General features: G+C 38.7%; 2 protein-coding genes and 3 long non-coding RNA genes across 5 annotated transcripts; all 5 read right to left on the bottom strand.

The window, feature by feature from the left end:
- Positions 1–5,703: 5,703 nt before the first annotated feature.
- LOC146558883 (G2/M phase-specific E3 ubiquitin-protein ligase-like) lies at positions 5,704–9,993 on the bottom strand. Its single transcript, XM_085246666.1, has 10 exons — positions 9,740–9,993; positions 9,423–9,502; positions 9,210–9,265; positions 9,071–9,098; positions 8,964–8,983; positions 8,527–8,616; positions 8,120–8,430; positions 7,788–7,975; positions 7,278–7,450; positions 5,704–6,339 (listed from the first exon to the last, which is right to left on the bottom strand). Exons 1-10 carry the CDS (start codon positions 9,903–9,905, stop codon positions 6,075–6,077), a joined length of 1,377 nt encoding a protein of 458 aa, XP_085102792.1. The 5' UTR covers positions 9,906–9,993; the 3' UTR covers positions 5,704–6,074.
- Positions 9,994–10,003: 10 nt separating this feature from the next.
- Positions 10,004–10,988, bottom strand: LOC146558882 (uncharacterized). The gene is made up of 3 exons (XR_014888712.1): positions 10,795–10,988; positions 10,602–10,714; positions 10,004–10,049 (listed from the first exon to the last, which is right to left on the bottom strand). It is a non-coding gene; the product is annotated as an uncharacterized LOC146558882 (long non-coding RNA).
- A 20,754-nt stretch (positions 10,989–31,742) lies between these two features.
- LOC146558881 (uncharacterized) lies at positions 31,743–35,488 on the bottom strand. The gene is made up of 2 exons (XR_014888763.1): positions 35,004–35,488; positions 31,743–34,874 (listed from the first exon to the last, which is right to left on the bottom strand). It is a non-coding gene; the product is annotated as an uncharacterized LOC146558881 (long non-coding RNA).
- Positions 35,489–42,793: 7,305 nt separating this feature from the next.
- Positions 42,794–44,527, bottom strand: LOC146558880 (uncharacterized). The gene is made up of 5 exons (XR_014888553.1): positions 44,490–44,527; positions 44,316–44,396; positions 43,175–44,232; positions 43,006–43,062; positions 42,794–42,903 (listed from the first exon to the last, which is right to left on the bottom strand). It is a non-coding gene; the product is annotated as an uncharacterized LOC146558880 (long non-coding RNA).
- Positions 44,528–44,533: 6 nt separating this feature from the next.
- On the bottom strand, positions 44,534–46,204 carry LOC146558879 (uncharacterized). The gene is made up of 3 exons (XM_085246777.1): positions 46,034–46,204; positions 44,662–45,313; positions 44,534–44,550 (listed from the first exon to the last, which is right to left on the bottom strand). Exons 1-2 carry the CDS (start codon positions 46,107–46,109, stop codon positions 44,706–44,708), a joined length of 684 nt encoding a protein of 227 aa, XP_085102903.1. The 5' UTR covers positions 46,110–46,204; the 3' UTR covers positions 44,534–44,550; positions 44,662–44,705.
- Between the last annotated feature and the right edge of the window lie 10,088 nt (positions 46,205–56,292).

Here is a 56,292-nt window from a genome sequence, read left to right as displayed (position 1 = left end):
TGGGATTCCCATGCTGGTCCATCTTGGAGTCATCATACCCCCGTATGTTAACAGTTTTTACTTCACTAAGCTTTCCATAGTCCTCCCCTTCACTTCACCACTGCAAACTTCCTCTCCTCGTGTTCTGTAGTAAATGAAGGGGGGAGGAAAAAAAGAATTGCTATTTCCTAGCTAGAATGCTACGGGCTATATACTAATAAAGGCTTTTTCTTATCAAAAAATATTCTATTTGACATGGTTTCTATAGGCATACTTTTACCGTTTGAACCATTTTAATGCCACCAAGTGCTATGTCGCATGCATAATTCTCTGAAGAGAGCATTTCCACGTTGGTCACTTGTTTCTATGTGACCCGTAAAACATCAAACCACTTTTAGCAAGCTATTAGCTTAAGCTAAGTCATTCAAATTCGAAAACATTTAGGCGACTTACCTCTGATATTAGTTTTATTCGTCTCCGTAGTCTCCATCTTTGCAAGACACACTTTATTAGACCGATTTCCCGCTTGTTGTTAAATTACGTAAGGAAGCCGTTACCTGATGAGGACCGTGTGAGGTCTCGCGGTGAAAGCTGGCCACCTCTACGCTGCAGCATGGCCCGCCCTACTTTGCCTTTGATTGGTGTATCCTCATATTTGACCGTACACTTAACCAATCATGGCACTCACAGCTGAAAACAAATTTTTGAGTTCATGCTCTACGTCAGTATTTTCTCTATTTGGCGGTAGAATATGTTTTTCACAGATTATAGACTTACTGACCTCTGTCATCATTTTAGGTGGGGGAACTTGCACAATCGGTGGCTGACTAAATACTTTTTTGCCCCACTGTATATTCAATACTTGGGTTGTATTCCTCACAGGAAAGTGAAGATGCTGCCCAAAGAGATGAGCAGATACCAGAACCACAAACGGTTTCACTGGTAAGAAACAAATGCAAGATGTGCTCCACTTCCAGTGACAGACTCACTACTTGTTTTGGAATATATCATTCGGATATTTAATTCATATATATATATATTCAATACTTGGGTTGTATTCCTCACAGGAAAGTGAAGATGCTGCCCAAAGAGATGAGCAGATGCCAGAACCACAAATGGTGTCACTGGTAAGAAACAAATGCAAGATGTGTTCCCTTTCTATCTCTCTTTTCTTTAAAGAGTACGGTGGCCCCTAGAGACAAAGCACGTACAAAATACAAAACACATGCAAAATACAAAGCACATGCAAAATACAAAACACATGCAAAATACAAAACACTTACAAAATACAAAACACATACAAAATACAAAACACATGCAAAATACAAAACACTTACAAAATCCAAAACACATGCAAAATACAAAACACATGCAAAAGACAAAACACATACAAAATACAAAACACATGCAAAATACAAAACACATACAAAATCCAAAGCACATGCAAAATACAAAACACTTACAACATACAAAACACATGCAAAAGACAAAAAACATGCAAAATACAAAACACATACAAAATACAAAACACTTACAAAATACAAAACACATGCAAAATACAAAACACATGCAAAAGACAAAACACATGCAAAATACAAAACACATGCAAAAGACAAAACACATACAAAATCCAAAGCACATGCAAAATACAAAACACATGCAAAAGACAAAACACATGCAAAATACAAAACACATACAAAATCCAAAGCACATGCAAAAGACAAAACACATGCAAAAGACAAAACACATGCAAAAGACAAAACACATGCAAAATACAAAGCACAACGGAAGTGCTCCAGGACGCTAGGGGCAGTGTTGAGTTTTTGTTACCTAGTGGCTACATAAGCCATGAAGTTTCTAATGACCGGATTTGGTGTGTGGCAGTAAAAGGTAAATGAACCTTTTTTTTAAAATTATTTGAATATATATTAGTGTTTGTGTATAAATCAACAACTAATACACATATGCTCTCAATTGTGTAATTTAAGTTATCTAGGTAGTTGTGTTTTGGAAGTTCAGTTTTACGCTAGCAACGTAGCTGTTGTGTTGGAAATGCGTCTGTGTATATACACTTTAGCTTAGGTCTGCCCTTTTCCGTTTTAATACTCCATTTTAAAAGAAAAATGCTGTTTGTTTCAGGGTAAGAATGTTTTGTCCATATTGTGGCCATAACGTGAGAGAAGTTGTCAAGTTCTGCGGTTCATGTGGCAAACATATTGAGTTTTTGGCGTTTGTCAACAACAGTAAGTATTTCACAAATAACATATATAAAAAAGGTTGTCTGAACCAGTTCACAAAGCTGCCATTTGGCTGTTTACAGTTTATTTACATTTGAATGCAGTCCTTATTTACTATATTATTTTTATGTTATATAAATTGCATACACATTATTTTGCAATCATTTAAACCAGTAAGGTATATATCTGTGAAGATTCTTAGTCGTCCAGGTTAGGGTTATAGTTGTAGACTTTATTTGTCTTGAATTTACTGAGGCCCAAAGAAGCAACATATTAATTTCGTTTAATAATGAGACAATACATTGGTTTTTAAATGTCATTGTTATTTAAAACTGCACATTTCTTGTCTGATGATCTATTTTACCATTTCCCATCTTATTTTTTTTCTGTTTATAAGGATCAATTCAAGAAAACATTTCCATTGAAGACCTCATTCAGAAATATTTCAGAGACGGTTACTCCTATAATGAAACATTGGACATTTTGGCCTCAAAACATAAACAGAAGATCAGTCTGACCACACTTAAAAGTAGATTAAGAAGTTTATCACTGTCCCGCAAAAAACATTACTCAACTCAGGCCTTGATTCGTGCTGCAATAATAGAAGAGCTGAAGGGACCTGGTCAACATTATGGATACCGTTCAATGTGGCAGACACTGCGTCAGAAACACCATCTTTCTGTGAAAAGGCATGATGTAATGGTGATGATGGCAGAGCTCGACCCATCTGGAGTCCAAAAGCGCTCAAAGAAAAAGTTTTTACGAAGAGTTTACGATTCACCTGGACCAAACCACACTTGGCATGTTGATGGATATGACAAATTAAAGCCATATGGTTTGACTATCAGTGGTTGTATTGATGGCTATTCGCGGAAGATATTATGGTTGGTTTGCGGAGCAACTAACAGCAACCCAGAAGTCATAGCTCAACACTACGTTCAGTGTGCTTCAGAGTTTGGAGTCATACCAGTGCGACTTCGCACAGACTGCGGCACTGAAAATGGGACGATGGCAGCAATGCATTGTGCCTTACGGTCATCTCATCAGGATTTTTTTGCAGGAGCTGCCAGTCATATGTATGGATCTTCAATAACAAATCAAAGAATTGAAAGCTGGTGGTCGTACTTCAGAAAACAGCGGTAGGTTTTAAAATTTTTCAAGAAACAACTATATTAAGCAAATAAAAGTGTGGCTGTAATATATAGTCTGTGATGCAGAAGCCTTGATGTGTATTACACCACCTTTCCTTTATAGCTTCAATGTGTAGCCAAGTATAAGATAGAAAATTTAAACTGTCAATAAAGAAAGTGAGATGAATAGAAATCCAAAATGCACGCACTTTACATCAACTCAAGAAACAGTTTCATAAACGTAAGAAATAGTGAGGCTTTGAAGGATAGTGATTTTGAACTGATGGTATGTTTTTGTCTCTTCTAGAACACAGTTCTGGATGGACCTTTTGAGTGACATGAAGGAAATGCACCTCTTTAATGGTAGTCATGAACACATGTGCTTGGTGCGCTTCATTTTCATGGCTGTGCTTCAGAGGGATCTGGATGAATGCAAAAGAAAGTGGAACACACACCTGATCCGTCCAGTTAGCCAGTCACGCTGTCCATCTGGTAAACCGGATGTGATGTATTACCTGCCTCATAGGTTTGTATCACTCTTGTCAATTTAAAATGTGAAAAATCAAAAGTCTGTAATTTAAGTAGAAATCACAAGAATGACATTTTTTTTTAGCATCTTTTAATCTCTAAATGGTAAATGTCCTGTATTTGTATAGCGCTTTACTAGTCCCTAAGGACCCCAAAGCGCTTTACACAAACAGTCATCCACCCATTCACACACACATTCACACACTGGTGATGGCAAGCTACATTGTAGCCACAGTCACCCTGGGGCGCACTGATCTATGCACTTGATCATATAGTCTTCTTTTACTGTATGGTCATAAAAAACAGACACCACAGTGTTTGTACCACCCAAAATTTGGACTAAATAGGTCTACTTTTTTCACATGTTGATTCCAGTGCTAAAATTTATGAAAAGCCGTTTTATATTATCTCCTTAAATACATGACAAAAATCTGCCAATGTTTTCAGCAAGTCAATTGTTCAAGACAGGTAGTTACAGGAACTCTGACCACCTTCTAGTCTATTCAATGCCATAATACAGCCAGTGGTCTTAAGTAAAAGCATATGTTCACTTTAAGCATAATTCCCCCCCCCCCCCCCCCCCTACAGAGACAAGGATATTGTAGCGTTTTCTTAGTATTTTAATAGTAAAAATTTTCCTTGTACAAACTTTTAGGTTTGGTGGACGCGACTGTGGCCTTGCAGTTGGACATCAAGAGCTGAGCCAGTTCAGGATGAGTTCAACTCCCGATTTCTGTGGAGACCCTCACCTACAGGAATATTTTGAAGGACTAAACAGTGGCTTCAGTTCATCACAGACATTGGAATCTTGTGTGGAGAACTACATCAGACTAAAAGGACTTGCTGGGTTGTAATGCCAAGGTTCCCACACATCCCAGAACTGTGGATTCCACTTTGTGGTTATAATAATGCACCACCTGCACTTTTGTTAAGGCAAAAAAAAAATGTTTTTTGCTTCAAGTAGATCACAATTATAGTTCATCAGTTTATAGTCACTTAAAAAAATAGCCTTTGTGTTTTTCCAAATAAGAATATCAGTTGTGACGATGAGATCAAATAAATTATTTATCCTAACAGATGATATTGTGAAGACTCTCTTAACCTCCACCTTAAATGCAAGACACGTGTTGGTATTATTAGCTTTATTAATACAGGTTGATATAAAATAAAGGAGTAAAAACACTCTAATTTAAGTAATAAGATTTATTGTTAACGTTAACAAGGCAAATTACACTTTGCACTGAAATACAAATTGGGTAAAATGTACAATATCTATGAATATATCTATTCTAAATGCTGGATAGTAGTAAAGGGAATTCTAAAGCTAAGGGTAATAAAAAGTAATCCTTTCAAATCACAGACATTTACTTTAGCATTGTAACTAAAACAAAGGCCTTGGCCCAACAGATATCTAGCCAATTTCTTTAAACAAACCTTTTTGTATAAGAACAAAAACACAGTTGAAATGAGGACTATATTACAGTGTGAGGATCAAACTGTAAGTCGATCAATACAGACCAAAACCAGGAGAGTTTAATATTCCAAAGTCCATATCATCCTGGAACTGCTTATATGACTGAGCCATTGGTATCACAATGGTGTTTGCACATGTTTTCCCAATTGGGAAACGTGATGCATCACCAAACAGCAATCTTGGTCTTGGTTCCATTCCAGCTGGTGGAATGCTGTTTAGGCCTGTGGCAAACATCAGGATGTCTTGTAGGGAGACTGCTGTTTTGGTATCTATAATTAAATAGAATGTAGCTAAAGATAATTCTTTATTTTATAATAATTCCAAATACAAAGCAGAATATCTGAAACTTGGATCCTCAAATGTTCCAAAGTGTTATGTTTTTACTGTTTTTCCAAGATTAATAGCACAAACACCCATACCAGTTCAATATAAAAAAATATATAAAACAGCAGCTCTGTGGTGACTTACTATTGCGGTACAATTTTTCCATTTTAAACAGAAACTGTAAAGGTGATAATTTGACTCTGTTATTATTGTTTTGTTCATGCTAGGTAGCTCCCCAATAGCCACTGCTGGCAGCACATTCATCCCCCAAGGGATGAGATTCAACTGCTAAAAGACAAAAAAAGTGCTTCTGTTCTATAGCAGAAATATCACCTGACAGTTTAAACTTAAAAAATATATATCATAAAAGTAATATTCATGAAAGAGCTGCTTTATTGGTTTTCACTGATCGTAGAAATTTGTTTGCAGTACAAGTTTTGTATTAAACAAACCTTCAGCGTCTATCAGATAGTCTTGCCAGAATCCAAGCACCCTGGTTTCTTCCTGCCGTCTTGAACTGCCAGGTTCGCTCAGGACCACAGCAAACATGTCCTCTAAAAAATCAGATGTCAGCGGCTCTGGTCTTGAGCACATGAAGGGTTGGAACAACAAAGGATGCTGCTGCAGGGCATGGATTACACCAAGTGTTGCGAGGCCATCCTTAAATCTATAAGGGGAAAATTGTCATCAGCACTACAATAAAAAAATGAAAAACACTTTTTGAATGTTTTATTTTAATTATTCCGAAAGCACAATGAATTTTACAGACTTTATTGATCCTAGGGGGAAATTAGATCTCAGCATTTAACCCATCACCCTTGGGGTGAGCAGTGAGTTAGTGCTGGCGGTCTTACTCAAGGACACACCTGGTGTGTGGGCTCTCATCGAACGTGCTACCTTCTGAATCCCAGTCTGATGTTTTATCCATTGCTCCACCATGCCACCTTCCGAATTTATATTTTACCATCTGCATTTCTATTCATCAGCAAGTGAATGTTGGAAACTGGAGCTTAAGTTACTTCAGCCACAATGTTGCAAATGCATTTTCAGTCAGTACAGTACGGTTTATTCTCAATAAAATCAATAATGTAAAAGATCAAACCACCTGCAAAAATCAAATTTGCACTGCATTTTTTTAAAGTACCTGCCTAAACATGGTCACTGGCTGAACTTGTGTTTGCAGCTTTATCCAGTTTTATGCGGGGACTGATAAGTAACAAGAATTCTAATAGAATAAGTGTTTAAAAGTTTGAAATTTGATCTCTGTCCTCGCAGCTTCACATGATTTTTTCCATACTGAGTAAAGCACATGCATGATAACTCAAAAACTTTTTGCAAACATTAGGCTCAAAGTATAATTAACCATGGAAACGATAAGTAAAAAGGGAAGATGCAAAACTGTAAAATTAAGCAGAAACATACATATTATTCGAAAAAAAATTTGGTCAAAAGAATAGGCGGCTTCTGTAGCTGTGGTCTGTTATCAATTCATTATAGTGTTGCTTATGGTTTAAAAAACAATTTTGTTAAAAAACTATTATTAAAATACTGTAGCTACATTGCCCCATTATTTAGTATCAGTCCAAATACTTACAAATATGTTACCTTTGGATTGAGAAGTGGTTGCGGTATATGATGTACCACTTAAGGTAGTCCTTAATGATGTTGCCTTTACCATCTAAAGAGTCCGGAAATACATAGCAGCCAGCTGTCTGCAATAAGCTGCAATGCATTTCAATGCACCCATGGAGTTCCTTCAGCGTTGCAGCATTGGATATCTAGTGTTTACATAATAAAAAAAAGAAAATTGCAGTATCACAAGGTTGTTGTCCATGACGTTCACATCAAAATCATTTTAAATATAATTACTAGTGCACTTCAATGTTTGGTCTATATTTTAAAGCATGTTATTCTGGTATTGTTTTCTACTCCTCTACTTAAAGTCAAACATTTATCTTTGTTCATAATTAACAAACATTGGTACACTTAGCATGTTGATTAAAATTACAACTACTATGGAGCACAGCGTTACAGTCCAATGTGCAATTAACACATCAAGCTTTGTGATAACAAAGGAAATTGTAGTTTTACAATCGAATATTTAAATCAACATACTTCCAACAGAAAAGCTTTTGTAGCTTCATCAGTTACATCTTCAATCGTGACCTCCACCACATCAGACTTTGTTGTCCCAATCAGATGCTGGTAGAGTGTCTTGGAGAGGAAGGCAGGCCCTGGACCACCATGTACCAATGATGTGGCAATCATTCTGCCAGTAAGGAAATATTCATCCTCTCTTGCAGCTGGTAATGGATTTATTTAGTTAGTTATGCTAAAATAATGCTTTAAATTATATGCCTTTTTATTTTAATAAAAAATTAATCATCCAAGCTTAACTTCAGAATGTATTAATTTAATTTTATAGTCAGATGGTATAAATTTCTCACCAGCGCTGTCAAATGTAAGAAATTTGCTGTCCTCAGGTCCATCAAAGATTCGTCGCGATCTAAGGCATTTCATTAATAATGTCAAAAATTCACGTTTAGGACCACCATTAACCATTCCATCTTCACGCTGTCCTGCATCATCGCTGAACTTCACAAGTATATCATCAGTTGGGTTGTAAGACACACGTCTAAAGCCCCGAGCTGCTCCATCCCAAACATTTGCCCTGTTTATATTAAATCTGCTGACAGATGTTTTTATTGTCTTAGACGCCAGCTCTTCGAGTACTTCTGCAGCAGACAGGCCATTTGTACTAGAACATAAAAAAATTATTAAATATCACATAAAATGAGGATGTTATTACTCACTTTTATCATATTTACATTCTCACATTTAAATGTATACTTACCTTTGTGTTTCACTCTCATCCTTTTCGATGAGAACTTCTTTGTCTGAGTCACTATCAATTACAATCGGTGCATAAACACTTGTGTATGTGCTGCAATGAAAAACATTTAGTGGGCAAAGTAGAACATTTCTTAAAATCTAAAGTTAACTAATATTTTATTGGTCTAGTGCAGTGGTTCTTAACCTGGGTTCGATCGAACCCTAGGGGTTCGGTGAGTCGGTCTCAGGGGTTCGGCAGAGCCTCCACCATGACATGCACGGCTCATTTTGTGCACCAATAAAAACATATCTATGTCTTGAATTTGAATTTATTTTTTTTTCACTAAAGAGGGGTTCAGTGAATGCGCATATGAAACTGGTGGGGTTCGGTACCTCCAACAAGGTTAAGAACCACTGGTCTAGTGTGTCAATACACAAATTTCTGTGTCCAAAACATACCTGTAGCAGGGACCTTGAGTCTAAATATCAAAAATATATGAACAGTTAATATAATTTATGTTTGTAGCCTGTATGATAATTATTAATGACATTTTTCAGAGTCTTACTTCAGAAGAAGTTTGCAAGTTTGACCCCCTGTAAAGAATTTAAATAATTTCAGAATTTACAATATAATACACAAGAATGTATTTTGGCTCCACCCTATTCACAGTCGCCGCACTGTATTCTCCACAATACAAAACTTACCTATTTCTTGAAGGTGCTCTTTCCGGCGTGCTGTGATTATCTGGAAAATCCCATACCTGATAAGTAGTAAAATAAGATTAACAGCACTTTTTAAAACTTTTCTTGATTATATTGGTGTATACAAACACACACACACACACACCCACCCACCCACCCACACACACACACACACACACACACACAAAACACCGTTAAAAAAAAAAAAAGACTAACCACAGTGTCCGACAGTGGGCTTTCTACTACTTTTACTTGAACTTCATTGTCCTCTTCAGATTCACACTCTGTGTTGCAATCTGCAAATATTCAATGATTCAAAAAATACAGTCTAATTTAAATATATGTATGTATTGAAAGGTATATCTAACAATTAGCAAACATATACAACACTTTGGCTATGCAGCACAAATTAAATATATTTAAAATCTGTGGCAAAATCATGTCACTCTCTGATTAACATTTTTTGGAAAAATCTTGAATTATTTTTAATATCTAAACTTTATGATTGTCACTGCTTTATCAAAATCACTTACCAGTATTAAAGAAGTCATCATGGTTACAAATGTAGAGAGTTACTCTTTGATAGGCCTTCCCTATGGCATCCTTGTATTTTTGGATGGTGAAAGGGGTGTTGGTTCCAGGAATTGTGCTAACTTCCCTTGCATCAGGGTATAGCAGTACATAGGGTCCATCGGCCATGGCCTGGTTAAAGTCCTTATGTTTTTTCACGCTGGCAGACAAGATTTGCTCAGTTGACCAGTGAGAATGAACATCAACCGGAAGTGACTTTCCTCGAACAGGTGTTATACCATCACTGGTCCTTCTCATGATGCCAATCTGTATCTAGAAATGAGATTAACAATAACATGTTTTTACATCTTTGTTCCTACATGGTCTTCCATTTTATTTCTGATCTGTAGTTGTGCTCCAGCTGTGCTATGACTCAAAAGACAACATTAGCGACTAAATATAGTTTTAACAGGGGGCATATATTATTGAAGGACTGTTGACCAAAGGCTGACAATTAAGAAATTCAGATCAGGTTAAAAATTGTAAGCCCTGTATCAGTGGTGAACTACAACCCCCAAGAGCGGCAACTAGATCGTTTCTAGTTTCTTCGACGTTCCCCGAGCAACACTAATGTCCAAGGTTGTGATTAGCTGAACACACCATATACAGGCAATGAACAGCAATCAGCCTGAAAGTAAATTAAACAGAGATAGTACGGGGGGGTCCATAGCTGTAGAGGACATAGTTAGCCACCCTTGCAATATATACAGTTCCTTTCATATGCATATGGAAGTTTACAGTGATGCCTTGGCAGTGCTAAAGGTAATTTGGATTTTGTATTAGCAACAAAAGTGGTCAACTTCCACGTTCAAGTTTATGACATACCTTCACTGGTTTCTGTTCCTTCTGTTCCTGGTGTTTCTTTGAAAAAAATGCCTTTCTTTCCCTTTCTTTCACATCCCGAAATTTTATGAATGACTCCACTAATGATTTCCCAGCTATAAACAGAAAAAAAAAAATTATCATTTTAGGGAAGGGACAGTTAACAAGATTTATTTAATACAAATATGTTTTTTACCCTGTGTAGACTGTATAGTTGTGCCAGTCAGGATGCTGGAACTGGTAGATGGAAGAGCTGCTGCCTCTTCACTAAGGGCAGGATTTCTCGACACAGTGCTGGTGATGTCCTTTAAAAACTTGATGTTTTTACCACATAGACTACAAAAGGCAGGACTGTCTGCCAAGAGGTGTCCACAGAAGGGACAGTACATCTGTAAAAATGACCCCATCAAATGTTTTACAAAATTAAGATTCACTACAACCCACAGAAAATACAAGTATTTCACATCTTACATTAAGACTCCTGAATGCACAGGAGATTACATATTTTATCTTAACTTTCATTATATATGTATATAAAGTGCACAGCATGCTACTTTGGATGTTTAGCAAAGGACAGAAATCGCTAAAACATTACGTTTTCATACTTTCATCCATTTTTTAAAACCAGTTGTCTATGAGCAAAGCATAAACCAAGCGTTCATATTAATAAAAACAAACAATCAAACTAACAACAGTTTGCACATTACCTTTATTATGAGGCGTGGTGACTATCCTTGATGGTGTTTTCCGCTGGTATCCATCTCCGTGTGTTTTCAACAAAATTGCCGTTTATTTTGCAAATCTAGCTCAACACTGCCCCTAGCGTCCTGGAGCACTTCCGTTGTGCTTTGGATTTTGCATGTGTTTTGTCTTTTGCATGTGTTTTGTATTTTGCATGTGTTTTGTATTTTGTAAGTGTTTTGTATTTTGCAAGTGTTTTGTATTTTGCATGTGTTTTGTATTTTGCATGTGTTTTGTATTTTGTAAGTGTTTTGTATTTTGCATGTGCTTTGTATTTTGCATGTGTTTTGTCTTTTGTAAGTGTTTTGTATTTTGCATGTGCTTTGGATTTTGTAAGTGTTTTGTATTTTGCATGTGTTTTGTATTTTGCATGTGTTTTGTATTTTGTACGTTCTTTGTCTCTAGGGGCCACCGTAGGTTTTGCAAAAAAAAAGACAAGGCTACATATGAAAACAAGTGAAACCTGCTCAAATATAACACAATTCTTTTTCAACCATTCAGGAGAACGCCCCTGAAGCAGGAGTTGATGTGAACTGCTCCAGTGGACTAACAGAAAATCAAAGCATCATGTCAATCCTCTCCTTTGCTTTGAGACACAACACTACAGGTGTATTAATGGAGGACTTGCTGAAACTGCTCAAGTTACATTCTGCTGGGACTACTGTAGTTCCATCAAGCAGGTATTTTCTGGAGAAACCCTTCGCTGATATTACAAACCAGTTTAAACGACATCATTACTGTAGAGTTTGTACTAAGTACATTGGGTCTTCACAATGTTTGGAGGAAACACTTAATTGTGTGTCATGCTCTTCATTCACAACAGTGAAAGCCAGTTTAGAGGAAGGTAACTTTTTTATTAGTATACCATTAAAAGATCAGCTAAAAGACATTCTTGAGAACCACAATGTGCATGATCTATGTTTCAGAGGTGATCCCAGTGGTAGCCGTGTAATAAAGGACATATCTGATGGCAGCTTGTATCAGACCTTAAAGTCTACCAGTAAAGATGATTTTCTGTCCCTCACTTTTAATTGTGATGGTGTACCAGTTTTTCAGTCTTCCAAATTTAGTATTTGGCCAATATTGTGTTGCATTAATGAGATACCACCGGAGAGTAGAGACAAACATGTACTTCTATGTGCTTTATGGTTTGGATCCAAAAAGCCAGACATGTCCTGCTTCTTTAAACCATTTGTCGAGGAGTGTGCAAATCTTTCTCAAGTTGGTTTTGAGTGGCAAGATCCTAACAATCAGGCACGGAGACACATGAAAGTACACACATTGTGCTGTGTGTGTGATGCAGTAGCAAGACCATTGTTACAGAATTTCAAGCAATTTAATGGTGAATATGGCTGTGGAGTTTGCCTTCATCCTGGGATGCAAACAAGGAAAGGGAATGGAAAAACAAGGGTTTACGCATGTCCTGATGAAAAGCCAAGTGACAGAAATCATAAAACCACAGTAGAAATAGGACAAATAGCTGAAAGACAAGGGAAGACTATTTTGGGGATAAAGGGCTCATCTCCTCTTGCAGATTTGCCATTGTTTGATCTTATCAATGGAATGGTCCCTGGCTACATGCACTGTGTACTGCTTGGTGTGTGCAGATACATGGCATCTTTATGGATGGATTCTAAAAACACTTCTGAGCCATGGTACATTGGTGTACAAACAGCAAGCATAGACAAACACCTCTTGTCTATTAAACCTCCAGGTATCGTCGCTCGAGTTCCAAGATCTTTAATTGAACGCAAATTCTGGAAAGCTCATGAGTGGCAGCATTGGCTTTTGTACTATAGCTTGCCAGTTCTGAAAGGCATACTTCCACAGAAGTATCACTGTCATTGGGCATTACTGGTAGAAGGGATAAGCATTCTCTTGGGGTCCGAATTAAATACTGAACTGATAAGACACGCACACGACGCATTAGTGTACTTTGTTGGAGGTGTACAATCTCTGTATGGAAAACAGCACATGACATTCAATGCTCATTCATTGTTGCATTTGAGTAAAAGTGTTGTGCAATGGGGTCCTTTAGGGGCTCACTCAGCCTTTATGTTTGAAAGTTTCAATGGGTACCTCTTGAAACAAATAAAAAGTAGTCAAGCTGTACCACAACAAATATGTAAACGAGTGGCAGTCTCCCGTGCCTTTCCTCGTTTAGCTAAGCAGTTCTTAACAAATGCAGCTGCAGAAGTTAAACAGTTCTGCAATGAAATGAGACAAGGAACCCAGCATGTCAAGAAGCATGAAAAGTTTACTCAGGTGACTGCCCTTGGTTCACCAAATGTAAGACAAATATCTCTGAGAGATCAAGCTGCTCTCCACCCAGTTAGAGGTTCCCACAAACTCTGTGGTGAGTTACTACAAGAGAATTTCTGTGAATGGAGACATTGTTCCCTTTTAAACGTACAGCAAAACAAAACAAAGAAACAATTATGTGGTGCTTTTAAAAAATGGAAGTATTTTTGCTGTCTCACACTTTGTTGAAATGGATAGTCATTGTTTATATGCTATAGGAAAATATGGTAATTGCACAGTGCAAAAGTTAGCCAGAGGTTCTCTTATCAGAACTCAGCTGAGCTATATGTCAACTGTTCACTTTCCCACAGGCTTTTACAAAGCCATAAATGCTACTCAGATAGTTAGGCCATGTATGTACATACAGTGTCCAGACTCTACCTCAATTGTATGTCAGCTACTGAATACGTACTATTGTAAATAATTTAATCTTAAATCTTATTGTAAATGATTCAATCCAAATGTGAAGGTGGAGCTACTGATTATGGTGTTGATTATGGGAGAGATTCAAAGGCTTTCAATTGTGTCAAATGTCATTCTAATTAAGAGTGAAATGTGCAGCTAACAAGGTCTAAAGCCATAGCGGCTCATAAAGGTGGCGCATTCACGCTGTCATTTCTGAACATATTTCTTATTGAAATATGGGTTTCTGACTTGGGGGAAAAAATAATTCTGTCAAAACATTTTGCAATGCATGTTCACAACATTTATGTATTTCAATGTAATTCCATTAAGCTAGTGGTGTGGTGTTTAAATGGTCCTTAAAGCACTGTCATAATGAATCATGTAAAAAGACAGAAATATATTATATATAAAATGTATTTTATCTACATCTTTGTGTAATCTGCTGATTCTGTGCAAAATTAAAAATATTTCTACAATATGAATATTGTCTAATATCTTTTCCATCTATATAGAATACATTTGAGATGTATTTTGAATATTTACTGTGTTGATTTAATCATTTGTCAAACTTATTGTAAAAGTTTGTTCTTTAAATGTCAATGCAATAACAGGAAAAAACATTATTTGAAAGTCAGGACTAGGATGCCTAGTTTTGCAAAAATGCTAAACAAAGAAATAAATAAACTTTACACAAATGAATGAAAAGCATTTTTATCAATCCCAGAGGGAAATTCTAATGTAGGGTTTTATTTAATCACATGTTCAAAGCAAACTTCTCGTAAATTTGTGGCTTTCCCCCACATCTTTTTGTCATTCAATGTTAATTGTTAGTTGTTTCCTGTTTGTGATAACACAAGTAAATCTTTTGTTTTCTATGAAAAACTTACAATAGTTTAGTTTCACTCATGATTGTCTAACTCATATAAGTATGATATTACATTTTTCTTCTTAGGATAATATATGTCGGGTTAATGTCATATATTTTTTAAGAAGTATCCAAAACATGCAAGTTTCATTTATATAATTTTTTAAGGGATCTTATATGTATTTTCACTCTTGTATATTTTTCATACAAGTTTCACACAAGACAGATAAAAACCTTACAAGATTTATATATATCTTTTCCATATGGGTTTTCACTGAGGTTTTAATACGCATTCACATTAAGGAGTAATATCTTCATATTAGTTGAGCATCGATATTTTGAGGATAAAGCAGCTACATTTAGGTGAGAAACCTCCCACCTCCTTATTGCAGGCACACACTGTTTCAATCTCAAACTCATCCTGCGACTCTGTGAACTTTTAAAACTCCAGCTTCTCCAGCTTTACACATTCACAATCTATGAAACGTTCACGTATAACTCAGCGCCAGCAGCCCAAACATGTCAACTCAAACCCTCTACATGCAAAAACGGCCGCGCACTGACATCAGCGTCCTCCAACGCCTTAAGTCGTTAGCAATTAAAAAAAAACATGGCGCCATCTTTATAGCGTACTGGCACATGTTAAAATTGATGTTACTCAAGTATGAAACCCTACAGTGGCCCATAGAGACAAAGCATGTACAAACTCCAAAACACTTACAAATTCCAAATAGCATGCACAAACTCCAAAACACGTACAAACTCCAAAACACGTACAAAATCCAAAACACATGCAAAATCCAAAACACATGCAAACACCAAGACACGTGCAAAATCCAAAACACATGCAAAATCCAAAACACGTACAAACTCCAAAACACGTGCAAAATCCAAAACACAACGGAAGTGCTCCAGGACGCTAGGGGCAGTGTTGAGCTCGATTTGCAAAATAAACGGCAAGTTTATTGCAAACACATGGGCTCTAGTCTCCGTCGCGCTTCCCAAGTTGCCTAGCAACCATGATACTAACAGCTGGAAACGTGTCATACAACTTTGTTTGACAGAAATGAAGGAGAACATATTTTTTTCATTTGTTTGTTTGTTTCTACAAGAGCTTTGTGTGATTTGATAAGTATCTGAGGCTGAGACCACAGGACAGTAAAACATGATTTTTGGGCTTCATTTCTGTACTGAACAGTCATTTAAGATTAGCTAGTAAATAACAATTAGCTAATGTTGTTCATGAGACTAAAGTCATATCACTTTGGTAATGTAAATATAATATGGCCAATATTATGGTTATTATATTAGTCATTATTAGCTATTACAGCAGTGAACATGAACTCTGTGTCAAATACTGAGCTTCAGTACAGATTCAAGTTGCAGTTATTTACATGTGTTACCACCTTAAATCTTCACTCAAAGACAAGTATATAGGAATGACTGCCAAATTTATTTGCCACTGAAGCAGAAGGATGGCATCTGAATAAAACCTCTCTTGACATGCCTAGATGACATTAAAGCTTGGTTGGCTCTAAACTTTTTAAATTTGAATGAAAAGAAAACAGATTTGTTGGTGTTTGGACCCAGTGGCCCCTGTGAGTCCTCTTCTTTTCATTTGGAACCCCTGGAAGTTTATTTTAAACCTGTTGTTACTGCCCTTGGTTTTAAGTTGAACCAGTCCATTTTTATCATTTAAGGCGACTGGCAAGAGTGAAATCTTTTCTTCCTAGGCAGCACTTTGAAACTGTGATCCATGCTTTTATTTCTTCCCCTGTGGACTACTGTAACGCACTTTATGTGGGGGTCCGTCAGTTGTTACTCTGACATCTGCAGCTGGTTCAAAATGTATATTGACAGTGCATATACAGTGGGGCAAAAAAGTATTTAGTCAGCCACCGATTGTGCAAGTTCCCCCACTTAAAATGATGACAGAGGTCAGTAATTTGCACCAGAGGTACACTTCAACTGTGAGAGACAGAATGTGAAAAAAAAATCCATGAATCCACATGGTAGGATTTGTAAAGAATTTATTGGTAAATCAGGGTGGAAAATAAGTATTTGGTCAATAACAAAAATACAACTCAATACGTTGTAACATAACCTTTGTTGGCAATAACAGAGGTCAAACGTTTACTATAGGTCTTTACCAGGTTTGCACACACAGTAGCTGGTATTTTGGCCCATTCCTCCATGCAGATCTTCTCGAGAGCAGTGATGTTTTGGGGCTGTCGCCGAGCAACACGGACTTTCAACTCCCGCCACAGATTTTCTATGGGGTTGAGGTCTGGAGACTGGCTAGGCCACTCCAGGACTTTCAAATGCTTCTTACGGAGCCACTCCTTTGTTGCCCGGGCGGTGTGTTTTGGATCATTGTCATGTTGGAAGACCCAGCCTCGTTTCATCTTCAAAGTTCTCACTGATGGAAGGAGGTTTTGGCTCAAAATCTCACGATACATGGCCCCATTCATTCTGTCCTTAACACGGATCAGTCGTCCTGTCCCCCTGGCAGAAAAACAGCCCCACAGCATGATGTTTCCACCCCCATGCTTCACAGTAGGTATGGTGTTCTTGGGATGCAACTCAGTATTCTTCTTCCTCCAAACACGACGAGTTGAGTTTATACCAAAAAGTTCTACTTTGGTTTCATCTGACCACATGACATTCTCCCAATCCTCTGCTGTATCATCCATGTGCTCTCTGGCAAACTTCAGACGGGCCTGGACATGCACTGGCTTCAGCAGCGGAACACGTCTGGCACTGCGGGATTTGATTCCCTGCCGTTGTAGTGTGTTACTGATGGTGACCTTTGTTACTTTGGTCCCAGCTCTCTGCAGGTCATTCACCAGGTCCCCCCGTGTGGTTCTGGGATCTTTGCTCACCGTTCTCATGATCATTTTGACCCCACGGGATGAGATCTTGCGTGGAGCCCCAGATCGAGGGAGATTATCAGTGGTCTTGTATGTCTTCCATTTTCTGATGATTGCTCCCACAGTTGATTTTTTTCACACCAAGCTGCTTGCCTATTGTAGATTCACTCTTCCCAGTCTGGTGCAGGTCTACAATACTTTTCCTGGTGTCCTTCGAAAGCTCTTTGGTCTTGGCCATGGCGGAGTTTGGAGTCTGACTGTTTGAGGCTGTGGACAGGTGTCTTTTATTCAGATGATGAGTTCAAACAGGTGCCATTCATACAGGTAACGAGTGGGGGACAGAAAAGCTTCTTACAGAAGACGTTACAGGTCTGTGAGAGCCAGAGATTTTCCATGTTTGAGGTGACCAAATACTTATTTTCCACCCTGATTTACGAATAAATTCTTTACAAATCCTACCATGTGAATTCATGGATTTTTTTTTCACATTCTGTCTCTCACAGTTGAAGTGTACCTCTGGTGCAAATTACTGACCTCTGTCATCATTTTAAGTGGGGGAACTTGCACAATCGGTGGCTGACTAAATACTTTTTTGCCCCACTGTATAGGTGTATCATATATAAGAGACAAATGTTGTTCCTTCAGTATGTTGGCATTACTAAATTTGGCTCAATGCTTACATACATGTGTAAAAAGAAAATGTACAAGCTGTGATAACTGTTTCTGATAGAATGAAGGGTAGACTGATATATTAAACATTCCTTTATTGGGTTAGAAAATCAGACCATGTCATAACTGCTTTAAGTCATACAGAATAGATATCAGAGCCTTAAACAGGCTGACTTCTGCTAAATGGGTCAAACTGGGCAGAAAGTATACAAACACATAACATCCTTGTAAAATATGATGTAACACTATAGATCAACTTACCTCAGAATATATAAAGCATATAAACAATTACAGCAATATGATGTAACAAACACAGCAGTACTACTAATCCAAAATACTCAAAGCTTCATAGAACTGAAACAAACATTTATTTTTAGCTCCATTCTGCTGCTGATACATACTTTAGGTTTCTGAACATTAAACTTGTTGCTGCCTTTCATGGTGTGTAGCTTGAAGGCCCTGAGTACTTTCTCCCACACTGAAAACACTGGAATGATAACATTATTTGAACATTACCTAATAAGACTGATTCAGGACAGACAGTTATGTTAAACTTTCCTAGCAGTCCTTCACAAACAGGGAACAGTCTGTCTATTCTCTCCATCTGTCAGCTGCTGCTGGCTCTTCCTCCTCCTCTTCCTCACATACTGCTGAGTTTGTCCTGGTGGATCATTAGGGGTGCAAAGCCTCACAGATGATGTGCAGCAGTGGGTCCCTCAATCTGTCCTCACTCTGGACACTTGCAGTTGTCACACATAGAAATCAAATGTGTGATAAGCTGCAGGATTCAAACACAAGTGTAACTTATAAATACATGTTCATACTTTTATTCCACAATCAGAGAGAAAGAAACAGAGAGAGAGTGCAGGACAGACAGACAGGTGACAGTCACAGGTGTATGCACTGCTACACAACAGCACCAGAGAAGGAGGATTTAGTGTTTGTGTTATTACGAGTGCTAAACAAGAAGAGTTCCCAGATGGTACAGTGGACACATGTGTGTCTTTCTTTCAGCTTAAGGAGTGAACCGTCAGCTGACTGACATGACTGACTTTAATTACGCATAAAATCATCACATTCTCTGTAAGATTAAAGTCAGCTATTGAACGGCGAATATTTTGAAGTAAAGGCTTTAAAACCAAGTTAGTACAAACGTCGCTAATGTCCAGTGTTGGGTAAGTTACTTTAAAATAGTAACTTAGTTACATTACTAGTTACTTCTCTCAAAAGTAACTCAGTTACTTCAAGTTACTCGTTACTTTCAAAGTAACTAGTTACTAGGGAGAGTAACTTTGGTTTTACTCAGAATTCTCTTGTTAATGTGTTTCTTCCATAACGTTGCCAGTCTTCTAGCTTGCTTACTTGCCACAAGTGCACTGTGCCACCTGCCAATAGAAAGGAAAAGATAATGTGCATATTTCCACGAGAGAAATCCCACACCTGGACCGTCGTTGACTGTTGCCATGATTCTAGCCTACGTCACAGAGTCATGTGCACCTTTTACATCCAACACAAAAACTGCAGTCGTGGTGCTTTCGATTGTACTCAGAACTCTGAAATTCTGCCTTCTGAATAGGAAGATGTAGGCAACACCAGACTGCAGATGAGCTGCATACAGGGCTGGACTGGGACAGAAAATTGGCCCGGGTATTTTGACTAGAGACTGGCCCACCATTATAGGAAAAATCTTAAAGCCTTTGAATGAAAACACTGTTGTGACAGTGATGTACACTGTTTTGATGGTATATATGCATCAATCTATCAATCGTTTGTTGTAAGATTCAGATAATTATTTTTTAAAAGCTAGACATTTTAAATGATAATAAGAAAGAAAAGTATTTCCTTGTGCCCCCCTCTCCCTGTTAATGCCCTACATGCCCCCCTGGCAACACTTTGCTAGATCCGCACCTGCACAGTTACCAGCTGTCAGCTACCTAAAAAAGGATCCTGGGGTTATTTGTCTCTCAGAAACAGTTCATAACTTCCCTTCAACTCATTCATGTCACCAAAAAGGTAAACCTGTTTCTCCATCACAGCTCTGATGATCCAGTAAGGACATCTCCTGGTTTCATCTTCATGTTTCCCTCTCACCAGATAACCAAACCGACATCATGACCAGCAGCTTTTTTGAACTGTGGCTCCAGCAAACATCAGCTGATACTAGAAATTAATATTAAATAAATTCTAACAACAGCTGATCAAGCTTAAACGCGCTGCTGTTGTTTACCGCGACATCCGCTGGTTTCCTCTTTCGGTGCAAAGTGAGCGATAAACAAACAAGAGAGCCGATCAGCTGATCATTGATCAGTTTTCATGATTGAAGTAGAAACAGGAGAGGGAGGTGGGAGAATGAGAGGAGAAGAGGCAGCTGTGCAGCAAAGACACAGAATAACTCCAGCTTTGTGCCTTTTTCATTGTAGCTGAATTACGGGACAAACTGTTCCTTTTCACCTCAATAAGAAACGCGTAATATTTTCTCTGAATACCAGGCGGGACGGTTGGCAACTCTAATAACTTATGAACAAAATAAAGTTCAACATCATTAACTTCATAGCACCCACCCAGCTGCATAGAAACTCCGTCATGCTAGCTAGCACGCAGTGCGGAAAAAGTCAGAATAACGAAAATAAACTCCACCTAAACTTGGTTCATATCTGACCCAGAGAGACTGCAGGTCATAACTTCTTACCTGAAGTTCAGTTCACACTTGGACCAGCGGCCGCCTCGGGTCTCTTTTCCTTCTGCCTCCCTTTTCCTTCATCCACCTGCTGCCTCCACCACTTGCTAATGTTACTGAATCTTTGGAAGCTCCGCGATAGCCACCACACAAAGTAACGAGTAACGACCCTATCTAAATCCCAGTAACGAGTAACGCGTTCCTGATTTTGGCATAATAACTAGTTACCGTGCTCGTTACCACAATAATAACGTAGTTACTGTAACGCGTTACTTAATAACGCGTTAGTCCCAACACTGCTAATGTCACATAACTTTCCCGACATGTTGCCAACAGTAATGTTTTAATGTTCTTCATTATAAAAACATTTGCGCATAAATAAGTGACATAATATTCAGTACTTACTTCTGAAAGTTTACTCTTCGTCCGCTCCGCTTCCGCTGTTTTTTAAATTATCCACACCACCGCCGCGCTATGAAGTCTGGGATATGTTGGGCCATGAAGGCTACACCGACCCATCCTTAAAATTCAGGGAAATTAAGGACGCATTTCAGGGCCGCATTTCGAGCAGCCTTTGAATTGGGACAGTCTTCGGCTGTGTCCCAATTAAGAGACTGCACGCTTGAAGTACGCATTTTAAGTGCAGTTACGTCACCGCCACGCGACGACGGCTGTCCCAATTCGAAGTGTACTTCAAATGCATACTAGTGATGGGTCGTTCGCGAACGAAATGGCTCTTAGAGCCGATTCTTTGACGTGAACGACGCGAGCCGGCTCCTTATCGCGAGCCGTCACGTGTTTTTTTTTTTTCTTTTTCTCAGCCTCTCTCTCGCACTTTTTTTCCGCTGCACTCTGCAAGCGAGCCTTGTGCTTTACGCTGGGCAGAGGGGGGGAGGGGCGGTAGTTACTAGTGATGTGCGATACCACTGATTTCCTTTCCGATCCGATACCAAGTAATATTCAGGGTGGTATCGACGATACTGATCCGATACCGATACTTTGTACAAAACGGATTTTATTTATTGTATCTCAAATTATAGCGTCATAATGATTACAGGACATCAGAATACCTTCTTCTTATCACTTAATAATGCAGAGTTCATCATATAGAAATAAAAAAACTAAAGTTGTGTGCTATTTGAACACCTTGCCTGCCTGGAGGACTAAAGGACTCCGTGAGAGACTCTCACCCTAGCAGCACCTGTCCCTCTCCTCCTCTTCAGTTCGCCTCAACATACGCTCGTCATATTTTGTGATATGATTTACTCTGAGGTGTTTGACAAGGTTAGTGATGTTGCCACAACCATACATGCCAACCCTCCCGATTTTTCCGGGAGAATCCCACCTTTCTCCAGATTTTCCACCCGGACAACAAAGTTGAAAAACCATATCGCAGAATTCATAGCGCGGCCCAGCCAATTCCAGTTTCCAACAATGACGGCAGCGACTTAGTTTTAATATCACTCTTATTTCTCTTTCTGGGTCGCAAAAAAACTTTTAACATATTTTCAGGTGAGAATGTAGCTGTGTAAACTTCAAATATCTGAGCCGACCGACACATCGTCTTCAAACCCCCGCGGTCTTTCACCACTCGGGTTAAACATGATGTACAAGTCACTTTGATAACTTAAAAATGTTCTTGTTTGGCTTTTTCAGTGTTTTATTTGTTCGTGAGTAAATCGGTTTGGCTGAGATTAAAGTTATTAGATTAGATTAAATTAAATTAAACTTTATTATTCCCTCGGGAGGGTTCCTCCGGGGTTTTCACACAGCTGAATAAACGTCAAACAGAAAACTGATTAAACAGAAGAGTTTACGTCAGTGTCCGGTTATATTTTAGACAGCAAGGAGCAGACGGCAGAGTTTCACTCCACCGAGGGAGCTCGTGACGTACTACCCGGCTTTCTTTAGACCGCGAAGGCCGGTCCTCAGGTGGAAGCAGCCTCTGAATTTGGACACCCCCGCTGTTTCCGGGCCGGCCAATAATAACGGTGACATTTAACGTATTTTATCCGATAAATAAACCCTGTAAAATATATTTATCCGCCCAAACAGCCCTTTTGAATGTCTCCCTAATTCTGAGGTCTCAAGGTTGGCAAGTATGGCCACAACACCTCCCTTTTTTTGCCACATTTATTGCAAACCACGGCTCAGCTGTTTGTGGAGGTAAAATACATCCGCACAATTACGCTCAGCCATTGTTGTGAGTGCGCACGCCAAGGGGCTGCGAGACATTTATACAGCCGTATTTCGCACATGACTATGAAAGGCGGAAGAGGAAGTAGTTCCTTTGAATGTAGGCAATCCGAATGTTATAGTTTCTTTCCACTGTGTTCCTGTTAATGATAAACTACAAATTTACTCTAAATTACTAAAATATCGATATTTTAATGTGAGAATCGATTCTAGAACATAAATGATTGGTATCGGAGGAATCGATATTTCAGGATCGATCCGCACATCACTAGTAGTTACACTCAGTAGCACAGGAACAGAGCCAGAGAGAGAGAGAAAGAGAGGCAGGGACAACAACATTAGAAAGGTATAGTAATCATCCACAACTATTTTCGGTTGCAGATGATAAAGGATTCAGAAAGTTTATTCATGCAGGCCCATATGACAGAGAATATGCATGTTCTTTTTGTTTTCATATTATAATTTATATTTAATTGTGTTGTGGTTTGCAGTGTTTTGTGTTGTTTTCACTTTAAATTTGTAAAAGGAAAAAGCTGAAAATTTAAATAGTTAAAACTTGAAATGTGAATAGTTGATTTTTGTATTATGTGATTTATTTATTACATTTTATGTGGAGTGAATAAATAAAAGTATATTTACGGTGGCCCCTAGAGACAAAGCACATACAAACTTCAAATCACGTACGAACTTCAAATCACGTACGAACTCTGAAGCATGTACAAACTCCAAAACACGTAAAAACTCCGAAGCACGTAAAAACTCAGAAGCATATAAAAACTCAGAAGCACATAAAAACTCAAAACACGTACAAAAGACAACAGAAGTGCTCCAGGATGCTGGGCGCAGTGTTGAGCCTTTGTTATCTTGTGGCTACACAAGCCAGCAAGTACCAACGACCGGATTTGGTGTGTGGTAGTAACAGGTAAATGAACTTTTTTTTAAATTATTTGAATATATATGAGTGCCTGTGTATAAATACACAAACAATACACACATGCTTTCAATTGTGTAATTTAAGTGATCTAGTAGCTCTGCTTTGGAAGTTCAGTTCATGCTAGAAATGTGTTTTGGAGTTTGTACGTGTTTTGTCTCTAGGGGCCACCGCATATATTTATATATAAACATATATAAATAAAACCACTTTTTTTACGTTAGTAATTCCTTTTGTGCATAATTTTATATTATTGTTAATAATAAATTAATTAAAGCAACAAAACAACCTGAAGAGCTGGTTCGGAGCCGAAAGAGCCGGCTCTTTTTAGTGAGCCGAACCGAAAGAGCCGGTGCTGTAAAAAGAGTCGGAAATCCCATCACTAATGCATACTCCAAATGCGCCGTCGATTTCCCCAAATATCAAGCGTGGTCCGGTGCACGCTTCGTGGTCCCATATATCCCACAATTCATAACGCGGCGGTGGGTGTGGATAATTTTGCCGCAAAATACGGCAGAAGGGAGCAGCCGAAGAGGTTGTTTTTTTCCAAACTTTATTGAAATCATAAAGCGAACAGTCAGTCATTCCAGTTCAGTTTGTACAGTAGACATACAAGGCAAATAAGAGTAACAATATACAGTACAATGAAATAAGAAGGATAAATAAATAAAGGATAAAAAAAGAAAAAAAGGGGGGGGGGGATGTGACAGACTTCATAACAACTTTGTACTTGAAAGTTGTGACAGCTCATTCGTTAAACATTTCTGAATGAATTTCAATCAATGATAAACCTTTTTTATTGGAAGTTAATTTAAGAGAGTGTAAGTAATATTCAATTTCAATCAAAAACAAATTAAATGATGGGGTTGAGTTTTGAAATTTACATTTATGTATATGGAATTTCCCTAATAAGATGGAGCGGCCGAAGAGTGAACTGTCAAAAGTACTGAATATGACGTCACTTATTTATGTGCGAATGTTTAATAATTAAAGTCAGTCATATATCCACAAACACAACACGCTGAAGGTCAGTGATATATGTATATGTGTGTATATATATGTGTATATATATATATATATGTATATGTATATATAATAATAATCTGACAATACTATAATATTGGCCATATTATATTTACATTGCCACAGTGAGTTGACTTTAGTCTCATGAACAACATTAACTAATTGTTCTTTACTAACTAATCTTAAATGACTGTTCAGCACAGAAATGAAGCCCAACAATCATGTTTTACAGTCCTGTGGTCTCAGCCTCAGATACTCAACTAATCAAAGTGATGTCATGACAAAAATGAATGACTAACAAAACATTTTTCTCCTTCATTTCTGTCAAACAAAGCTGTATGTAACGTGTCTCGCGGTTAGTATCATGGTTGCTAGGCAACCTGAACAGCGCGACGAAGCATATACCGTCTCATTTCACAAGCCTCTCACTTCCGCACTTCTCGTACGCACCGTACGTAGTACGTGTAGTGCGTGTACTTCAAGCGTGCAGTCTCTTAATTGCGACACAGCCTTCGTCGTGTCGCTGTGACGTAATCGGCCTTAAAATGTGGCCTTTAAGGCTGCAGACCCATAGATCTAAAACCAATACTATTCATAAATTGAATATAAATGGTACGGTCAGTGATGATGCAAAAATTATCTCTCAATTTTGTTGTAATTTCTACTCAAAGTTGTATGAATCCAATTATAACGCAAAGGTCGCTACCCAATTTATTGACTCTGTAAACAATGTTGAAATGATTAAAAGTGCTGATAGGCTTTTTTGTGACAGTCCAATTACTGAAAAAGAGATATTGACATCTATTGAATTTCTTAAAAACAACAAATCTCCAGGCACAGATGGGCTGGTGGCTGAATTCTATAAATCATTTTCTTGTCAGCTTGCACCCTTTTTGTTGCAGGTTTATAATGAAAGTATTGAAAGGGGCACTCTTCCTCCCAGCCTTACTCAAGGACTTATTACTTTAATTCCCAAACCTAAGAAGGACCTACTTTTTATAGACAACTGGAGACCAATAAGCCTCCTGAATAATGATTATAAAATATTAGCTCTATTGCTAGCTAGAAGAATTAAATATATTTTGGACGATATTGTAGACGAGACACAGTCTGGTTTTATGACAAACAGGCACATCTCCAATAATATTAGACTCGTCTTGGATATTCTGGACTACTCAGCATTAATATCTGATGACTCATTTATCCTTCTCCTGGACTTCTATAAAGCCTTTGACTCAATTGAGCATGAATTTATATTTCTTACACTTCAGAAATTTGGTTTTGGTGATATCTTCTGCAGAGCTATCAAAACTCTGTATTCCAATGCTAATAGTTCTATTAGAATGAAAAATGGCACCACTTCTCGTTTTAGTCTTAATCGAGGTGATCGCCAAGGTTGCCCGATTAGCCCTTATCTTTTTTTACTTTGCACCCAAATTCTTGCCTCTCATATTTCGAATAGCCCTGTGACGGGTATAAACATAGCAGACAGAGAGATTGTCATCAGTCAATTGGCAGATGATACCACAATTTTTCTTAAAAATGCCAGCCAAGTGCCAATTGCTTTACGTGTAATAGAGGATTTCTCAAAAGGGTCTGGATTGGTCCTAAATTTAAATAAATGTCAATAATTACCTGTCAAAGAGTGTAATGTTCAGAGTATTTGTAATATAACAGTTAAAAATGAAGCAACATATTTAGGTCTGATTATCTGCAAAGATCCAAAAGACAGAATTTTACTAAATTTTCCCCCAATTATTAAAAAATCTCAAACCAAATTAAATCAATGGTTGCAGAGAGATTTAAGTTTAAGAGGAAGGGTATCCGGTTGTTCAGTGATGACGTGACGAATCCTACTTCCGGGTCTAAAGTAGTCTGCGTTTAATATGGCTTTTGTGTTGTTAACATGTTTAATGTTATGTATTTTCTTCTATTTGATCTCAAAAAGCTCCTAAAACAGTCAGTGATCACTGTTGACCTCCCTCGGCTTTTATTACCGCTAATCATTTATTTAAGCTCAGTTTTTAAAACCTTAGGGTGTAACTACAGCCCAGCCCATGCAGCAGTATATGAATGACTAACCTCGTATTGTGGATGGATTATCTCAGTTGTTCTCCTGGCTGAAGTTTGGTCCTTTTACAGCATCCTGCCACGCGATTACATTTGTTCCTGACCACCGAGAACACTCACGGTAACTTTTATCGAGTGGAAAAAAAAGTTAGCTTGTTTATATTATGCTAACGTAGCTGTGTCGCTAGCGGTCACGCAGCACATCATTATATACCAGCTAGCCCAACTTTAGTAACCCTACAAACGTTACTGCTGTTTAGTTTTCTGTCTTCATTTATGCTGGAAGTGATAACAGAGCTGTACGTTTTAATTTGTTTCCAAAACCCCGCAGTCAGGACATGCTATATTGTATTTAGATAGAAGCTAGCGAGCTAACTCTGAAGGATATAAAAAAAACAACAACAGCAATAGAATAATATTAAACACAAAGTGAACCCGTCTTCCTTCATTAAATAGGTTCTTTTAGATGTTAAGGAGGAATTGACTTAACCAGGCTGGCGGAGAATGAAGACAACCGGACACCTGCAGCAGATGGGGAATCAGTGAACTTTTATTGAGGCAGAGACAACTTCTCAAATCAGCTCACATCAAGAGATTCCAAATATTTGCTGTGAGGATGGGTATATATTCTCTAAAACTTACAGGAGGGGGTTGTGAGGAAAGTGCTGCATTAGCAGAAAAACAACTCCATAAAAGGAAATCGGCCTTGGGTGTTCTAGTCTCTTCGCTTGCATATCTTTCGCCTGCAGGATGAGGCGATCGCTTCTTATCGCTCTCAAGGCCAAAGTCGTGAGCACACAGTTGCACAGCAACTCTAAAGCTGAACAATATTTAAAGCTGAACAATGTTTAAAGCTGAACAATATTTAAAGCTGAATAATGTTTGATCAGATTATATTTTCTTCAAATCCCCCTTTTGACCCATCTTAAATGGGTCAACACACAAAAATAAGTAACAATCAAAGGAACACAGAGGCGTGTCGAAGCCTGGCTCGAAAAACTCCTCGGGTCTTTTCATTTGTCTTTATCTGTCATTGCAGATGAGGAGAAAAGAGTCCAGGCACCACCCTGCCCAGGGGTCGGCTGCAAGCAGTCTCGGTTCCCGATGAAAGCAGTAACAGCTGTCCTGCACAAAAGGATACAACGAGTCAGTGCAACCAGGGTAGTGACACAAAATTAACAGTTCCTGTAACTCAGCAATCAAAAAGCATAAGTAATGATAAAAATGTGGAGAGTACAGAGTATACTATAATAATGAGAGATATAAACGTGAAAATGTGAAAGAATAAATCAACCGTAAAATAAACTCAGAACGGTAACTGCTAAGGACATTCAAAAGTGAATATGGTAAAACTGGAGAGGAAGTGGTGGGCAAGACCCTATGGGCTACATTTGTCAGATTGGGACTGTCAAAAGCGGGCGAAGCTTTTGAACTTGAAGGTGTCAGAAGTGTCGGGGGCCCTTCACAGATCAGGATTATGCCAATGGGAATGAGACCCAGGGCCAGGAAGCAAACAAAGACGCAACATCTTTGCCTGCCTGTCATTTCAGGGGGAAAGGGCCAAGAAATGTTTACTTAGCTTGTATGTCGTCTAATAGAGTATGATGGGTCACAGAAAGTTGGTCCAGTTCCCCTCACCTCGCCAAGGGCGTGTTCTAGGAGTTAAAGAGCAACAACCTGCAATCTGTACCAAAAAATCTTCATAGTCCCACCGGAAAATCATAAGAGTAATAAACGATTCAGCTCAACAGACAAGTATCATGTTCAGGTTTCTCCAATCATTAAATCACTATTATTGCCACAATTTGCTTTATTCACCCTTTGGGCAATGTTATTCCAAGAGAGAGAGAGAGAGAGAGAGAGAGAGAGAGAGAGAGAGAGCGAGAGAGAGAGCCCCTAATGGCCAGTTAGTGGGCTCTAGGTCAAACTGTCCCCAAATTTGTTATCTGTTATTATTACTTGTTGTCATGTCACTTGTCTGTTTTCTACTGCACCCCTCTCACCAAAGCAAAGCAAACATTAGCAGCACATTGACCGTAGTCAGACATCCTCATTCCATAGGTGCTATAAAACATTTCCTGTAAAAGAATCACAGTTTTCAAGACAGGGTGTGTCTCCCCCAACACTCTCACCAGAATACAGTGTAATAGCATCCCCAACTCCTAACCCATAAACACCGTTTCTTCACACATCCGCCCAGAAATCCTGTAATAGAAAAACATTAAAACTGTAACCCTGTAGGGAAGAAAATGTAAATGGTAACGCTGCGCAGTCACCTCTGTAAGCAACACAAGACACAAAAATGGCATTTACAGGTTCACTCATCCTCGAATATTTTGTCATCCTTCTACTCCTGTAAAAGAAACCCACATAAATTCATCCACCCTTTTATCCTATCTAGGTGGAGGTGGTTAACCTTGAGTCATGGTCAAGTCTTGTCATCTTTTACCAGTCAGTCCGTTTGTTTTTATTCCCAGTCTTTCATCCATTCATCCGTTCTTTGCTGATAGTGGAACCTGTCGTCGCATCTAGTTTCCACACTCAGCAAAATGACGTCATCTCAAAAAGAAACAAGAACTTGAGTTTGGATTACCTCGCTGAATCCTTTTTTAAACAGGGACTCTCGTTTCTAATTGTCCCCACAAGTGTTTCCTCCAGAACCCATTTCAATGCGGAGAAACTCACTTACAACAATTTTCTCGCCGACGTGTAATGCTTGTAATTTCCGATGTGCAGATCTGCTTAAAGAAAAGATTCACAAACAAAAATCAGTAAATATAAAACAAAATAAAATGAAAAATAACAAAAACAAAATGCAGACGCCCGGGTCTTAGGACTTGTCACTGAATATTCTTCCCATCAATAAAAATACCAACCTAAACCTACACAGAGTCAAATCAACACCACCTCAACCTTTTCATATTCATAAACCTATATGTTTTGCGTTCGTGAAACAAAATTGAACCATTAAGTAAGTTGAGCTCTTGAAATGTTTTAATTCTCTTAATTCTGCCAGTTTATTTCAACACTTATTCAATGACTTTTATTCAACTGCTACTTGGTCACTCGACTTTTACCTGTTCAAATTGCCTAGGGTTCAACAAAGTCTAGATCCCCGTTATCATGAAACTTGAACGGTGTACGATGATTTACTTACAGTAATTTAGAATCATCACTCAACCTAGCTCTACTACTGGCACTGCGTGACTTTTCTCACACTGGAAACCAGAATTTAGTACAGAACTTTAATGCCTCAGGTAATCGCGTTCAAGGGCTGCCCCCCCTTCTCTTCTTTTTTGTCCGTGTGTTCCTCCTTTATTAAATCTCCATCACAATGACGTGGCGCTCTGAAATAAAACTCACACTGTTAATTCCTCGTTTTCACTCTGCACCACTGCTCAGAGTGTTTTCTTTTCTTTTTAGTGTAGAGTAAACAATTAAGTCGAGGCCTTAAGCCCCAGATATCTCGCACGGGCATCATTTTCATAACCAAACCGCTCCGGACTCTGCTCCCCAGACCACACAAATGCCCTCCGGGCTTATTATTATAGCAAATTCTGTATTTGACTTTGTTGTGTGCAGCATTGAGCCTTTGTCAGTAAAGCATTCTTCATTGCAGCAGCTGGAGCATTGTGTGTCACTTCTTAGTAAATTAAATCAACATTTTGATTTTAGTGCATGGGTATGTATCAGTTTTTACTCCCTCAACAAGTGCATAAGTGTTCATGTGTGTGTTTCCCTTCATTCTAAGTAGGCGCATGCAGAAGTGTGTGTTCGTGTGTTGGTATATGTTTGTGTTCATCACCTTCCTGTTCTGTAGTTTAGGTAAACCAGCGGCCTGACGCATGGCCTAGGGTCCTCCCCTCCTCTTTGGGTCTGTTTTCATCCGTTGTTGCAGCTGCCTGCATCTTCTCCTTGTACCTTGACCCTTTTGCTTCTGTATGGTCCACGGCCTTCTGCAGCTCTGCTGTTCGGCTCTTCTCAGAGGTCAGCATCCTTCTGCTCACCGTCCCTTTTCCTCCGGGCTTAATGCGCGTCTCGTCACAGCTCTGTCAGCTGACGCAGCCTGGGAATTTCCCCCGTGTAGTGAAACGGGCTTTAGGTTTAGTGCTCTCCGTCTCTGCTGCATGAGATCACTCTTTTGCAGCACTGTTGACATCCTCAAGTTGTTGTTGTGAGTCCAGCTGCTGTGGCCTTCAGGGGTCAAAGGGTCAAAGATGGTCGCGGAGAGGGCAACGATGGTAGAGGGGAGGGTAGGAGTCCAGGTCAGCTTCGGCTCTCAGAAAAAACAAAAACAAAACAGAACAGGCGAACAGGAAAATGATGTTGTGTTGGCTGTGCTGTGTTGGCTGTGTTATCCCGAGAGGGGAGAAACAACGAGATCTCGTCTCCCCCCTTTTTGTTTTTGTTTTTTTTTTTTTTTTTTTTTTTTTTTTTTTTTTTTTTTTTTTTTTTTTTCTCCATATAATCAACTCATAACCCCTCAAGTTGACAGGACAACACAGGTACGTGTTAAAATTCTTAAGATCCTGTTTAGAAACCTAAAAAGGAATTTCCTATCATTCAGTAGTCATTTGTCTTAAACAATCAACAAAAACATGTCCCAAGTCGACCCTTTTAACCACTAAATTTGTCGTGTCCTCACTTAATCCTCAGACCAGTGTCTTTGTCTTTTGACGTTACGTTGTTGTCCTGCAACCCAAAGTGTTTAATCGTCAGTAATGTATAAACTATATCATTTAAAAACAGGTGTATGTTAAATGTCGCTACTTTAACCTTGCATGTACGTGCACATGTATGTAAGCTGTTTCTTCATTGCATGTATGGGTGCGTCTGTATATGGGTTACTTTAACTTTTTCTCAAACGAGGCATTTCTCTAACACGCACATGTGTCTGTTCCTCACCCTTCTCATATCTTTCTCTGGTTGTGTGTGGTTTTATTTGTTTCAGTGATTTACCAGGAACATCTTTTCCTTTTCTCCATGTCTTCCGCCAGAGGTTAACACTGGTGAGATTCAGGGACACAGCACCCAGAGCAGCTCAGCGAGAAAAACCCGCCTCAAACTACATTCTCTCTTTTTTGTTTTACCGGGAGGGGTAAGGACAACTCTTGTGTCCAGCCGTGAATTTTAGCCAAAGCTTGGCCTGTCTTCTGCTGCCGTACTCAGGCTTCCAGGTTGAGAAAAAACACCTGTATGAAGACACTAAACATACATTTAGTATTTGTATAAACATAACTGCCTAAATCATTGAACTCTTGAGGAGGGTGTATTTCAGAATCAGAATCAAAATCAAAAACTTTATTGTCATTGTCATGAGACCGACGGCATTAAGAATGGTCCCCGATCATTGCATCATCCCTAGTAATATCAAATATAAAAAACAATAAAATTCAATCAATAAAATAGATAGAATACTTAAAATACTAAGTGTTCCCACCGTCATGCTTCAGACCGTGCATAGATTAACACAAGAGTGGCATGGTGGACATTTTTGTAGTATTCAGATGTGTTATTGCAGTTGGATAACAGCTGTGTTTGAGTCTATTAGTCCTTGCTCTGATTGCCCTGTACCGTCTGCCTTAGGGCAACAGTTCGAACAGGGAGTGGCCAGGATGTGAGGTGTCTTTTATGATGTTTTGGGCCTTTTTAAAACAGTGGGCGTTGTTTGACTCTTTACTAACTTTAAAACCCCACCATAACAATTTCTCACTGACAAACTTCTATGCATCCATTTAAACATGCGAAGCCAGCACAAAATCACACGCATACCCCTACAGCAAAGCTTTAACATAACCACAATGCAACTCCTCCCTTAAACGGGAGAAATCACCCTGAATCAACCAACTCTATATAAAACGTCAAACAAAGATAAACCACAAACATTTCTACACTTCTGTGTCTTCCACGCAGCACAATAGGCAGAAAAACACCGATTACTCACAGTCTACAACAAAAGAAAAACCTGCTCTTTTCACAACTCTCACAGCTAAAGTCAAAACTCTTACCCAGTGCTTCTGAAATAATAAAAAAATCACCAAATACTCGATTACTCTTTTCACTCGCTCCCTCTCACTCCCTTCTTCCTCATACAGCATACACGCTCGCTCCCGCGGACCCGCTCGGCCCCGCGGGCTCACTCGGCCCCCACCTTTTTTCTCTCACAGAGACAGAGAGAGAGACCCTTTTCCTTTTTTTTTTTTTTTTTTTTTTTTTTTTTTACTTCGGTCTATCTGCACAGAGTTTACCTCATCTCTTTCCTTCTATGGGCATGCACACTTCCTGTCTCACACACACAGCCCCTCTCTCAGAGAGAGCAGAAAAGAGTTTTTCCTTTTTTTTCAACACTCAGGAGAAATTCAACAGACAGTTTATACCACTATTTTACACTTTATTTACACACACCGGTAATTTATGTTCTATTTACACACGGGCCCGCATAGACATATCTCGATCTAATTCTCCATCCATTTTACTGTCAATGGAGGAGTGTTCTTTTATTGCTTTTAAAGGAGAATTTGGGCCAGCTGGGTTTCTGCCTCTGTTAGGCACTAATCAGCTGGGGCGCTGCTTTAAAGGTGAGTCAGCACTGAAATATCCCTTCAGGTGTTACCAAGCTTCTACCAAACCGGAGTCTGGCGGGTAACCTTGCCTAGAGCTTCCTGATAGGGGTGCTAGTTGGTTGTCACCTTGTTCACACGTCTCATTCACACTTCATACATTACCTGCAGTCACTCATTACCCTCCTTATGTATGTAATAAATGTGTAAAAAAAAAATTCTATGTGTGGTGTATTATTTTAACCAAAAGAGGAACCTAGTTCCTTTAATTGTGTAATCTGTGAACAACGGAGAACCAAACTGTCCTGCCCAGTGTTCCACAGCAAGCATTCAGCGTGTATTTATGTGTGTCCAATATCAAACAGAACATCAAAACATTTAAAACACTAAAATCATCGGGGTTTTAAGAAGAGATCCGTTTTCTCCTATTGATCAAAGGGACCCCTCCTATGGACTCCAACCAGTACTTCTCTTTTTTAAGTTTTAGAGGATCTTTTCTAATAAAGTCCTCTGGGCCTTCCTAACCCTTCTGTAGTTTAGAGAATATTACTAAAAAATATTCTCAAGGCCTTTAACCTTTTAATTTGTTTAGAAAGGCGTTACTAATAAACCCTTTCAAGGTCCCAGACCTGCTGAGGTATGTATCCGACACCGGAGAGCAAACCCGTCGGCTGCAACCGTGGTCAGACCTCAGTTCACTCTTATCTTTATTCACTTATTCACTTATTTCTTATTCACTTATCTCTTATTCACTTGTCTGATTCTCAACAAGCCTTAAGTAAGCCAGACAATTTTGGTTATGAATTACTAGGAGTTTGGACACTAAGTATTTTTATAATGTTCAATATAGCAGAAATAAAAGGTCTGCTTACCTTGTTTTTTTGTGTGTACACAGCTTTTGTCCAAACTCCGTTCACTCAGACCACAGCCGATCTCCTCCCCTCCGTCCAGTTGACCTGGAGCGGATCCTGTTCGTGACGCCATTTGAAGGATATAAAAAAAACAACAACAGCAATAGAATAATATTAAACACAAAGTGAACCCGTCTTCCTTCATTAAATAGGTTCTTTTAGATGTTAAGGAGGAATTGACTTAACCAGGCTGGCGGAGAATGAAGACAACCGGACACCTGCAGCAGATGGGGAATCAGTGAACTTTTATTGAGGCAGAGACAACTTCTCAAATCAGCTCACATCAAGAGATTCCAAATATTTGCTGTGAGGATGGGTATATATTCTCTAAAACTTACAGGAGGGGGTTGTGAGGAAAGTGCTGCATTAGCAGAAAAACAACTCCATAAAAGGAAATCGGCCTTGGGTGTTCTAGTCTCTTCGCTTGCATATCTTTCGCCTGCAGGATGAGGCGATCGCTTCTTATCGCTCTCAAGGCCAAAGTCGTGAGCACACAGTTGCACAGCAACTCTAAAGCTGAACAATATTTAAAGCTGAACAATGTTTAAAGCTGAACAATATTTAAAGCTGAATAATGTTTGATCAGATTATATTTTCTTCAACTCCCTGCTAACTTCTAACTCCGTTAAATGTCATAAATTCCGTTTTCATGGATGCCTGGATGTTAAACTCAATTGTTACACCTGGTAGAGCAGAACGCTGATCATTTTATTAAAGATGAAAGACTTTAGACAGTTTTTCAACTCTCAGTAATGCCACAGTGATCGTTTGATATATGGACCTGCAGCAGAGTTTAGACCCAGACACGGCTAGTGACGTCAGACTGAACAACCGGATTGCTCTCAAAAGCAGAAGGTCTGTCTCGACTGACTTATGCAGCAATTTCTCTGCATGTGGACGGCAAAACTTGTAAGGATATTGACCGAATGCTCTTCAACTTCCTTTGGAAAAACCGGACACATTACATCAGAAAGAGTGTATTGATGAATGACTATGAACACGGTGGTCTCAATGTTTTGGATTTTACTATTTGTAAAATTACCATATTCTAAACAATACATTTAAGATTAATTGGGCTAAACATTTTCTTAAAAATCCGGTATCCATTTGGAATTTTATTCCTCACTACATTTTCTCTAAGTTTGGTGGTCTAAGTTTTATCTTAGGTTGTGATTATAATATAGATAAGCTTCCAGAAAAGCTCTCGATGTTTCACAAACAAGTTCTATTAGCTTGGTCCCTTATATATAAACACAACTTTACACCCCATACGTATTCAATTTGGAATAATAGGAACATATTGTATAAAAATAAATCATTTTTTTCTAGGTGGGTTGAGAAATGGATTGTTTTAGTGAATCAGCTGTTTAATCCTAATGGGCAGCTTATGTCCTATTCAGAATTCTTAAACACCTATAAATTTCCAGCCACACCCAAAGAATATGCTATATTATTTGATGCAATACCTACGGGTATTATAATGCTTTTTAAAGGTATTCAACCTTGCATATCATCTGTTTCTCTCCCCAACCCTTTAGATTCACACATAGGAAGAATCTGTCTAACAAACCACAGTAAAAGTAATAAGAATATCCGTGCTTTGTTCCAGACAGAATCTCTAACTATCCCACATGTGGTCTCTTATTGGAATTTCTTTGTCAGTGACATTAACTGGAAAAGAGTATGGACAATTCCTAACAAGTATCTGGTAACGAATAAAGTGAAGGAAGTCTCATTTAAAATATTGCATGAATTTTATCCTGCTAATCATTACATGACGAAGTTCAAAAGGGACATAAATGTGAACTGGATTTTGTGGAAGCCATCCTGAGACTGTGCAGCACCTCTGGATCTGTTCATACGCTAGAACATTTTGGAAAGACTTCAGTAGATTCATTGCTGGACATCTCTATAAAGACTTTACTGTGAAATGGGAAAATGTTGTATTTTGTTTCTTTTGAAGGCAAAAAAAGAAGATGCTTACTTTATAATAAACTTGTTAGTTATCTTAGCTAAATTTTATTTTCACAAATGCAAATACAGTAACAAAAAACCGACGTGACCAACAAACCTAATTTTAAACATTACTGTAATGATGTTTTATGTTACATAAAATTGATTAGTGGATCACTTAACAAAAAGGCTATGAAAACTATTACTATTTGTAGTAATTACAAATTATTTGAATGTTTGTAATTCTTTGTATTACACCCCCTGGCATGTGTTAATTTTGTTCTGATTGTATACATGTTCTGTATACTGTTTCTTAATAAAGTTTAATATTTGAAGAAAAAAAAAGGCTGCAGACCCCAAATCCGGTCATTGGTACTTCCTGGCTTGTGTAGTTACTACTTTTGCGAGTGTTTTGTATTTTGTACGTTTTGTATTTTGCACGTGTTTTGTATTTTGTACGTGTTTTGGAGTTTGCACGTGTTTTTGTATTTTGTACGTGTTTTGTATTTTGTACGTGTTTTGTATTTTGTACGTGTTTTGTATTTTGCATGTGTTTTGTATTTTGTACGTGTTTTGTATTTTGCACGTGTTTTGTATTTTGTACGTGTTTTGTATTTTGCATGTGTTTTGTATTTTGTACGTGTTTTGTATTTTGTACGTGTTTTGTATTTTTGCGTGTTTTGTATTTTGTACGTGTTTTGTATTTTGTACGTGTTTTGTATTTTGCATGTGTTTTGTATTTTGTAAGTGTTTTGGAGCTTGCATGTGTTTTGTATTTTGCATGTGTTTTGGATTTTGTATGTGTTTTGGATTTTGTACGTGTTTTGGATTTTGTACGTGTTTTGTATTTTGCACGTGTTTTGGATTTTGTACGTGTTTTGTATTTTGCATGTGTTTTGTATTTTGTATGTGTTTTGGAGTTTTCATGTGTTTTGTATTTTGTACGTGTTTTGGAGTTTGCACGTGTTTTGTATTTTGTACGTGTTTTGGATTTTGCATGTGTTTTGTATTTTGTACGTGTTTTGGATTTTGCATGTGTTTTGTATTTTGTATGTGTTTTGGAGTTTTCATGTGTTTTGTATTTTGTACGTGTTTTGTATTTTGCATGTGTTTTGTATTTTGTACGTGTTTTGTATTTTGCATGTGTTTTGTATTTTGTAAGTGTTTTGGAGCTTGCATGTGTTTTGGATTTTGTAAGTGTTTTGGAGTTTGTACGTGCTTTGTCTCTAGGGGCATGAAACATCTCATCCTAAATGTTAACACTCATGAAGTCCTACTTCCAAACAATAAAAGACAAAAATCGAAGTTGTATTTGTTTGCTAGCACTCTGACATATTAGCCTGCTGTACTCACCATAGCGTTGATCTATCACCTCCTCAATGAAAAGGGAGAGCAGGTGCATCTCGCGACTCAAGTTTGAAGAAGTCATTTTGCAAATCCTTCTTGAAGATTTTCAAACGTTAGCTGTAGTTTGAAAAATCCGAGTTTTCACAGCACTAGTGGGAAAAAGCTCCTGTTTGCGCTCAAACGTGAAACCCGAATTTCACTTTTGCCTCCTGCTTTTATACCTGCACTCAAACACGTCATCATCACCATGACACCCAGTGTCACCGAAAATCAATTTTATTTATTTAAAATAAACTTCGTCTAATTATCATAGATTTTAAAAAATATATATATTTCTCATTTTATTTTACTGCTTTATTCATCCTTTTTAAAAAATATATTGCCAAACTTTGTCGTTTTAATTCTTTAAAAAATCATTAATTCACCAGTTTACAAAAATGAAGATCGATATCTGAAATTTAAATGAATAAATAAATAATTACAATTGATAATGGGTTTTTAGCATTAAAGAATAGTTTTTCAATGCGCTTTAAATGTTATCAGAGCCGATGTTGTGCCAAAAAGTGATCGCAGTCCAAAAGGTGATTTTACGGTATTGAAACGTTTGTTTGTGTCATGACATTTGTAAATTCAATTCAATTCAATTCAATTTTATTTATATAGCGCCAAATCACAACAAAAGTCGCCTCAAGGCGCTTCATAGATACAGAGAAAAACCCAACAATCATACGACCCCCTATGAGCAAGCACTTTGGCGACAGTGGGAAGGAAAAACTCCCTTTTAACAGGAAGAAACCTCCGGCAGAACCAGGCTCAGGGAGGGGCGGCCATCTGCTGCGACCGGTTGGGGTGAGAGAAGGAAGACAGGATAAAAGACATGCTGTGGAAGAGAGACAGAGGTTAATAACAGATATGATTCAATGCAGAGAGGTCTATTAATACATAGTGAGTGAGAAAGGTGACTGGAAAGGAAAAACTCAATGCATCATGGGAATCCCCCGGCAGCCTAAGTCTATTGCAGCATAACTAAGGGAGGATTCAGGATCACCTGGTCCAGCCCTAACTATATGCTTTAGCAAAAAGGAAAGTTTTAAGCCTAATCTTGAAAGTAGAGATAGTGTCTGTCTCCCGAATCCAAACTGGAAGCTGGTTCCACAGAAGAGGGGCCTGAAAACTGAAGGCTCTCCCTCCCATTCTACTTTTAAATACTCTAGGAACAACAAGTAGGCCTGCAGAGCGAGAGCGAAGTGCTCTAATAGGGTGATATGGTACTACAAGGTCATTAAGATAAGATGGGGCCTGATTATTTAAGACCTTGTATGTGAGGAGCAGGATTTTGAATTCAATTCTGGATTTAACAGGAAGCCAATGAAGGGAAGCCAAAACAGGAGAAATATGCTCTCTCTTTCTAGTCCCTGTCAGGACTCTTGCTGCAGCATTTTGGATTAGTTGAAGGCTTTTCAGCGAGTTTTTTGGACATCCTGATAATAATGAGTTACAGTAGTCCAGCCTGGAAGTAATAAATGCATGAACTAGTTTTTCAGCGTCACTCTGAGACAGGATATTTCTAATTTTAGAGATGTTGCGCAAATGGAAGAAAGCAGTCTTACATATTTGTTTAATATGTGCGTTGAAGGACATGTCCTGGTCAAAAATGACTCCAAGGTTCCTCACAGTGTTACTGGAGGCCAAGGTAATGCCATCCAGAGTAAGAATCTGGTTAGATACCATATTTCTAAGATTTTCAGGGCCGAGTACAATAACCTCAGTTTTATCTGAATTAAGAAGCAGAAAGTTAGCGGCCATCCAGGTCTTTATGTCTTTAAGACATTCCTGCAGTCTAACTAATTGGTGTGTGCTATCTGGCTTCATGGACAGATAGAGCTGGGTGTCATCGGCATAATAGTGAAAATGTATGCTATGTCTTCTAATGATGCTGCCTAAGGGAAGCATGTATAATGTAAACAGAATTGGTCCTAGCACTGAACCCTGTGGAACTCCATAATTAACCTCAGTGTGTGAAGAGGACTCTCCATTTACATGCACAAATTGGAGTCTATTAGATAGATATGATACAAACCACTGCAGCACAGTACCTGTAATACCTACAGCATGTTCTAATCGCTCTAATAGGATATTATGGTCAACAGTATCGAACGCTGCACTGAGGTCTAGCAGGACAAGCACAGAGATGAGTCCACTGTCAGAGGCCATAAGAAGATCATTTGTAACCTTCACTAAAGCTGTTTCTGTGCTGTGCTGAACTCTGAAACCTGACTGAAACTCTTCAAATAAACCATTCCTCTGCAGATGATCTGTTAGCTGTTTGACAACTACTCTTTCAAGGATTTTTGATATGAAAGGAAACAGTTGATGTTTAAGGTGCAGTTCATGTGGAAGCCAGAGGAGGGTGGTGTTGTGCGCATAATACAAAGTGATGGCGAAACCTAAAAGACGGTGTCATGTCTGCTCCCTGAAGCAATCTCATAACAGTTTCAATCTATTTCAAGCCAGTTAGCACATTTCTGTTATGAAGTGCAATCATTTTTTGGCAGTAAACTTAAATCCTTTTATTATGAATATCACATTCTCAGATTTTCAAGAGAGACCAGACCAATAGGGCAGCAGAAATCACAAAAATAAATAAATAACAGTTTTATAAAGATTAAAACAGTAAAAAAAAGACTGGAATGATTACGATGTATAACACAGAATATGTACAATAGCAGAGTTATAAACACACCTAGAACACACGTGATACTTTTATTTCATCTATAACCTCTGTGCAAATTTTGTTGACTGCAAAGTGTTTATGAATATGTTTTTAAAAGCTGGTTATCTGACTGTCAGTTAATAGCAATTAAAAAGAAAGCTGATTTTTATTTAAAAACCTTGAAAACATCACACCTCTGAAGTAACACATTGTGATTCATGTACAAACAATACACAATTATTGTAGATTCTTCAAAGCCTCCTAAAAGTGGTACTTCTTACACACACACACACACACACACACACACTCAGCTCATTACAAGTGTTTAAAAGTTTGAGTTGTCTGAAAAACTAAACCACCTTCTCCTTCACTCCTCCACCTTGCTGTCCTCTGTGCTCTCTCTCCTCCATCTCCAGGGAACAAATCAGAGTCTGAGCACCAAACCTGTGGACTGTTAATCTGCAGATAAGAAGGAAAACACACAGAATTCTCATGTTTGCCATTTTTCATACCGTATTATTATAGTATATTAGTGTAAAGTAAAGTGTGCATGTTAGTCCCCATAGGGAAATAGTTCCTCTGCCTTTAACCCATTCACCCAGTGAAGCAGTGGGCAGCCACCAATGCAGCGCCCAGGGAGCAGTGTGTAGGGACGGTACCTTGCTCAGGGGTACCTCAGGGTAGCCGTTCAGTGGAGTCAAACCACCGACCTTCCGATTATGGGGCCACCACTCTACCTACTGAGCTATCCCCGATAGCTTAGTTTACCAGTCCAACAGATTTATTTTCCCAAATGGATCATTACAGCTTTTGCCACACTGGTCCACTTGATTGTCAAAGTGTATTAGCTCTTTATTATTTCTTTCTTTTCTTTACCTTGAAATTATTACAATCAGAACGGACAGGACTGGGGATGGGAAAGAGAAAGATGAAGAAAAGAGAAGTTGGGAAGATGCTCAACAGAAGGAGATGGAAAGCAAAAAGATAGGAGAAGAGAGACACAGAGAGAGAAGACACTAAAAATCTGTTTGATCACCTGCTGGAAAAATAAAAACAAGCAAAAAGAGAAAAACACAGTAGCGAAACCACAGCAAAAACCAACATAAGCACAAGTTATAGTAAATAATAAATATCTCCACATCCCGGAAGGGCCTGATCGAGCCACAGGGGCCATAAACTGACAGTTTATTTATAACTAGAAATAATAAAGCAGTTGACGTGTTTCAGGCTGTGACTTTTAGTATCTGTTGGTACTTCATCACTTTGAATAAGTGTAAGTCAACACCAGGCCGCACTTTCAGTCTTTCCATTAAACAAATGACCAACAATCCCTTGTTTTCACCATTAAACAATAAAATATGCTTCTTGACTCCTTGATGCAGGTGCCCACCTACGACCTGGTTTATTAATACTAAGCTAAAGAGGAAAGCAACTCACTGTAGTTCTCACAGCTCAGGACAAGCAGACACCTGATGTTGAGTGACTGAATGGAACTAAAACAAGAATTCATAATTATGTTTGTCTGCCATGAACACGTGATGATAAAACTCTGCATATGCAGTCAGGAGACTGATGACCTGTGAAATGAGCTGTTATAAAAGTGCAGATATGTGTAAACATTGATCAGCATTTAACATCCAGGATGGAGCAAAACTTCTGACCTGCATGTATGAGAACCTTTAATCACATCATCTTTGTAGTGAAATAGCTGATGACTCATTAAACGTTTCCATGTAATTTATCCACAGTGAAAAATCTTCACTTTGCTGGATCTGAAAATCACGTGTTCATTTCATTAGACACTAGCAATACCATTAAACTGGACCTTATCATTATCATATAGCACTAAATGTGAAACTGTGTCATATAACAATCTATATATGTAATATGTGTTTGCCTGAATCTTCCAGCACAAACAGAAAGACGAGCTGTTGTCTGAGTATCAACACAAGTACACACCAGAAATCGTTCAGTAAAGACAAATTTAATAAATGAAAGCTGGTGAGAGGGCCTTTGATGTTTCTCTTTGGATCATCCTGTTGTTTGTCTCCCAGTGTCGTTACTGCTCCTCTCCTTTCAAAGACAAACACCAAATAACACCAAATGAGAGTGAATCCCTTCAGAAACACTCCTGGTTATTGTGAGCAAACGTCATAACATGATGAATGTATTTACCATTTTACTGAGGGAAAATCTTCTGTGTGGAGTTTCTTCTCATCTTGGCTCTTTTTCCTGACATTTAGAAACAAGAGGCAGAAAAGAAAGAATAAAAGTTAAAACCTCAACAATTTTTTTAATGTTTGGGATATTTTACAAACAACCTTAAACACTATTTACTACTTACCACTTTGTTCATTCTTGCTGACGTTCACTCTCCTCATCTTCTCTCTAAAGGACAAATGACAGAAAAGAGGGAATCAATTTAGTAACTTTATCAACCAGGTGAGCAGAATTTTAGATATTTATCAATATTCTGATTAAAAGCAGAGTGAATACTTATCTTTTTACGAGAAAGGGTTCAATCCGTCCTGTCTTAGGTCTTAATGTCACCTTGGCTCCTCTGTTTTCTCTGAAAAACAAAAGACAAATGGGAAGAAAAAAATTAGTAAATGATTTCAGCAACTAGAGGAAGTGTTCACTGAGGAGGAGCTGTCATAATAATATAAAATCAATATATACTTATCTTTTTTTTAATGACAGTTTACAGAGCACGCTGGCTTCGCTCCTCCCTCCGCTCCTCTCTGAAAGTTAACTGGATAAAGGATAATAACAATTAATAACATCATCAAAACAGACAAACCTGAAAGAATTGCTGATCAGAGCTGTGACAGAGTCACAGATTAGTTGGATGTATACTTATCTTTCACAATGAGAGCGTTTGCATAGACGTCTCTTCAGGTCTTTTTATTGTTTTCTTTCTGGAGAGGAAAGTGATGAGACTGATGAGGAAATACCAAATACAAAGACTGACAAAGGGAACTGAAAAAGTCTAACCAAAACCTATACTGGGGGAAAACTGTAGGAAACAGAACTACTGAGGCAAGGAAACACGAGGGGACGGAGACTAACACTCTGACAAGGGACAAAGGGAGACTGACACTATATTTACACACAGGAGGCTGATTATGGGAACTAAGGACACATAGAAACACAGCTGAACCGAATAAGAAATGAACAACAAGTCGAAACAAACTCTAATGACAGTTCAACCAGTTTCTAAACACAACAAATAACTTTCAGGATGTTTCAACAATGTGTAAAATGAGTTCTTATCTTTTTTTGTGAGAGGGCCTTCAATGTTTCTCTTTGGATCATCCTTCCATCCATTTCTTCTGCTTAACCATTGGAGCCATCCCAGCTGTTATGGGGCCAGAGGCGGGGGTATAACCTGGACAGGTCAGTCTAACACAGAGAAACAGACAACCATTCACACTCACATTCAACCTAACTGCATCTCTCTGGACTGTGGGATGAAGCTGGAGTACCTGGAGGGAACCACAAAGGCGCCAGGACTGTCTTGCTCTCAGATGACGCCCGTTCACGCTGCTCTGAAGACCCTCAGTTGTCTTTGGATCAAATAACACCAAATGAGAGTGAATCACTTCAGAAACACTCCTGGTTATTGTGAGCAAACGTCATAACAAGATGAATATATTCACCATTTTACTGAGGGAAAATCTTCTGTGTGGTGTTTCTTTGCAGTGTGACTCTTTTGCCTGACTTTTAGAAACAAGAGGCAGAAAAGAAAGAATAAAAGTTAAAACCTCGACGATTTTCAAATATTTTAGGACATTCTTTTAGAAACAACCTTAAGCACTATTTACTACTTACCACTTTGTTCAGGCTTGCTGACGTTCGACATGCTTCACTGTATATTATAATCTCAAGCGCTTCCTTGCTTGAGTCGGGCTCCGGATGCTGCTCTCTTCCTCCGCCTTCCTCTTAGCACGCTTTGCCGACATATTTAGAAAACGGCAGAGCACCGAAGTGAGAACTCTGCCGTCCGCGCTGTAGTCTGTTACTCTCCAGCGGTTCTTCATCTCAGTGTCCTCTGTTTGGTAAACAGTGGAGATGACTCTGGTGACGGGGAGGCCGTCGACAGTCAGGGTGCGGACACAGTTCCTCCGATCTGCCTTCAGCACAGCAAGATCTGCTTTCTCTGGAAGAACTGGAGTCAGGAAGCGTGGATGAGAGCTGGAGCCCGCAGGCGGCAGCATCATGCCAGCTGGTGAGTCCGTAGGAGGAGAAGGAGTGGTGTTCTCTCTCTGGCTCTGCCTCACATTGACAAATGGTGTCGTCACCAGGTCCCGGTGGAACCATCCTTTAAAGGGTATGCAAGGAAAGTCCTTGGACCCAGTCACCAGGTTATGGTAAAGAGTGAGGACCAGGTGAGGCATGGAGTTCAGATGGCTCCTGCTCAGTTCACGGTTCCTCAAGTTAGTGACGACCATCTGAGGTGCAGTGACTGGACTCACCAGATCAGCTACGAGAAAGCAAAGCGTGCGTCTACGTTAATCATGTGATCACACAAATTAAAGCCTGAATTTAAATTGTCCAGACATGGCTTTACATCATCATAAGCTCTTCCACACACAAACAGTAAGAAGCGCCCAGCAGAACTCATTGTTTATGAAAGCCTTCACATTTTTCACCTGGTAAAAGTTTTCATGTGTGTAAGGCTGCGTGGATTTTCACTGAGGTTTTAATACGCATTCACATTAAGGAGTAATATCTTCATATTAGTTGAGCATCGATATTTTGAGGATAAAGCAGCTACATTTAGGTGAGAAACCTCCCACCTCCTTATTGCAGGCACACACTGTTTCAATCTCAAACTCATCCTGCGACTCTGTGAACTTTTAAAACTCCAGCTTCTCCAGCTTTACACATTCACAATCTATGAAACGTTCACGTATAACTCAGCGCTAGCGGCCCAAACATGTCAACTCAAACCCTCTACATGCAAAAACGGCCGCGCGCTGACGTCAGCGTCCTCCAACGCCTTAAGTCGTTAGCAATTAAAAAAAAACATGGCGCCATCTTTATAGTGTACTGGCACATGTTAAAATTGATGTTACTCAAGTATGAAACATCTCATCCTAAATGTTAACACTCATGAAGTCCTACTTCCAAACAATAAAAGACAAAAATCGAAGTTGTATTTGTTTGCTAGCACTCTGACATATTAGCCTGCTGTACTCACCATAGCGTTGATCTAACACCTCCTCAATGAAAAGGGAGAGCAGGTGCATCTCGCGACTCAAGTTTGAAGAAGTCATTTTGCAAATCCTTCTTGAAGATTTTCAAACGTTAGCTGTAGCTTGAAAAATCCGAGTTTTCACAGCACTAGTGGGAAAAAGCTCCTGTTTGCGCTCAAACGTGAAACCCGAATTCCACTTTTGCCTCCTGCTTTTATACCTGCACTCAAACACGTCATCATCACCATGACACCCAGGGTCACCGAAAATCAATTTTATTTATTTAAAATAAACTTCGTCTAATTATCATAGTTTTTAAAATATATATATATTTCTCATTTTATTTTACTGCTTTATTCATCCTTTTTAAAAAAAATATATTGCCAAACTTTGTCGTTTTAATTCTTTAAAAAATCATTAATTCACCAGTTTACAAAAATGAAGATCGATATCTGAAATTTAAATTAATAAATAAATAATTACAATTGATAATGGGTTTTTAGCATTAAAGAATGGTTTTTCAGTGCGCTTTAAATGTTATCAGAGCCGATGTTGTGCCAAAAAGTGATCGCAGTCCAAAAAGTGATTTACGGTATTGAAACGTTTGTTTGTGTCATGACATTTGTAAACAGTTGATGTTTAAGGTGCAGTTCATGTGGAAGCCAGAGGAGGGTGGTGTTGTGCGCATAATACAAAGTGATGGCGAAACCTAAAAGACGGTGTCATGTCTGCTCCCTGAAGCAATCTCATAACAGTTTCAATCTATTTCAAGCCAGTTAGCACATTTCTGTTATGAAGTGCAATCATTTTTTGGCAGTAAACTTAAATCCTTTTATTATGAATATCACATTCTCAGATTTTCAAGAGAGACCAGACCAATAGGGCAGCAGAAATCACAAAAATAAATAAATAAATAACAGTTTTATAAAGATTAAAACAGTTAAAAAAAGACTGGAATGATTATGATGTATAACACAGAATATGTACAATAACAGAGTTATAAACACACCTAGAACACACGTGATACTTTTATTTCATCTATAACCTCTGTGCAAATTTTGTTGACTGCAAAGTGTTTATGAATATGTTTTTAAAAGCTGGTTATCTGACTGTCAGTTAATAGCAATTAAAAAGAAAGCTGATTTTTATTTAAAAACCTTGAAAACATCACACCTCTGAAGTAACACATTGTGATTCATGTACAAACAATACACAATTATTGTAGATTCTTCAAAGCCTCCTTATATTCAACACTTGGGTAGGTGGTGTTATACATGCCCTCACAGCACCGGCACATCAATCCTCCTGTTTTCACCTTGTCACCTTCATTAAGCTGCTCTCTTTCTACAGAAGGCCCACCGCATGCATGGGGGGGAGGGGGGGGGGATACCGTGGGCCAGGGCTGTGGCATCTAATGTCTGGTTGTCAGTGTCCTTTGGAAAAGCAAGTGATTGTCCTCAAATCAGATGTCCCAGCAGATTGATCTAGTTTGCCATGCCGGCAAAAGACCAATACACCAAGACAAACAGCCATTTATGCTTTTTACACAGACAGCCCATTTAACCAGGGAACTTGACACAATGTATTTTTTTTTCTATTTAACTAGAAGAATTGTTGTACCACACATTAAAGTTTCAAATCAGTGAAAAAGCAATCGTGCCAAAGAAATGTCATGTGTTTGTTTAAGATGACTGCAATTATGGTATTAACAGAAAACACACATCTCTGTCTCTTTTCTTTTCTGTTTAGTGTTCCACTTACCTTCTAAACTCACCAAGTACTTGCACAATCCTGAGGTTTTTAGAAAAGAACATCTCAGATTAAATAAGGAGGGGATACAGACATTAAAACTAACCTTTATTACTATGATACAAAACAATATTAATGAAGTTGTTAAAAGTGGTACTTCTTACACACACACACACACACACACACACACACACACACACACACACACACACACAGCTCATTACAAGTGTTTAAAAGTTTGAGTTGTCTGAAAAACTAAAGAAAGAAAAAGACAAAAATGTTACAATACAAAAGTTGGAACTTTATTAACACACAGAAATACAAACTGATGGGTTGATAAATATCAAGAAGACAGTACATTTCACATAAAGACTGTGCATCATTTTAAGATGAAAAAATGCAATATGGGGTCAGCCAGAGGATTAATAATCAAAACTAAGGGATTCTGATATTAATACTGCACCGCCTCCAATCTCACTATAAGTTACATCTGTTGAACTGACTTCTTGCTAGCATTTCCAATGAAGTCAAGATGAAAAAAATAAAACCTAAAAACAGAGGGTCCAATACATTTAACAGGAATTTGTCAAAAAGAACAACAAAAGTACTGACTGTTAATTTTTTATTTTTGACCCTGTAACTCAGTTATTAGTTTGAAAATAAACGTTTGTATGTCTTCAAAAAATACTGTAAAGCTTTTGACTCTTAGGGAGTCAGGAGCTACATGACAGATGTTATTTTGAATGACTTGGATATTTGCTGTTTACCAACCGTAAGTCTGCACAACAGAAATATTGTTCTGAAACACATTAAAATACACAAGTGAAAGATGATATCTGTAATTAGAGCTGCCACGATTAGTCGAAGACTCACGATTTGTTATTTTATTTTTTTTAAACTTTATTTATCACATTTTAAACATACAGTCAAGTAAAACAGGGATCACATAAAAGATGACATTGTGGTAGTACAATGAGGAACAGAAAGAGTGACAAGGACAGTGAGACAAAAGTGAGTACAAAAAATAAAATAAATTAAGGGGAACATAAATAAACAAAAGTTTGCAAGAGCCAAAATCAAGTTAGCAGTTTCAATCGGTTATAGATGTTAACAGTCTTGAGAGCCTTAGTGTTTTTTGATGAGGAGATTGTCCTTATATATTGTGCAAGTTCCATTTTTAATCCAAGAAGTTCAGGCTTTCTGCCGAGGACTTTGCTTTTGTGTATATGAAATTTTGCCAAAAATAAAACCAAATTTATAAAGAAGAAAGCATCATTGTCCTTGTCTTTAAAATTATAATAGCCAAAGATAACATCCTTATAGTATAGTTGAAGATTAGGGAGAACAGAGTCAGTAATAAACTTGTGGAAATCCTTCCAGAATTTACACGTAAATTTACATGACCAAAACAGATGAGAAACTGTTTCAGGTTGCTCTTGACAGAAGGTACAATGTACATTTATTTCAGCCATAAATTTGGACAAATATTGTTTGGTAGGGTAAAACTTATGAATCAACTTAAAGGAAATCTCTTTAATTTTGTTTGTTAAGAAAAGCCTTTGTGGTCAAGTCCAAACTTTTTTCCATTCAATATCTGTTACAAAATTGGCCCAATAAAATATGGCTGATGGAACAGAGACCATTGCATCCTGAAAGAGAGATCTTATTTTGGTATTTATAGACTTATGAGAGGAAAAGCAAACATTGCCAAGAGAAGAATGTAACACATCCGGGGGAGTGACCTGTCGTGGAGCACTGTGGGAGCATCTGTGTAACATGGACAGACCAGATGGGATGGCATCGAACACTATTGAGAATTCTTTAGGCGTTATCGGTACATCTCCTGAGGAACTCAGAGTAATTATATAAGAGTCCATCTTCTCTATATAACTGACTAACCAAGATTATTCCATTATTAAACCAGTTATTTAAAAAAAAGAGTTTTATTTTTATAAATAATATTGCAGTTATTCCAAATAAAACAGTTTTGTGGAGAGAAATTGTGTTTGTAAATCAGCGCCCATGCCAAAAGAATTTGTTGATGAAAGTGAGAAAGTTTCAGTGGTATTTTTGGAATACTGTAATTGCAGAGCAGTAGGAAGTTAAGGCCGCCTAAATGAGAGAACACATGATGTGAGATAAAGTTCCAGATAGAAGTGGGATTTCTTAAATACTTTTTAATCCAGTTTATTTTAAAGGTGTTGTTAAGAGCACCGAAATCAATAAAATTTATACCTCCTTTATCATATGAATTTAAAGCTACTGATTTACACAAGTAGTGAGTTTTATTTTTCCATAAAAAATTGTATAATAATTTGTTAATTGACTTACAGGTTGTATTATCAACATGTAGTGACTGGGCAGCATAGGTTAGACGGGAGATACCTTCAGCCTTCGATAGCAGAACTCTACCCTTCAATGACAGGTCTCGCTGTAGCCAATGATTAAAGATTTTTTGGGATTTATCTATAATAGGAATGAAGTTTGTGGAGCATCTGGATTGCTCATTTTTTATTATTTGAATTCCAAGGTATCTTACAGAGTTTCTTACAGGTATTCCATGAATTGAAGTTGCTAAACAACTTTTAACTGGTAAAAGTTCACATTTATGCAGGTTGAGTGAAAGTCCGGAGGCTTTAGAGAATGGCTGTATATTGTTAATGGCCACTGAAACTTGCGAGGCGTCTCTGAGGAAGAGAGCCGTATCGTCTGCCAGCTGACTTATGAGTATTTCTCTGTTAGCAATGACCAGGCCTTTTAAAGAACTGAGTTTAATGTGTGAATTAAGGAGTTGCACAGAAAGAAGGAATAAATATACGGATAGGGGGCAACCCTGCCTCACTCCACGCTTTAGAGAGAATCTTGGGGAAATACCAGTGGCAAGCTTTATGGAGCTGTTACTATTGGAATACAGTGTCCGAACGGCATTACAGAAGGACTGACCAAACCCAAATTTATTTAAAGCAGTAAAAATAAACTCATGCTCTAAGGAGTCGAACGCCTTTGTTGTAAAGGCTCACCTTTCAGCACATTCACTTCACCAGATGCACCTTGTTTCTTTTCCTCACCTTTGATTGGGTGTGGTGCTTCGCCTTAATTGCACTCACCTGTCACTCGTTATATAAGGACTGCACTCACCTACCCCTCACTCTTTCTTCACTCCCACATGGGGCGGCAGCTGAGAGAGAGCAGTCCATGTGTGTCTTTCTTTCCTTTATCCGTTATACAATAAAACAACAAAACCTGCAAAGATTAATGACTGCTTATTTTCATTCTAATCGGATGAGCCCATGATGACGACTACTGAAACCCTGAACCAACCTTCCTCCAAAACATGGTCCTCCGAGCCGGAGTAGCGTTAGCGTCATGGATTCACAGCAGCCATTGACTGAAGATTTGAGACATTCTGGTCGTGATAGTCGACCTCCTGCCCACCTGCAGCAGTATGACGTTCAGTATCCTGGAAGTAGAAGTGCTCGATGTGATACAGAGAGTCAAACAGAATGCCAACATAGTGACAAAGACACACATGGGCTGCAGGATCCTGTCGGAGAGTCAGAAAGACAACCAGAGACATCCCCTGCTCCTTTACCCACCAATCAAGATGAGGTGATGAGGGAACTCCTGATGACAATGAGGGAGATTAGGCAATTCATGATTCAGTTATCTCCTCCCCATTCTCACAGTTCCTCCAGATCTTCAATTCACACTGTCTCTGATGAAAGCAAATCCTCTGTTTGCGGTTTACAAGCCATTCCCCAAACACATCAGCAACATGAGCAGTTCCCAGTGATTGATCCAGCAACATGTCAATCACACTCTCAGCCCCCCCAGGTTAGCCGTCACTCTGGTGCAGTTCTGGCTGCTAGCCCTTCTTTCCCTAATTCAACAATATTAGATGCTGCAGTTCCTTCAAGTGGTTTGCCTAGACCAGTTTTTCCTACACCAGATGAGACTCCTTTTAATTTCCTGGCCACACCACTGCAAGGTCCCCACCAGATTTCATGTGTTCAACCTGCTGTTCCTCTAGATGAAGACCCAGCTCAACCTCTCGTTTGCATTCCAGAACCAAGGCAGCACCCTCCTTTAAAGCAGCAACCAGCTACATCTGATGGTTTGCATGCACAAAAACCTTCGGTACCCATTACTGCTAGTTCTAGTCACCCTGTTAGCACTAGAACACATGTGTATAAGCTTGAGGGTCCTTCTTTCCCAGACCTTACCAGAGAAGATGAGATCCAGTATAGGCTGTTACGAATGGCCCTTACTAACCTGCTTGACCCTCATGAGACAGAGCATTTCAAATATCATGTCCTTCTTGATCATCTGAAAGTAGACCAAGCTAAACGGTTAGCTATTTCCTTTTCCTATGCTCCTGACCCATACACTCAAGCCATCAAAGCTCTTGATGAGCGTTATGGGCAACCAAGACAGCTAGCATTGAAAGAGCTACGGAATATACTGGAGCTTCCTCCTATCAGAGCAGGTGATGGTCAGAGTCTTGATAATTTTGCTCTTCGTGTACAAGCTTTAGTTGGTTTGCTTAGCACTATGGGTGATCAAGGACGGACAGAACTAAATTGTGGCTCCCATGTCGATCGCCTACTTGAAAAGTTGCCCGCAGAGCATTCCGGTCGCTTCAAACGGCATATTTACAGGGAACAAGGAGATACGATGTATGACTTACCTTTGTTCTCATCCTGGTTGCAAATTGAATTCAAGTGTCAACCAAGAAAGGACAGTCCTGTTTCATCCTTTAACCAGCCACGACCTGCCCATAAGTACACCTCTCCACTCACAACAATATTACATGGGACAAATGCATCCGATCCTGTACAGGCAGCACAACCCATCATAATGACTAAGGCAAGATGTGCATATTGCTGCTCACCTGAACACCACATTAGCAAGTGCCCCGAGTTCATTAACAAGACAAAGGATGAGAAAATAAACTGGATAAGGAGAAACAAACGGTGCTGGCGTTGTGCTAGAACTCATCAGGCTGCGAAGTGTGATCTGAGGAAAGCATGTGCCACCTGCATGGAAAGACATCTACACATCCTATGTGAGGTGAATCAGAGACCTAGAACTGAAACTGTAAGTTTCCAGATTTCTCCCATCGCACATCCAGAGAAAACTTACACAATTAATAATGCCTTCGCTACAAGTCACTTAGCACTTTCAGACCACACCTACCCCGTATCCTCTCTTCAACGGAGATACAAGCATCTTCAAGGTATCCCATTAACCTTCATTAACAAAGCAGCTCCACTACTGCTCATAGGCTCTGATCATACCCACCTTATTACGCCTATTGCACCAGTTAGACATGGACCATTTGGATCTCCTGCAGCAGTCAAAACCCGCTTAGGATGGACACTCCAAGGTCCAATCACAGACTTCCAACCCCCGAGCAGTTCCACGCATGCCCAATGTTTGTTCACATCTTCCAGTTCAGGTTCAGGAGAACCGCTCCAGCACATCCTTGTGTCCGCTGATGGCTCTGAATTCATTCAGCCACCTCATACTCGACCATCAGCAGTACCTATGTCGTCACCGGCAGTGCCACTATCACCAGTTCCACCGCCTGTGGCTGCCATTCCGCCAGTGGTCAGGGCGCTGCCTGCTCCTGCATCACCTGGTCCTGCCTCTGCCAAGCCCCGTACATTGCCCCCAGCACCTGCAAAACTGCCCAACGGTCTGCAGGTCTGGGCCTGCCGCTGCATCCCACGCGGTTGGCATTTGGACCTGCTTTGCCGTCACCGCTGGTTACATGGTCGGCCCCCTGAACTGTCTAGCCTGCATTGTCGATCTCTAGGTCAACCCCCTGAACCTATATTAGACCTGTAGCATGTCTGATTCCTCTGCCCCCGCTTTGTGAAAAAGAGCATCTCTAATCCTTTGAACATATTTCTCAGTAGAAATATGGGGGCGGCTGTTGTAAAGGCTCACCTTTCAGCACATTCACTTCACCAGATGCACCTTGTTTCTTTTCCTCACCTTTGATTGGGTGTGGTGCTTCGCCTTAATTGCACTCACCTGTCACTTGTTATATAAGGACTGCACTCACCTACCCCTCACTCTTTCTTCACTCCCACATGGGGCGGCAGCTGAGAGAGAGCAGTCCATGTGTGTCTTTCTTTCCTTTATCCGTTATACAATAAAACAACAAAACCTGCAAAGATTAATGACTGCTTATTTTCATTCTAATCGGATGAGCCCATGATGACGACTACTGAAACCCTGAACCAACCTTCCTCCAAAACAGCCTTGTAGAAATCTAAAAAAAGAATAAGACTATCATCCTGTACAAGTTCTGGGTAATCTATTATGTCTAAAATTAATCTTTTGTTTGAGATATGACGATTCTGCATGAAACCAGACTGACTCTCATCAATAACTTGATCTAATACAGGTTTCATTCTATTAGCCAGAATTTGTGCCAATATCTTATAATCATTATTCAGTAATGAGATTGGTCGCCAATTGTCTAAGAGCAAAGGATCCTTTCCTGGTTTTGGAATGAGGGTGATCAAACCTTGACATAAAGTGGGAGGGAGTGCACCTCTATCCATACTTTCCTTAAAAACTTCTAAAAGAAACGGGGCTAAACTGTCAGCGAACTGTCAGTTCCAGGTGATTTGTTAATCTTTAGATGTTTTATAGCATCTGCAACCTCAATCAAAGAAATTGATCTGTCGCAAAGCTGACTATCCTCCTCATTCAGCTGAGTAATTTTGTCTAAAGAATTTTAAAAAGTCAGACAACCTTCAGGGCAATAACTAGAAGAATAAAGTTTGCAATAAAAGTTTGAACAATATTTTGCTATGTGCTATTTGCTATGCTCATCTAACCTGTGCTGCAGGTCAACCAGTTCTATCTTATCAGATTCACTGAGGGTGTCTATTGGTTTGGAAGTAAGGCATATGATCTTTTGTATCACTTGCGTCTCATCAGATCTTCTTTTTTTTGCTAAATCACTGCTATATTTTCTAAAGAATTTTCCAATTTCATATTTCAAAAGTTCCCAGTTACTACAAAATGTATTATTTGTGAGAGCTTTACTCCAATAAAGTTTAATGAATCTCTGAACTTCACAAATCACTTCTTTATGCTCAAGAATGGTACTATTTAACTTCCAGTAAGAGGTTTTAGTGATTAGGGAGGATGACAACGGGATCGATAAGCTAACCATTTTGTGGTCTGAGAGTGGTGTAGGATAAATATCCGTTTTAACTTTTTCTAAATCTTATAAGATAAGCCAAAAATCGATACGTGAGTGTCTGGTTTGAGTCTTATTACACCATGTATAAGCTATCTGAGACGAATGAGAATCCCTCCAAGAATCGACTAAGTTGAATCTTTGTGCAAACAGTCTTATGAATGAGTTAGAGTCTGAACTTCTAGAAGGCCATCTGTCCAAATAGCTGTTAAACACTGTATTAAAGTCTCCACCAAAAATAATAAAAGAATTGGGATATTTCGATAACCAGCGCAGTAGGCGCTCCTCCAACCTATCAAAATATAGTTTATTCTCCCTCTGACAGTTAAAACCATACACATTGACTAAAATATAGATAGAGTGTGCAGCCTCAACTATTAGAAAAATGTAATGACCATCTTTATCTATGTCAGAATTCAAGATTTGACCATTAAATCTTCCTTTAAGTATGCAGACATCAGCAGCATGCTCTGTACCATGGGACATCCACAGATCATCTCCCCATTGCGATCTCCAAAATGTTTTTTCTTGTTCTGTTGAGTGAGACTCTTGTATAAAACAGAAATCTGAATTGAACTGCTTGCAAAACAAAAAAATAGCCTTACGTTTAACATTGTTTCTTAAACCTCTTGCATTTAAAGAAATAACAGACAGAGAAATAATGATAGTAACAAAAATTTAAAGTGACAAATAAGAAAAAGCTTAGACCAAGTAAATGAAGAACAGTTGAATTGGGAACCTGGTCACTTAAGAGAGTCCTATATAAGATGAGAACTGCAACCCCTGAGTAAGGAAATTGTGAACTTGAATAATAATAGGAATACAATAGCCTAAAACAATAAAACCAATGTGGTAAAAAATAAATAAATAAATAAATAAATAAATAAAATAAATAAACGCTTCACATATGAGCATTGAAAGGGAGCTTAATAGAAATTTTCTTGCTCCATTTAAATAACTAATTATTCAAAAAAATAAAAAAAATTAAAAAAAAATAAAAAGAAGCTTATCCAGCTTGCTCATAACATTTTCAGTAAAAATATTGCAGCCAAACTGAAGACCAATAAACTTATAACAAATAAACTGCATCAGTTTAACTCTGATCGTTTTATGAGTCCAACAACAAAAACAAACAAACAAAAAAAGAACGGCAGTGAAACCAAGTTAATCTTAAGATACTTCAGTTTTCACCTCAAAATACCTTGGATCAAATTATAGGGCTGGAAAAATCTCTTTTCCCTCCACGAACGCACGACCTCCTACGAAGAACGCCAGCTTGTTTTCTTTGCGCGC

This window comes from Mchenga conophoros, linkage group LG15 (genome assembly GCF_057382185.1).
Source record: "Mchenga conophoros isolate Kocher_MC1m ecotype Shallow Benthic linkage group LG15, M_conophoros_male_GT1.1, whole genome shotgun sequence".
Classification (NCBI taxonomy): domain Eukaryota; kingdom Metazoa; phylum Chordata; class Actinopteri; order Cichliformes; family Cichlidae; genus Mchenga; species Mchenga conophoros.
This window is presented reverse-complemented; position numbering and strand designations above follow the sequence as displayed.

What these genes read in the sequence shown, in the direction of transcription:
- LOC146558883 (XM_085246666.1), bottom strand. Translation starts at nt 9,905, where the DNA reads ATGGCCGATGGACCCTATGTACTGCTATACCCTGATGCAAGGGAAGTT. An exon ending in ACTCAAGGTCCCTGCTACAG is followed by an intron (nt 8,617 to 8,963) that starts GTATGTTTTGGA and finishes TTTTCATTGCAG; the next exon opens with CACATACACAAGTGTTTATG. An exon ending in CAAAAGCTTTTCTGTTGGAA is followed by an intron (nt 7,451 to 7,787) that starts GTATGTTGATTT and finishes TGTAAACACTAG; the next exon opens with ATATCCAATGCTGCAACGCT.
- LOC146558879 (XM_085246777.1), bottom strand. Translation starts at nt 46,109, where the DNA reads ATGACTTCTTCAAACTTGAGTCGCGAGATGCACCTGCTCTCCCTTTTC. An exon ending in GGTGTTAGATCAACGCTATG is followed by an intron (nt 45,314 to 46,033) that starts GTGAGTACAGCA and finishes GCTTTCTCGTAG; the next exon opens with CTGATCTGGTGAGTCCAGTC.